This window comes from Capricornis sumatraensis, chromosome 11 (assembly GCF_032405125.1).
Source record: "Capricornis sumatraensis isolate serow.1 chromosome 11, serow.2, whole genome shotgun sequence".
Classification (NCBI taxonomy): Eukaryota; Metazoa; Chordata; class Mammalia; order Artiodactyla; family Bovidae; genus Capricornis; species Capricornis sumatraensis.
This window is the reverse complement of record NC_091079.1, coordinates 80,699,724-80,771,576: the sequence shown is the minus strand read 5'-3', so window position 1 is coordinate 80,771,576 and position 71,853 is coordinate 80,699,724. Positions and strand designations below refer to the sequence as shown.

The 71,853-nt window shown below is 46.0% G+C and overlaps 1 protein-coding gene and 1 non-coding gene across 2 annotated transcripts; one reads left to right on the top strand and one right to left on the bottom strand.

Annotated features, from left to right (window-relative positions):
- The first annotated feature begins 14,559 nt into the window (after window positions 1–14,559).
- Window positions 14,560–23,063, top strand: ODF1 (outer dense fiber of sperm tails 1). Its single transcript, XM_068984032.1, has 2 exons — window positions 14,560–14,879; window positions 22,613–23,063. Exons 1-2 carry the CDS (start codon window positions 14,560–14,562, stop codon window positions 23,061–23,063), a joined length of 771 nt encoding a protein of 256 aa, XP_068840133.1.
- A 12,034-nt stretch (window positions 23,064–35,097) lies between these two features.
- On the bottom strand, window positions 35,098–35,201 carry LOC138088837 (U6 spliceosomal RNA). Its single transcript, XR_011145745.1, has one exon. It is a non-coding gene; the product is annotated as a U6 spliceosomal RNA (small nuclear RNA).
- Window positions 35,202–71,853: the final 36,652 nt, after the last annotated feature.

The window sequence follows — 71,853 nt, the reverse complement described above, 5'->3', positions numbered from 1 at the left end:
CAAATTCAGCAGTATCTGCCACAAATATCACCACGCTGGAATCCCTGTGGGATGGAGACAGGCAGATCAACACTGTGTGGTTGAGGGCGGGCTTCTCCCCACCAGGCATGCGGACATCACCGGGTACTATGCCCGGAGCTGCAAGCAATGCTCTAGCAAGTGCAAGATCCCTTGTCAAGGAGCCAGCAGCCCACCTAAGGCAGAGCCCCGTTCCCTAAGGAAGTGGGGACAGGCAGTGGAAACAGGAACGAAGAACTTCAGGTGGAGGAAGGGGTTCTTTCTCTTCAATTTCTGTTCATAATCACCCACTACAGACAGGGTTCATGAAAAAGGAAATGCAGCTGTAGCTGGGAGCCCGACTGGACAAGCACATTCTGCAATATTAGGGGGAAGAGCTTAGGATGACAGAGCCTGCACAACATGAACTGGAGTGGAAACGATCCAATTAATCATTCAAATTTGTGTCTAAGGAACCATGATACTCAGTTATGCATTTCAAGTACCTCTTAAAACCTGCTCTGGAGAGAGGTGTGAAACCCATGATGGATGTAAAATTAGCACATATTTTCCCAGGTAGGTGCAAATGTGCTAGGTAAATAATAGGAAAGAAAGCAGAGGTTTCTGGGAATTACCTCATTTGCATGCGTGAAGAAAGAATGAGGTGGGGTGGGAGGAGAGAACAAGGCAGATCCCAGATCCGATGGGAAATATCTTTTGTGTTTGTGGTCCTCAGGGAGAGTTGGTTGGTCCTGAAACAAAAGCAGCCAACAGCGCACAGCTCTGCTCTGTTCCCGTGTTCCACCAATGTGTTGGGCAGATCCAGCATGAAAGACAAGGGGTAAAGGACAGCTGAATGCAGTTCAATTCAGTCGCTCTGTCATGTCTGACTCTTTGCGACCCCATGGACTGCAGCACGCCAGGCCTCCCTGTCCATCACCAACTCCCGGAGTCCACCCAAACCCATGTCCACTGAGTCAGTGATGCCATCCAACATCTCATCCTCTGTCGTCCCCTTCTCCTCCTGCCTTCAATCTTTCCCAGCATCAGGGTCTTTTCAAATAAGTCAGCTCTTCACATCAGGTGGCCAAAGTATTGGAGTTTTAGCTTCAGCATCAGTCCTTCCAATGAATATTCAGGACTGATTTCCTTTAGGATGGACTAATTGGATCTCCTTGCAGTCCAAGGGACTCTCAAGAGTCTTCTCCAACACCACAGTTCAAAAACATCAAATCTTCGGCACTCAGCTTTCTTTATAGTCCAACTCTCACATCCATACATGACTGCTGGAAAAACCAAAGCTGACTAGATGGACTTTTGTTGGCTGAATGCAAGGATTGCTTTATTTTCAAGCCACTCCTGTTGTAAGAAGGCAAGCCTGGAGCATGTGGGTGCCCTTGTGTATTATGTTTGGGATGGGAGTAAAGGAAAGCTACTAATATCCTAGTTTACCAAAGGAAAAAAAAAAAAAAAACAAGCAAGATCCTGCCGTACAATGAGCTGCTATAAATATTTGCTGGAGGGATTGGCTGACAAACAGCGATGCGCTGGAGCCAGCCCCAGGGCACTGACAGGCTCGAGCCATGCGTGCACATCTCTTCCCAACTTGACGTCAGTGACGTGACACCGACAGCCTGAAATCGGCAGGGGCAGGATTGGCACTGCAGTAACTGGCAGATTCTACAAATCGGGTCATTTGTTCCTGGAGGGCCAGTTGTTAGGACCTACCGCCATATCACTGCAGGCAAGTTACTCTAACGGAAGGTTGGACCATAACTGTGGCACTGAGTCTGCTCAGGCCACCATCACAAAATACCACAGACTGGGTGGCTGAACCAACAGACATTTTTTTCTTATAGTCCTGGAGACTAGAAGTCCAAAGGCAAGGTGTCAGCAGGGTTGGTTTCTGCTGAGGCTGCTGTCCCTGGCTTGCAGGTGGCTGCCTTATCACTGCATCCCCACATGGCCTTTCCTCTGTGCCTGCCCGTCCCTGGCATCCCTTCCTCTTCTTATAAGGACACCAGTCAGGCTGAATTAGAGCTTACTAGTATGACCTCGGAGAAGGCAATGGCATCCCACTCCAGTACTCTTGCCTGGAAAATCTCATGGGCGGAGGAGCCTGGAAGGCTTCAGTCCATGGGGTCACTGAGGGTAGGACACGACTGAGCAACTTCCCTTTCACTTTTCATTTTCGTGCATTGGAGAAGGAAATGGCAACCCACTCCAGTGTTCTTGCCTGGAGAATCCCAGGGACGGGAGAGCCTGGTGGGCTGCCGTCTATGGGGTCGCACAGAGTCGGACACAACTGAAGTGACTTAGCAGCAGTAGCAGTATGACCTCATTTGACCTTAATTACTTCCTTAAAGGTCCAGTGTCCGAGTACAATCACACTGGGTGCTCTGGCTTGAGGGTGCCTCTGGTCAGCGCTCCTTGAGCCTGAGTCTTCCTTTCTGACACTGACAGACAGCTCATCTCAGCCATCCCACACCACCCTTGGCGTCTGCACCATCAGCTGCCTCCTGCCTGTTCTCCCATCAGCCCGCTCATCCATCAGTGCGACAGGCACTGTGCTAGTGGCATGGGTGGGGCAGTGCACGTGGCAGCCTGGTCCCTGCACACACACGCAAGCCACGACAGCTGTCACGCCTCCTTGAGACAAGGGCCGGCCGTGAGAGGACAGAGTGGGCTGACCCTGGGGAAGAGCTATTTGAGCTGAGATCTGAACCACTGAGTAGGGTTAGCTGAGTGGAGAGGAGTTAAGTGTGGGAGACACAGAACAAGCAGCCGTGCAAAGGCACTGAGGCAGAAAGGGCGAGGTGTGTTCTGCTGTCTTCAGGCAGGGCTCCCTTCTTGGAAACTTCTCCTGCCACCAACCCCCCCCAGCCCCCACTCTGATGAGTCCTGCTTGGTGGAGAGGCGGCAAGAGAAAACTCATAGACTGGGAGAAGGTGGCGTGAGGGCTGGGGAGCTTGTTAAGAGGCTAGAGTCCTCGGTGAGTTTTTTTAAATCTTCAGTGATTATTAAGAGAACGAGAACCTTGCGGGGTGAGAGACCATGACCAGAGAGAGTAGAACTTCCAGCATCAAGAGTCGAGAGTGAAGCACTTCTGGGAGATGATGGAGGCTGAAGGGACCTGTGGCCTACGGGGAGGGTGCTGAGGTGAAGGTCGCTGAAGGCAAGCAATTCAAGAAAGGAAGAGCCTGGAGAGGCCAGCCTGGGAGTCAGTTGGAATACACGAGGAGAGGGCAGAAGAGCTGCAGGAAAAACCCCAACGGAGACAACAGGGCCCCTGCTGGTACCAGCGGAGCATGTAGGAAAGTTCGAGGGGGCTTTGCAGCCTCTGACCCCGCTCCTTCCTGTTTTGCTGCCTCCAGTGGTGAACTGCGCTGCTGTTGGCAGGGGAGCGTAGCGAGGACTGTGGTAAAGGCCAGGGTTTGGAGACTGAACTCTGACAAACATCGGGAAAACAACACTCCAGATTGATTTATGTAAGAGATAAATATTTGTTTGCAAAACTAGGAGTACATGGGATAAAAAAAGAGAAACATAAACTCAGGCATTGCTAGTATTGACTGTACCCCAGTTTCCCGGCCACCCAGAGGCACCCCCAGAGGCAGAACTTAAACAGTAACAAACCACATGTTCTTGGCTGGCGCCCACCGTGGCTGAGCACCCAGCCTTCTGCCTGGTGTTTCTCAACTTTTTTCTGGGAGCTTTGCACAAGTGTCTCTAGAAGCTCACAACAGCCCTCTCTGGCCCCGCTGGGAGTCCCACCACTCTGTCCACATCCCATTCCAGCTCATTCTATGGAGGGCCCTGGTCTTGTGGCCCAGAAGTCACCTTCCCCAGGGCTGTTCTATCTTGAGGACTCTGGCATCATTTCCAAGGGTGCCGTGTCCTGGGGCTTCCTCACTGGTGCCGCCTCTTGCAGTTTCCTGGAAGGACGCTGCTCCTGGGTCCTTCTGCTTAGTCCTGCAGGGACCTCGTCCTGGTTGGCTGTGGGCACCTGTGTTAGTGTACTGAAGCCTGGAAGGGGACAGAGCTTTGCTCTGTGTTCTGGAAACTTTGACACATAGAAGTCATCCCCTGCTTCAGGTCACAGAGGGGAGACTGTGTGATCTTGTCTTCTTCATGATCTGAAAGTCAGCTAGGGTTCCTCTGGCCCTGGCGACTCACAGCCTGGACCGCTCTGTGCAAGCCCAAGGCACTCTCCAAGGTCCCCAGGGGAGGCTGGCACTCTCACCGTCACCTCGGGGCCAAAGCTTCTGGTGTCACAGTCAGCTCAGCGTGTGGGTCCCTCACCATCTCACACATGCCATTTTCTGTTTCACACATTCTTGGCCCTGCCATGAACCTCAGCTCACTATGATTTTTATTAAAAACAAAAAGACCTGCCATTCATATTAGTGATCAGTGAGATGTGCTAGGCATTACTAAACACGTAGGGGGCCGAGAGAGGTTTATATCATGGCCGCATGTGTGTGTGCTAAGTTGCATCAGTCATGTCTGACTCTTTGTGACCCCATGGACTGTAGCCCGCCAGGCTCCTCTGTCCATGGGATTCTCCAGGCAAGAATGCTGGAGTTGGGTGTCACGCCCTCCTCCAGGGGATCTTCCCGACCCAGGGACTGAACTCGCATGCCTCCTGCATTTGCAGGTGGCTTCTTTTCCACTGGCACCACCTGGGAAGCCCTTATCACAGCAGCATAAACTCATAAGGAGACTGGACTTCCCTGCATCTTAAAAATAACCCACTAGCGATTGTACCCGGGTACACAGGGTTTGCAAAACTGTTCAGCAATGTCTAGCCCAGCTTAAACGTGCATACTATACCCTGACCCAGCAATTCCATCCCACAGGCATGCTATGAATATTCACCAAGACGTGTAGGAGAATGACCCTATGGCCATAGTCCCAACAACAGCCTCAAATGAAAAAATGCCCAAATGTCTGTCTACAAATGTCCAAGCTCATAGAAAGCATATGTAGGTTGTGGTGTATTTATACAAGAGAACGCCCTAAAGCAGAAAGGAGTGAAATACAAATAACAGGCAACAATGAAACTCACAGCTCTTATGCTGACTGGGAGAAGTGAGACACCAGAGAGTAGATGGGTTTTTTATATTTCCATTTATACAAAACCAGGCAAAATGAGTTCTGGCTGCTTGAGAGCAGGAGGGGTTGTTAAAGCCAGAAGGAGGCGTGAAGGGGGTACTCAGAAGGTTCTGTTTCTCAATGGAGGTGCTGGTGACACGTAGAGTCACCCGGTGGCAACTCACCAGGCCTGTTTGTAGGTCTCTAAGGCACAGAACACGAGCATCTCGCTGCCCTGGCTCCAGCCCCTGAGGGTTCACTCTTCTGGGTTTCTCCCTCTCCCCTTCACCTACTCTCTTGGCACAAAGAGATATTTGTCTCCAAGACAAGTTCCTGCACCAGCCTTTAAGAATATAATTTCCCCCACCTGGAAAGGTTAGGCGGGCTTGGGGAGGGGCCCACAGCCTGGCAGTGCTGCATGGTGGCTCTACCTGGAGCTCTGGGTCATCACCAGCACACCTTTGGCCTCCGGGGCTTGCCAGCTGGGCAGCCGTAAAAAAGTGACTTGGCTGCTCTTGGCCGTAGTCTCCCCTCCTGTGAAAAAGTGACAACGTTAGCACCGACCTCAAAGGACTTGAGCGACAGGACCAAGTGGACAAACACGTGACCAGCACCTAGACTACCACCTGGATGTGTAGCCATCGCTGCTGCTCTGAACCCCTCGTTTTATAGAGTATCCAAAGAAAAGAGCTCCATTTTGGGTTCTTCTCTTGATGTCATACATCCTGACCAACTTCAGACTCCAGTACAGGTCCATGCAGTGGAAGGGCTGGATGTAATAGAGGCTGAGAATAGAATCAGGCCACAGGCACCAGGCTGCACTTGAAGTCCAGGCCTGCCTCCAATCTGAGCCTTATACCCCCTCCTCCTCTAGTTCTTTCTCCAGAAGCAAATGGAGCCCAGCTGGACTCACCATTCCAGCCCACGAGCTGGTCCAGACCCAGCTAAATTCCTTGAAGGGGTTCCAAATTAGCTGAAGCCAGGACATTGCTGCATAGGTTCTTTAAAAATATCACTTACAACCGATCAATTTCTCTCTTCCTTCTTTATTTTACACACCCACAAGCATGCACATACACTTTATTCACAACTGGATTTTTAACTTTTGGCTGTCCTGGGTCTTTGTTGCTGTTTGCATGGACTTTTCTCCAGTTGCAGCAAGAGGGGACTATACTTCAATTTGGTGCCTGGGCTTCTCATTACCATAACTTCTCTTGCGGAGCGCAGGCTCTAGAGCATGTGGGCTCAGTAGTTGTGGTGGCTGGGCTCAGTTGCCCCAAGGCAGGTGAGATCTTTCTGGACCAGGGGCTGAATCCGTGTCCCCTACATTGACAGGCAGATTTGTAAGCATTGGACCACCAGGGAAGTCCTACTATTGTTATTTTTAAATGCTTACGTATTCTGTAAATGTCTGTTTTAATTTCTAATAAGGCTCAGTCTTCATAGATAAAACCCACATGACCAAAAGCTCTTTGGAATCCCCACTTTCAGAGTGTAAGGTGGTCCTGAGGGCAAGAAGTTTGAGAGCCACTGAACAAAAGCAGAAAGATGGTACTACATTCCCTCTCTCCCTCCCCTCTTCCGTTCCCCTCCTCCTGGGCCTCCTGTCCCACAGCTTGAAGGGACTCTAGGTGTGGCTTGTCTCTAGCTTTTGCTTTGAGAGCCCTGCACTGACCTCTTTGTGCTGGGCTTCTGCAGGGACTTGAGAAAGACTTGGGGAATCTGAATGTATCTCGGTTCCCTGGAAAGCTGAGTCAGACAGAACATGAAGTAAGAGGGCTTCACATTTCACATTCTGGGGTTAAGAGCAACACCTGCTGGAGGCTTCCCTGGTGGCTCAGCAGTAAAGAATCCACCTGCTGTGCAGGAGATACAGGAGATGCCGGTTTGATCCCTGAGTGGGGAAGATCCCCTGGAGGAGGAAGTGGCAACCCACTCCAATATTCTTGCCTGGAGAATCCCATGGACAGAGGGGCGTGGCGGGCTGAAGTCCATAGAGTTGCAAAGAATTGGACACAACTGAAGTGGAGAAGGCAATGGCACCCCACTCCAGTACTCTCGCCCGGAAAATCCATGGACAGAGGAGCCTGGTGGGCTGCAGTCCATGGGGTCGCTAAGAGTCAAACACGACTGAGGGACTTTACTTTCACTTTTTACTTTCAGGCGTTGGAGAAGGAAATGGCAACCCACTGCAGTGTTCTTGCCTGGAGAATCCCAGGGACGGGGAAGCCTGGTGGGCTGCCGTCTGTGGGGTCGCACAGAGTCGGACACGACTGAAGAGACTTGGCAGCAGCAGCAGCAGCAGAAGCGACTTAGCACGCACGCACTGCTGGAGGCAGTCTACCCCCTGGACCATGAACCCAGGCAGAAAGACTTGAGAGTCTTCTGTGGGAGTGTTTTGTTCTGATTACATTTTCTTTGGTAATAATTGAAAACGGAAGTTCTTGCCTCTCCACAAAACAAGCCACCCATGCTATGGGAAGGAAAGAATTCTCGGTAAGAAACATTACTTTAGGAGACAGGAGAACCCCTGTGGTTGAGGGGAGAGTCAGGACGTGATCACTACGGAGGCCGAGGCCAGTGTGAAGCAGCCTGACCTCTGCAGGGGGGACACGGGGTGGGGTGGGGCCAGAGCAGAAAAGCACGTTACTCCGTTTGAACAGCAACATGTGCAGTGAATCAAGCTGTAGGCATGTGGATAATGACAGAAGCAGGCGACCCAGAAGTCCCAGTGTTCAAATCTAATTCCTCCTTCATCTTTCAGGTGAGCATAAAGAGAAATTTTCTTCTCAAGAGTTGTTAGACTTGAAGACAGAGAGAGGAGGCTGGCCACCTGGTTGGAACCCTAGTTCTGTCACTTGCTGTGTGAACTCCCCATTCCTCAGTCTCCCTATCTGTAAAATGGAGATAAATAGCCCCACAACTTGAGCACTCTTTACCTGTGAAATATTATTCAGGTAAGTCTCTATTAAGAGGTAGGCAGCTATGGTGGTGGTAGGGACATGAAAATTCTCACCCCCACCCCCAAAGTCATCAGGCCACCATCTGCAGCAGAAGCAAGTCCTTCTGTTTCCAGGAGGACATAGACATACCCTTTCATGTTTGAATGATTCCAGTGTGGAGTTCAAGGAAGCTTTTTGGTCTCTGTCTTCAAGAACAAGCCAAATTGTAGTTACCAATTTTTGTTTGGTGAATCCCGGAGGCTGGAGGTGAGCAGGGGGAGAAGGAGCAATTGGAGATCTGAGAGGGTGGGAGAAAGGAGTTATAGACTCTAGTTGTCACGGAGAATCCAGACTCATCATATGACTGTACATTCAAAGCTGGGGCTTCTCTGGTGGCTCAGTGGTAAAGAATCTGCCTGCCAATGCAGGAGACCCCTGCATTGACTAGGTTCAATCCCTAGTTCATAAAGATCCCCTAGAGAAGGAAATGGCAACCCACTCCAGTATTTTTGCCTGGAAAATCCCATGGACAGAGGAGCCTGGTGGGCTGCAGTCCATGGAGTGGCAAGAGTCAGACATGACTTAGCTACTAAACAACAATACCACCTTCAAGACCAGGGGTTGACATACAGGTTTGCACCCCACTGAGTCTAGCTGCATCACTTAAACTGGACAAATTGGATGGACTGCCATGGGCACTTGGCATTTCCACCTCGTTTCCAACCTGCATCTCCTGCCCCAGTTTTGGTACCACCAACGTCCCACATCCCAGACAAACCAGGATGATGGTCACAAAGATCCCTATCCCCTCCTTAAATATGAATGAGGAACTTCATTCACGTATGTGCGTGCTAAATCACTTCAGTCGTGTCTGACTATTTGCAACTCCATGGATTGTACCCCGCCAGGCTCCTCTGTCCTTGGGGTTCTTCAGATAAGAATACTGGAGTAGGTTGCCGTGCCCTCCTCCAGGGGATCTTCCCAACCCAGGGATCAAACCCACATCTCTTATGTCTCCTGAAAGGCAGGCAGGTTCTTTACCACTAGCATCACCTAGGAAGCCCCCAAATTCTCATGACTCCTTCTCAGTAATGCCTGAATGGTCATATTTGCTGGGGAAAAAAGGAAAACACCTCATGAGATGCTCTTTCAGATCCTGCTAACCAAGAACATCCTCTGTGCTGCAGCTGCTTGGACCTGAGTTCACCCCTGTTGGGAGCAGTTGTAAGAGTAACTTACCAACATCCTCCTCCTCCGTATCCTTTCCCTGACTTAGCAGGAAGATATTTGTCAAAGCCCCTTGTGGAGGTAGGGAGGAAGAGAGAGATAAATGATGCGGACCAATATGGCTGGCCATAGGACCCCTGATGAGGGAGCACTCACCCAGTGAGGGAGCACTCCATCACTTATACAAGCCCCCCAGCCCTTCCATTCTTATCTGCCTGGGGTGCTCCAGCAGAAATTCCCTGCTGGGTAGGAAGCAGTCTGGATGACTTAGATTTTCCAAAGCTAAAGTTCTGAGGCTCCAAATGCCAGGAAAGTCTCCCTTGCCCCAGGATAGTGTCCACAGATGAGCCTTCCCCTAGTTTGAGTCATCTCCATTGCCTGGTACCTTCAGGGCCTTCAGGACTGGTGGCTGCCCTGATGCAGCTAGCTCTGAATATACAGGGAGGAGCTAGACTAGCACCAGACAACATCCACTGAAGCAAAGGTAGACCCACACTTTTGGCCTGGAGTGGTCCTCTTGGACAAGCCCAGGGAACAGCCTTGTCATGTCAGTTGTGGTCTTTAGTTACAGGTAACTGAATCTGACTGGGTAACTGAAGAGAAGCAGGAATATATTGGAAGGACATGGAAGAGTTCAGAGACTCAAAGCAAAGCCAGAGAACCAACTTGAAAATAATAGAACAAGGCCGTAACAAATGTGCCACGCTGTCCACGTGAATCAGCTCCAAATATCTTCAGTCTGTGAAAGATCAAATCCCCAGAGGAAAGTTGGATAGGCCAGCTTTTGTTACATGTCTGCCCCTTTACTGGGCAACATTATTGATGGTACCTAATGGCATCTATGCAGAGTACATCATGAGAAACGCTGGGCTGGAAGAAACACAAGCCGGAATCAAGATTGCCGGGAGAAATAACAATAACCTCAGATATGCAGGTGACACCACCCTTATGGCAGAAAGTGAAGAACTAAAGAGCCTCTTGATGAAAGTGAAAGAGGAGAGTGAAAAAGTTGGCTTAAAGCTCAACATTCAGAAAACAAAGATCATGGCATCTGGTCCTATTATTTCATGGCAAATAGATGGGGAAACAGTGGAAACAGCATCAGACTTTATTTTGGGGGGCTCCAAAATCACTGCAGATGGTGATTGCAGCCATGAAATTAAATCTCGCTTAGTCCTTGGAAGGAAAGTTATGACCAACCTAGATAGCATATTCAAAAGCAGAGATATTACTTCACAAATAAAGGTCTGTCTAGCCAAGGCTATGGTTTTTCCAGTGGTCATATATGGATGTGAGAGTTGGACTGTGAAGAAAGCTGAGCACTGAAGAACTGATGCTCTTGAACTGTGGTGTTGGAGAAGACTCTTGAGAGTCCTTTGGACTGCAAGGAGATCCAACCAGTCCATCCTAAAGGAGATCAGTCCTGGGTGTTCTTTGGAAGGACTGATGCTGAAGCTGAAAGTCCAATACTTTGGCCACCTCATGTGAAGAGCTGACTCATTGGAAAGGACTCTGATGCTGGGAGGGATTGGGGGCAGTAGGAGAAGGGGACAACAGAGGATGAGATTGCTGGATGGTATCACACCGACTTGATGGACATGAGTTTGGGTGAACTCCGGGCGTTGGTGATGGACAGGGAGGCCTGGCATGCTGCAATTCATAGGGTCGCAAAGAGTCGGACACGACTGAGCGACTGAAGTGAACGGAACTGAACGGCAGAGGGCAGGGGAGGAGAAGAGAGTTATTTTATCAGGAGAGGATGCCATGGATGATGGGTAGGCAAAGTATTAGATGTCCCTTACAGGAAGACCCAGTGGCAAATCTGCTCAGAGAGATGGCCCTGGAGCCCATCTGGATTACAGAAGAAGAGACCGGAGGTGGGCTTAGCAATTCAGGGCAAAACTGATGGTGTGGCAGACAGCATACTATCAGAAATCGTTTCATTAAAAAATTGGTGATATTCTTATGGAAGAAACTACGAAATGACAGAAAAGTCTAGGAAGAGAATTTTTAAAACCATCTTTAATTCCACTACTGAGATATGACCACACTTAATCCTTGAGGGTGACTTTGAACCTGATGTTTAAGCACCAGTAACTGCTTGAAGAATATTTTTGGGCCATTGGCCTAATAAATGACTTAGCTGTCGCACCCAGTGAAAGAGACAGAGGAGACCCCTTTGGGCACATAGTTCTATCAATACTGGGGACCAAGCATCCACTTGCCCTCCATCCCATAGAAGGTTCAATCTGGACACCAGCCAAAGTGGCAGAAGCTTCCCCAGACGTGGTCCTATATAAGGAAAGCTTCTCATCTCCATTGTACAAACGTCCAAGGAATCTTCTTGTGTTTATGGTGCAGGGAACTGTGACTCTAGATTGTTCCTGTGGGTTTCTGCAGGTTCTAATGAATTCTATATTGCCCTCTGACATGAATAGATCACATTTCCCTCTGATCTTTAAAGGGGTCACTACCTTTGTTAAGTCACTTGAAATGATGTCAAGAATATACATCACGATAAAGAGTGCAGTTACTAGGAGGATGGAATCATGGGGCAATCCTAGTTAAAATAAAGCTGTGACTATCTTCATAATGTGTCATGTATAATACAGATGTGTGCGTGCTTAAATTCCTGAACCTATATATTTATGAATTTAAAACTGAGAGCGTGCTTGTTTTGACCTTTGCTGACATTTGCTAAGGGATGGAATTTGTGGTGCTATAAAAGTTCCAAGTCCATCCCTTGGAACTAGAGAAATCTGAACAGTTCCACAATGAACCCTCAGGAAGAGAACAGGCCACATTCCTATTAACAGAGTCTACCTTCAGAATTGGATGGAATCCCTCTTGAAAGACTTTACCATTTGTCCACAGAGGAGTACTACCCCTCTTTGTTTTTATAACTCATCCCATGTGTCTCCGACTCCAGCCTCCCTCATTCTAATATCTTCAGGGAAATTTGCTTTCTTTACTAAAATGCTTCATCTCTACAGAAAGGGAGTTCCTAGGTCAAGACTGGGGACCACTGGACTTGGTGTAGTGATACACAAAGGACTTCGCCAGTGGGAATTCTTTCTTCTCGTATTTCTTCTATGAGACTTTCATGAGCTCCTTTAATTCCCTCATTTCTTATTATTGTTCTTCAGGAGTCTGCTTTAGCCCTCTTCATTTCTTCAATCTATTTCTCCTCTTGAGTGATCTAGCCCACTCAAGATCCTGAATTTTATATCTCTGACCCAGCTTTCTCTCAAGTTCCAGACCCACTTACCCACACGGCACTCCACATTTCTACCTTAAAGTTGTCACCAGCGCCTCAAACTCAGCATGTCCTCCAAGCTCACTCTTCTTCCCGTGTTTCTTATCTCAGTCAATGGCACCACGACTCGGTCAAGCTAGAAACTTACGAGTCATTACATCTCCCTCACTCTCTCCTCATTCTGTTCACTAAATGCTATTTAATTTTACTCATTTGGTGAATCAATTTTAACCTCCCATTCTGTGCCAGACATCGTGTTGAGGATCTAATGGTGAGCAAAAATAATTGGTCCCTGCCCTCATGGAGCTTACAGTCTAGTTGGGGAAACAAACGATGTTATGAAAGACATATGTGGACTGTTCAGCATATACTCTGGGGAACAGGGAAGCCCTTGAAGGAAGGACATTTAAGAGAAGAGCTAGAGAATGCCTTAGGAGTTAACTACATCAAGGGCTGGGGTGGGGCGTTCAACTTCTAAGCAGACAACACTGACCAGGAGGTGGAATGAGAGAGACTTCAAGGAAGCCTTTGCGGCTCATGCAGAAGTTGCAGGGGTAATGATAACAGAAGAGCCTGGAGAGGTAGGCAGAGGCCCTACCGTTCACCACCTTGTGAGGATGCTGGGCCTTCTCCTGAGGACGAGAAGAGTCTGAAGACTTTGAGGGGAGGGTAGAGTCAAAGGGTAATAGATTTATGTATGAACAGCACTCTGGCTACAACGTGGAGAGTGGATTCGGTAGGGCCTGAGCGGACGTGGGAGGGTAGAGGAAGACAGCCCATTGGCTTCCTTCCTGCCGCTCCTGTGGCCACGGTCCCCAGCCCTGAATTTGTCTGTCTCCTGCCTTCCAGCAGAAGACATTGCTACTGTTCCCCACTCATGCTCCACCTTCTTACCTGCCAATTTCTCTCAACAGAAAGGAAACCCAGTGAGTCTACACTGCGCTCAAAATAAAGTTCAAATGCCCTAACTGGCCACAAGTCCCTTTAAACCTGGCCCTTGTCTCCCTCTCCAAAGCCACCTCCAACCACTAGTCCTCAAGTACCCTATGCCTTGGTCCACTAAAAGGGAATTTGAGAGGTGGAGAGCAGTTTGAGGGGAATGGCCCAGAGGAGCAGAAGCAACCAAGCCAAGGCTGAGGGTTGAGCCCCAGGTCCAGCGTGTTGACCCAGCTAAGTACACAGGAAACTGGCCCAAGTCAGGGTCTCAGGCAACTTCAGGCAGTTGGCTCTGAGTATCAAAGACCAACACTTGGGAAGCACTTGGGAACAGGGCATCTGGCAGCTTGGATGTAGGACCAGAGGCATAGTTGCTGTGAAGTGGTGACGAGGGCAAGACTCTGAGCTTTGCGAGATGGGAGCTTAAGAGCAGGACCCTGGTCACAGGAGAACTGAGGTCCTAGGATAGCCAGGATGCCAGCTGATAAAGAATGGGCAGGACCCAGATATGGGAGGCTCAGAAGGTCAAGGGCAAAGGCTGACTCAAGGTTAGCTTGGTAAGGAGAACCCCTGGGGAGCTCTTAATATTCTATGTATGAAGGAATAGAAGCCGGAATGAATCCTAGAGTAAAAGGGGCAAGGCTAGACGTTGAGGCTGGAGTGAGAAGGTCCTGAAGGAAGGAGCCAGGCAGCTCCTTCTACCCTGCACGCTACGGTCTTCATTGCGGTGGCTAATCCACAGGACACACACAAGTCAAGAGCAGCACGCTTTAGCCCAATAAACCCTAAGGAACTGTGATGACTGGGGGGGCCCATCCCATTTCAAGGTGAATGAAATCTTAACATTAGGGTGGTTCTGAGAGTAGCTCTATAACTCTAAGGAGGGCCTCTGGAGACCTTGGCTGGGTATAGTTCTCATGGTAACCGAAAGACTATGACATACTTAAGAGGGTGGTGAGGTCATAGAACCCAACTTTTATAAAGTAAGTGAACCATGTGTGCCTCATTTATTTTTAAAAGAAACCTCTGAGAAGAGCTTAGAACAATTTTTTTCCCCCCGAGTGCCATTTCCCAAAGGTACTCACAGAACAATAAGGTGTGACTGTGATGGCTGCACTGAGTTGTCTTTTGGACAGCGTGAGGAGGGACATCAAGAAGGTGGACAGAGAGCTGAGGCAGCTGCGATGCATCGACGAGCTCAGCGCGCGGTGCCTCTGCGACCTGTACATGCACCCCTACTGCTGCTGCGACCTGCACCCCTACCCCTACTGCCTGTGCTACGCCAAGCGGCCGCGCTCCTGCGGCCTGTGCGACCTCTACCCGTGCTGCCTGTGTGACGTGAAGCTTTACTGTCTTCGCCCGTCTCTCAGGAGTCTGGAGAGGAAAGCCATTAGAGCGATAGAGGATGAGAAGAGAGAGCTTGCCAAGTAAGACAGCATCTTCAGGGCTTTATAGTTGGTGCATTAGCCTCCTAGGGTGGAATCAGGGAGGAGAGGGTGACAATCGATACACGAGCAAAGATGAACCGGGTTCAAGATAATGACTCTGGTGACACAGAAAAGATTTAAGGAAAGAAGAGGAAACGGGTCCATAATGGGGACTGTAAGATTCTCCAAAGACAGTGTAATGATGTCGATTGGCAAGGTTGTTTTCGGCTTATGGCAGGAGCACCAACGTGATAAATAATGTGGCTTCAATGGGGGAAAGAAACAGGGGGTGTCATTAAAAAGCTATTGGGAGCAGCAAACGAAACATTTTTTCTGGTTATGAGTAAAGTGATTTGAGTGTATTTCGGCTTACAGAAATGACTATGGGAGAAGTAACAATAATTGATCAAGTCAAACGTTTGCCAGAGGCTTTAAGAGCAGGGGAGCAAATTGAAAAATAGAGGCATTTATTTGGTTTTGTAGGAAATCCTTTCTCCTATTCTCCAACTCTTGATGACTTCAAATTCATCTGGTATTGGGCTTATTGTCTGCCTTCCCCTTCAACTATAGTAAAGATTGTGTAAAGAGATGACAGAACTGAAGCCACAGTGTTCCGAATACAGTTGAAAAGGTTTTAATTGAACTGGATAATTTTAAATTCACTTTACAAGTTTTTTTGGTTTTCATCACGTTTTACTTTTTGCCTGAGAAAACTTCTTTTTCTGTCTACTTATGCCATTTAGTCTGTAACTATGATAGAAAAAATAGTTGAAAGCATTGTCACCTGGTTAAACAAATTATGGTACATTCATACATTGGGATAATATGTAGCTGTAAAAAGAACTGATGAAGCATTTTAAGTATTGTCATACTAAGTGAAAAAAGGTGCAGAAAAACTACTTAATATGCTACTATTTTTTAAAAGATGTCACAAATAGATGATCTTTTTATTATATTTGACATAATATTGTATGAATTTAAGGTGTACAATGTTGCAAATTTCATACATTTATATATTATGATTGCCATTGTAGCAATAATTAGCTATCTCTATTGTGCTACACAGGGGCTTCCCTAGTGGCTCAGTGGTAAAGAATCCTTCTGCCAATGCAGGAAATGAGGGTTTGATCCCTAGGTTGGGAAGATTCCCTGGAGAAGGAAATAGCAACACATGTCAGTATTCTTGCCTGGGAAATCCCAGGGATAGAGGAGCCTGGTGGGCTACAGTCCATGGGGTCGCAAAGAATTAGACAGGACTTAGTGACTAAACAAGGAGGAGGCAATGGCACCCCACTCCAGTCCTCTTGCCTGGAAAATCCCATGGACGGAGGAGCCTGGAAAGCTGCCGTCCATGGGGTCGCTGAAGGTCAGACACGACTGAGCAACTTCACTTTCACTTTTCACTTTCATGCATTGGAGAAGGAAATGGCAACCTACTCCAGTGTTCTTGCCTGGAGAATCCCAGGGACGGGGGAGCCTGGTGGGCTGCACAGAGTCGGACACGACTGACGTCTAAACAACAACAAACTGTGTTACATATTTCTATTTAGTGATTGGACTGATTGAGCCCTAGCCTCTTATCCAGTTTGATGATTATAGTACAATGTTTCTTTTGTCTACATTTACTTTACTGTGCATTAGATCTCTAGGACTTACTAGTCATTGCCAGTTTGTATCCTTAAACAATGTCCTTCTTATCCCAGTGATAAGATTAATAGATTAGTTGATAGATTAGACAGAGAGACAGATATATTAACAGATGAATAGATAGGAAGAAAGAAAAAGGAGGGAAGGGAACAAGGAAGGAAGGGGAGAGAGGAGGGGGAGAGAGAGGAAGAAAGAAAAAGAAAGATGACGATGGATGGATGGATGAAGACAGAAAGAGAGAGAATGAAGCCCTTGACAACAGGGACAGTGATGATTCCCTGGAAAGGGCAATAGAACAATTATTGTCTAGGTCATCGGTCACCAAAGGTCAGTAATGAACTTCCTTCAATAGTCTGAGATGGGACCATTGCCAAATAAACTCATCTATACTCAATCTGAACCAATTTTAATTTTTACCCCATCAAGTATCAAGTTACATAAATTTCATGCAAGGGCCCTTTTTAAAAAATATTTGGTCTGAATGAAGGGCTACTTGTGAGTAGCCTGTGTCTACCTCCCCGTGCCTCTGACTATTCAAATACTTGCTCCAAGTCTGCTCAGTCTGTCTCCAGGCTGTCTTACTCTCCAGACTCTCCAGGTGAGTTCTTTACCACCTGGGCACCCTCTGCCTACTCTGAGAGTCTCTACTTAATGATCTGCAGTAGACACGACTTCAAGCTTAAATCTCAGCAGTGTGGTTTATACGAGAGGTAACACTTGCTATGGTTTGTGATAACTTTACCTGCTGATGTCTGGATTTTTCATTAACTTTTTTCATACTGTGGCCTGCAGCAGTATATGAAGCTGCTGCTGCTTCTGAGATCTCTGAACTGATAATCCTGAGTTCATTTCACAAATGACCTCAGGTCTGCCCTCTTCCCCGATGCTTTTCTTCCTATTCAGACCACCTTGGGAAACTCCTATGCTCTATTTCTAACAGCTTGACATTTCACTGTCCTGAAAAGCTTAGAGTTACCTGCAAACCTAAATATTCAAATTTCTGAATATGAATGAAAATGTTAAAGCCTGGTCCAGCTCTAGTCCCAGAGGACTCCCACTATCTTTTTTTTTTTTCAGTGAAATGCCTCTTTTCTTATCTCTCAGCTCCCAACCCATGACTGAATGGATTCAGAAATACGTTGATTCGATTTTTAAAAAACAATCTTTGGTGTGAAACCTTCCCAAGGCTTTTAGAATTTAGAAAACATATGCACGTGACCTTTTACTCTTTAAAGCAAAAGCTAGCAGTTTGGTTAGGTATGACATGTGCTCTTAGGTGCCAGGACATGTTATCCAGAAGCTTCTTTGCCCAATGCAGAAGATGCCTTGGTCTATAGTTGCCATGGCCCCACTGGAATTGTTTTTCTGTGTGAGAGTCTGTGTGCTCTGTCTTTGGGTGTTCCGTTAATAATGGGCAAGAAGTTTTGGCAGGCCATATAATTTCCCCCAAAAGTCATTTGAGCCTTCCTGAGTGTGTATTTGATTGGTGTGTATTTGATTGTGTGTATTTTTAGTTTGGGTACAGAAGGTCCAAATTCTTTCCATTGTTTACTGAGCAGCTACTTCTAAAGACACCTTGGCAGTATCTTCAATAGTGGAGACCCAAGTAAGCACTTCCATTTCATTAGCTTCTTTGAAATTCTTTTCCTCTGCCCCAATTACTTTTGTACTCTAAGCACTAGCCTTTTCCCTGACCCTTCCTTCCTTCCTCTTCTGAATTGAGAGACTGAAGTTACTGAGTTTGATTTCTTTTGTAAGAAACCATGCGACCAGCCTGATGTAAGTTTGCACTTGAATCACCCCTGCATTTCGTGGGCTTCCTGTTCTCTGTATGGAAATGGTAGAAACAAAGCCAGCCCCTCCTCAATCCTGCCCTTAGAAGTGAAGTTCCTCAGTCGTGTGCGACTCTTTGCAATCCCATGGACTGCAGTTTACCTGGCTCCTCCTTCCATGGAATTTTCCAGACAAGAGTACTGGAATGGCTTGCCATTTCCTTCTCCAGGGGATCTTCCCGACCTGGGAATTGAACCCGGGTCTCCCACATTGCAGGCAGACGCTTTACCCTCTGGGTAAGAGCCATCCTGCCCTTAGGAGTTCATTATCTAATTATAGCTCATATTGGAGTGGCTCCAACACCTGGCTCTAGCGTTCGTGGGCAAATGAACCTTGATTTGCAGCTTCACTTAGGAATGCCCTAGGCTCAACGCTGGGCCCTTTGCAGGTACCTGGAAATTCATCCTGAGACTGCTTCCGTCCACTCATCCAAGTATCCTTGGCTGACCTGCAGTTCAAGAAGTTCTCTTAAAAACTCCCCCCCACATCAGAGGCATCATCTTCTGAGAACTTTGAAACCAGCCTTCTCATTTCCTTTTACCCCTCACACTCTGAGTATGAAGTTCTCCCTGCATCACCCTCCTTGGGGGAGGCTGATGACTGTCAGCCCCCAGAGTGCATTTTTTGTGGTTTAGCAGTGCCTCCCTGGGTTTTAAGCCCTCAGGCAAATCATTCCACTCCCCCCACCCACCTCATTCTTTGACCCAAAGATCAGGGCATAGTCACACTGTGGGAAGCCAGCAGAGAGGAACCCAGGGGCTCTGCGGCTTTACCTAATGGCTGGCGGCAGGCTGACTCCCACAGAGCAGAGAGCTCGCTCTTTCCCTCTGTGACCTTGCAGAGCTGGAAGCAAGCCGGGCCCCTCATCCCCTCTCACTGCAATCTCTTTGTACCCATAGGTCTCAGGGGCCAGGCACCCAGGGCAGCAGGAGTAGGAGTTGCTGCCCCTGCAGGCCAAGGGCATGTCCATTATTTAGCCTTAGTGCTTAATGACACAGGACTTGGGGCTTCGCCACTTAAAGCCTCATATTTCGGGGAAGTCTGTTTAAGGCGGAGACTGATAAAGAGACTTACCTTTATCGAGTGAAAATCAAGTGCCTAGCACATCATCTTCATTTAATCCTTGCAACATCTTGGCCAACTTAGAGATGATGAAACAGAGTCAGGGCAACGTTCTTGATCCTCAGGATACGGGAGAGCCGGGACTTGAGGCCAGGTTTGCCTGAGTTCTGGAATCAACGTGCTTAAACGGCCTGGTCAGCAATGGTCGGAGTGATCTGCTATCTGAACCCAGCAGGCAGCATCACCTGGAACTTGTTAGAAATGCAAATTCCTGGTTCCCTCCTCGGACCAGCTGAATCAGAAACTCCGGGGTGGGGCCCAGGCACCTGTGTTTGAACAAGCGCCACAGGTGTTCAGATGCACCTGTGGCGCCACCTTGCTCCCGCTGAGAGTCATACTTCTCCAGTATCATCCAAAACCAGGAGAGAGACAAGGCAAGGAGACAGGAAGAGGGAAAAGAAGAGGGAAAGATGTGTTGGAAAGGAACAAGCAAGCTGAACAGGTTACTGGCAGCGGTCTAAGGAGAAAAAGTAACTAGAGGAAGAGCAGTCATCCTCTGGTTCAGTGTAGAGACTGGCCTTCTCGTCATCCTCTTCACACCTTATTTGTCACTCAGCAGAAAACTGATTCATCTCTTTGTGAAGAGTATCACTCCCCTTTGCTCTGGGCAGAATCACATTCAGGAGTGTGGTCATACCTTCAGGTGAAATCCAGTTTCAGTCGGGAGGGGAGCTGACACCCCAGAGTGGCAGGCAAACAGCGCTGCCCACTCGCTCTTCCCCAGTTTTCCTAAGAGGCTTCTGCCAGCCACCAAAGAGGCTGACTTGCCCCTGTTGACCGTGACTAACCTCCGCCCTCATGATCACAGTAAAGCAGGCCGTCTCCCTTTACCCAGAACCTCACAGAGCCAAGGAAAATCTGATGTACGGTGATGGTACACTGCCAGGCAGGAGTCAGGTTGCAAGTCCGGAGCTGAATCTAATGAGTAAAATGAGGCTTCTGCAATTTCTCCTAAACCCACACATCCCTACAGGTCACACCTGACCTAGGAGCAAAAGAAAGAAGAAACCTGATCCAGCCAAGACTTCCGGGGCAATGTCCTGAGGGCCCCGGGCATCTGCTGCAGTGGAGAGGGGGCCAGAGTGACAGGAATAGTAGAAGAGGGGGACATCTAAGCAAAACCCAAAGCAAACAAGAATTTATACCCCAAGACTCAGATTGCTGGAGGAGATGGATCTGGGAGCTGGCTTTGGCTTGTAGATCGGGCTCCCAGATCCATCTCCTGCAGAAGGCAAGAGGGCTTTTGTGGTCTGTTAAAAAAGAAAAAATAGTCCATCTCTTTGTTTATTTGTACTTTGAGTTTTCTGGGCTTACCAGGTGGCGCTAGTGGTAAAAAACCCATCTGCCAATTTAGGAGACGTGAGACTCACGTTTGATCCCTGGGTTAGGAAGATCCCCTGGAGAAGGGAATGGCTACCCACTCCAGTGTTATTGCCTGGAGAATCCCACGGACAGAGGAGCCGGGTGGGCTGCAGTCCATGGGGGTCACAGAGTCGGCCATGACTGAAGCGACCGAGCACAGCACATTTTGAGTTTTCTACAGTGAACTTGTGTAACTTATGTAACAAAAAGCAGTAAGTGTATAAACAAAATTCAGCATAAAAAGTCAGAATAAAAAATATATCTCAGATTAATCACCCAATCAGAGTCCAGACTACTCAAACCAGCAGAGGTTCTAAAAAGCACACATGCCAAGACCTCCCTTTGGAGGACAAAGATGCAAGATTTGCCAGGAGTGGCTCTTAGAATACAGATTTTTTTTTTTTCTTTAACGTTAGGGAGTAAACAGAAGAGCATTTCAGAGCATTAGGGGTCTTTGGAAGGCTCAGGCAATTAGAAAGAAAGTGGTCCCTGAGGAGGCCCAGAGCAGGCAGGGCTGATGCCAGGCCCCCAAGACTGAGTGTCTGGGTCCTCATGCTGAGAGCTCAGTCTAAGTGATGGTTAAAATCATGACCTTGGCATTAAACAGGCCTGGATTTGAATCTAGGCTCTGCACTCACCACCTTCAGCATCTCCCCATCTATAAAACAGTGACAATTCCACCTGCGTGACAGGGTTCTCATGCAGGTTAAACGAAACAATGCCTCCAATGGCTTAGCACTTTCCATGGCACATTGTGGGACACACACACACACACACACAGGCAACAGACAAAAGCCTAACGTGCTAAGCATGCTCAGAGCACTGGTATATAGGTCCTTTTCATTCATTAACTAATTTGTCTCATGAAACCCCTAGAAATGGGTTACTGGTATTGTCCCAGTTTTACAGATGAGGAAACTGAGGCAAAGAGAGGTTAAGAAGCCTGCCCAGGGTTCCATAACTAATAAGACAAGGAGTTGAGATTTAAATGCAAGAGAAAGTGCTGATCATTTTGTAATGGACAGAAGTATCAAATCACTATGTTGTGCCCCAGGAACGTTGTAGGTCAATTATACTTTAGAAAAACCCAACCAACAAACCAACCAGACAAATAGAGAAAGAGATCAGATTTGTGGTTACTAGAGGGGTGAGGAAGGGGAAGGACTGGATAAAGGTGGTCAAAACGTACAAACTTCCAGTTATAAGGTAAATAAGTACTAGGCATGTAATATACAATATGATTAATTAACAGTGCTATAGGTTGTATATGAAAGTTAAGAGACTAAATCCTAGGTGTTCTCATCACAAGGAAAAAGATCTTTCTGTTTAATTCAGTATCTATATGAAGTGATAGATAATCACTTAACTTACTGAGATAATCATTTCACGATGTATGTTAAGTCAAATCATTATGCTATACACCTTAAATTTACAATGCTGTATGTCAATTATCTCTCAATAAAACTGGAAAGAAAAAGAAAATTAAAAATAAACAGTAAAAATAAAAATAAACTTCCAGAGAGATCTGGACGACCAAACACTCACCGATAGCTAACAAGGGTTTACCTGGGGGAGGGTGTGGTTCCCATGGGCCGACTCTCATTTCTCACTTTACACCTTTCTGTAAAGTTTGACTCTTCACAGTGACTAGTGTTTACTTCAGCTGGGTTTTTGTATTTAATAGAGGTTAAAATGCTGCTTGTCAAGTTGTGTCTGAGCCCCCCCGTCTGAGCTTCTCCCTCCCACCCTTTCCTTTTCCTAAACTCCAGACTGAGAAGAACAACAAATAGAATTCTGGCGTCCTCTTGCTGTAGCAGTAACATTTTAGGATCGGTGAACGTGTGCGGCTTTGAACCGGATCAAGTCAAGGTGAGAGTGAAGGACGGAAAGGTGTGCGTGTCGGCCGAGCGTGAGAACAGATACGACTGCCTGGGGTCGAAAAAATACAGCTACATGAACATCTGCAAAGAGTTCAGCTTGCCCCCGTGTGTGGACGAGAAGGACGTGACATACTCCTACGGGCTCGGCAGTTGCGTCAAGATCGAGTCTCCCTGCTACCCTTGCACGTCTCCCTGTAACCCCTGTAGCCCCTGTAGCCCCTGTAACCCCTGTAACCCCTGCAGCCCCTATAGCCCCTGCAGCCCCTGTAACCCCTGTGACCCCTGTAACCCCTGCTATCCTTGTGGGAGCCGGTTTTCCTGTAGGAAGATGATCCTGTAAAGCGTAGGAACCTAGGACTTAGTAGAAGTCATGTACCCAGCCAGGCAGCTCTTCCAGTGTTTCTCTCCCCCTTCGCGTGGCCCGTGTTATTCAAGAACATAGGAAACTGAATACATAACTGCAACCCACTGGCGTGTGCAAGTCTTTTGGTTTAACCCCCACTCCTGAGCCCCACCTGGTTAGTGGGCATTGGAAGGATGAAGGGATGGGCATGGAAGGTGAATGGTGACGTCTGCCCTCCCGTGTGCTACTTTACACCCCACTAATGCCAAAGCCCAGGAAAAGAGATTTTGTGGGTGGGCATCCTCACATGTTGCTTTTCCAAATGAGTCAGTGACATGACCTAGTCCAGAAACTAAACAATCAAAGCAGAAAACGAGACTAGTTAGGATTGAAGACTAACACTTTTTCAAAGCTGCTATGGTAGGGAGCATTGGAGAGAAAGTGACTCCCCAAGGGACACGTGGTTGGGTTTTGACTGGGGGCAATGAACAGAGTACAAATGTATGAGGGGAGCAAGCCCACTGACAGAGGGTAGGGTGGCCATACAGCTGCTGTTTCTCAACATTCCTGTGATTTGGGGGAAGGGCCAGCTGTGGCTTGGGGTGGTTTGCAAACTCCTCAGGATTTATTTCAACTATGATTTCCTCAGTCCCTAAAACTACTTCAAGGCACAGAAGTTCAGTCCAGCGTTCATGAGTGGAAAGTACAGCTTTCACAAAATGATAGCATAGTTCACCTGAACTTGGATCCTCATGGACACGGCCCATGAGTCACTTGACCACCAAGACAGAAATAAGTGTAAAGAAGAGGGAGATGACGAGGCGGGATCAGAATGGGCTGATTTCACGCCTGACTTTTACAAGGAACATAAAGCCTACACGTTTGCAGAGTAAGTCTCTTTACTAGTCTCAGCTGCATGTGGGTTAAAGCCTTGGTTGCACGTGGGAATCACTTGGGAACCTTTACAAACATGGATGCCAAACCATAAAGAGAAAAAAGACAAACCACACACACACAATGCACAAAAGAAAAAAAAAATACATTGAGATTTTTAAAAGTCTTCCCAGGTAAGACTTTGAATCACACAGATAAGGTTGAGAAACCCTGGATGGGATCTTAAAGCTCTCCCATCCCTGTTTCTTTAAAAGTTTCCTTCAAGGTTAAAGAATATTGATGGTGATAGAAAACATAGTTTGCTTTTAGCTGAGGGAAATAATGGCCCACTAATACAGGTGGTAGATATAAAATATTGAACATTTCAAAAATGTATTACCTAGCAACTAGGTATAAATGAATGTTTGTGTGTACCAAATGGTAAGTTACCTTTATAAGTGTTTTGCCACACTTTGATTACATGTTCATAAATATTCTAGTTTCTAAGTAACACATTTTTAAAATGGATTTTGAAAAAATTTCATGCTGTTGGGTCAGGGGAATCTGGCTGGGGTCTTGAATAAGTGGGAATCCCTGTCCTCTGGAGGGTGCCATTCTAGGGAATGCTTGGTGACAGTTCATGCTCTTATTCACCTACCCACCTGCTCACCCTCTTGTTGGTCCAGATTCATTCATTTGCTAACCTGCCAAGCCAGACTTAATCCATTTAAATACCAGATACTGTGTTCTATACACTCTTCACCAATGCCTCAAATTCAAGAAGGTGCTTGGAGAGATTGGGAGAGGAGGGGGCTCTGAAGAAACTGAATTTACAAGCAATAGGAGAGGCTGGAGGGGCATTCTGGATGCACCTTGGGCATTTCTGAAAAATGCATTGATGACATCACCGCCTCGCAGGATCCCTCAGGGAAGCCAGAGGCCACCCCTCAGCTGGAAGCCTGGCCTGTGGTGGTGGGTTAGTTGCCTGAATCTGCTCATCATCCTCACAGGGAAAACTGATATAAAGGCAAGGGTTTGTCTGTTGAGTACCTGCAATGATAGTGCCAGGAGCTGTTGTCAATGAGAAGTACCTTTCTAGGAGCTTTGTTCAGTGAAGGCAAGACTAACACTGTGATATAATTGTCAAGGGCTCTAGGTGTGCTTCAGACAAGTCAGTAACAGCAAGGGTCCTGGAGCCAGGATGCCAGACAGGGCATGTGAAATCCAGCATTCACTGTTCTATAGACAACTGGTCCCACCACTTAGAATTCCTTCCAGCAGGTCATCTTTCTCTCTGCACTATAGAGAGTGCCCCAGGGAAGTGGGCATGACCCTGTGTGTCTGGAATAACTTCTGCTCTTGGTGGAATAGGGACCACCAAGCATCAGAATATCTGAAAGTTCAATCTGGAAGGTTTGGGGTCGGCGGGGGTGGGGGGGGGCGGCAACATTCCTTTTCTTCTTCTAAAACTTCAGTGAAAACTGAGTTTTCATACACTAAGAAAAATGTTAAAAAAAAAAAAAAAGACCAGAGAAGAGTTTTAGTCTACTTTGTGATTTTTTAAAAAATAAAACAATCATTTTTCTAACATTCATGAATTTGTAGGTCAGAAATTTAGGAAGGGTGTGGTGGAATGCCTTGTCTTTGCTCCAGGTGAAACTCAGGTGACTGGAGTCTTCTAGAGGCTTCTTCACCATCTGGCACCAGGCTGGGATGATTCCAGGGCTGGGCTGGGATTTCAGATGAAAAATCTTACAATGGTATACAAAGTGTCACAGTTTATTATACATATAAATAACTGCTTTTATTGAAAACAATACAACAATATGAATGATGATATTTGGCATCAAAAATGTTTCCACTAGCGGAAATGTAAACTGATACAGCCACTATGGAAGATGGTATGGAGATTCCTTAAAAAACTAGGAATAAAACCACCATATGACCCAGCAATCCCACTCCTAGATATACCCTAAGGAAACCAAAATTTAAAAAGACACATGTATCCCATTGTTCACTGTAGCACTATTTACAACAGCTAGAACATGGAAGCAATCTAGATGCCCATCAACAGATGAACAGATTAAGAAGTTGTGGTACATATATACAATGGAATATTACTCAGCCACAAAAAGGAACACCTTTGAGTCAGTTCTAATGAGGTGGATGAACCTAGAACCTATTATACAGAGTGAAATAAGTCAGAAAGAGAAAGTTAAATACCATATTCTAATGCATATATACAGAATCTAGAAAAATGGTACTTAAGAATTTATTTACAGGGCAGCAATGGAAAAACAGATATAGAGAAACAGACTTACGGACATGGGCAGAGGGGAGGAGAGGGTGAAATGCATGGAAAGAGTAACACGGAAACTTACATTACCATATGTAAAGTAGATAGCCAACGGGAATTTGCCGTATGGCTCAGGAAACTCAAACAGGGGCTCTGTGTCAACCTAGAGGGGTGGGATGGGGAGGGAGATGGGAAGGAGGTTCCAAAGGGAGGGGATATATGTATACCTATGGCTGATTCATGCTGAGGTTTGACAGAAAACAACAAAATTCTGTAAAGCAATTATCCTTAAAAATAAACATTAAAAAAAAGAAAACAAGAAGTGGGCAGGATCCAGAAATGGCCAAAACCCAAATCTTTGCCTCTGAGGAGTTCCAGTCCGGTGAGGGAGATAGGCCTATAAAAGGGTAAGTTATAATTTCACTTTATCAAGGTTTCTTGTCTAGATAGAACCAAGCACTGAGGGAACAGAGGATAGAGCCAGTAGCCAGGGGCTGGGGGGAGCTGGGCTGACTCAGGCCAGCCATCGCTTTGCCTCGCACGGTCCTAAATCCTCTCTTCCTGCAGTGGGGTAAGCACAGGGAATGACAAGAACTGCTTCTCCTGGGCCTGTGTAAGTGCTTCTGAGGGAACCTCTTATCCTTCCAGGCTCCTCTTGCTTCTTTCCCTATTTTTCTCCCTGTTTAAGGCCTCATCAGAGTCCAGGCAGCAAAGAGAGCACACTCAGTTGGGGGTTATGAGGATGCTTCTTAGTGAAGTGACTATTTACAGAGGTGTGGGAAGCTTCCTCTAAGTAGTAAGAGATGCTGATGCCCACAGCCACTGCCCACCGAGGGAAGGGGCTCGCCCACCTGAGCGGCAGAAACTGAGGAAGACGCATGGTGTGAGTGCCCAGGTGAAAGCTGGCATTCTGGGAGGAGGGCCGCAGGATGGGAGCTGTGACTACATAAGAACATACTGCTGCCAGGCCTGCCCAGCCTGTGAGGAGTGACAGCGATCAGTACCCATCTCCCCTCCCTCCAAGCCTCCAAACCCCTGACTGGGTATCCACTGGCCACCCCCAGTGGGGGAGCCGGAGGTGAGGGAGCCTGTGAAGTGGTCCAATGAGGTTAGGCACCCCGGGCCCACAGCAGATCTTCATGTCGAACTTCAGAGTTAACGGAAATCACCCACACTCTTTCCTTCCTTCTCACCTTCTCACCCACAGGGCACCATGCCAGGCACTGAGGAATGATCAATAAGCCAGACCTGGCCCTCGACTTTATGGTGCTTACAATCTAGGAAGGAAACAAAATAAGGGGACACAAGGGTGAATGAGCTCAGGAAATGAACTCTGGGGCCTGGTTTTGCTTTGCCAAACTCAGGCCATATGGGTTCTTGCTTCCAGAACTACGTGTGTCTGAAGGGACTCCATGAAAATCTTTTCTTGGGGATCACCCTAGGAAGCCCAGGTAATTGACCACTCGGAATTCAGGGAAGAACGCTTCTCAGCCCCAAGTCACTGTACCCCAGGCCCTCTGTAACTCTTCAGCATTTCTATCTCCTGTTTAAACCTAGGCACTCTTCCTTAATACATAATGGAAGACAGATTCAGAAAACATCTTTCAACCTTGGGATGGAGAAAAACAATCTGGGCAAGTCAGGGTACCCAGAAGCCATAACAAAAATTACAGATATATTCAATGACATTTTTTAATCCTGTGAGGCAAAAATCATGAAGTCGGTGGAGACATAATAGACTAGGGAAAAAAATAGTTGAAACCTGATGAAGTTCAAAGTCCTTAGCAAACAATTTGAAAAGCAAAGGACAACGTAAAAATAGGCAAGAAGAATATTTATAGCAGCTTTATTCATAATCTCTAAAAACTGAAAGTGGCCAAGATGTCCTTCAGTAGAACATAGAATGGATAAACTGTGGTACATCCACACAATGGGATATTATTCTGTGATTTAAAAAAATAATAAGCTATCAAGTCAGGAAAAGACACGTGTGAACCTCAAATACATATTGTTAAATGAAAGACACTAATCTGAAAAAGTTACCTACTGTATAATTCCAACTATATGAGATTCTGGAGAAGGCAAAACTATAGAGACAGTAAAAATGTCAGTGATTGGCAGGAATTTAATAGGAGTGGGGTAGAGGGTTGAACAGAAGAAGCATGCAATTTTTGTTTTCGGATGGTGAAACTATTCTGTATGATACAGTACTTGTAAATATAGGACACTGTGTATTTGTCAAAATCCATAGACCTTCACAGCACACATAGTGAACCAATGCATACACATTAAAGTAAGTCATCTAGGCGATTAAGGGACTCCAGGATTGAATGCACACTGCGATGAAGTAATCTGTACTGGAGATGAAACAAAACACCTCCCTGAAGGAGGTGAGGGGATAGGTGCTGACTGAGGGAACCTTGGAAATGAATGAAGCCATAAGACTAAAGGCAAAAAGAACTGCACATAAAACTGTACTCTGTTTGATGAAGTTTTTCCCATCAGGGTGGGGTTAATGATTCTGATGCTGATATACATGTGTACTGAAAATCAACAATGAAGCAAATATTGTAGGGAGCCAGATTCTCACTGTTGGAGTGGGCATTTACAAACAAGACGGAAAGGAGGCGAGACTATTCCACGTAGTCATAGAGCTGTGGATATAGGAATGAATCATATTCATATAGAAATATTTGTAAATGTGTATAGATACACTGGTTAATAAGTTCTCATACATTCCCTTGCTCTGTGTGCTGAAAGAAACTGGAAGCAATAACACCCCAACAGCAATGAGCAATCTTGTACCCAGACCTTGTTTTCTAATACCATTCTCTCATAAAAGAAACTAGAACTATTTAGAGAAAAGGCTGATTCTAGAGTAGGGCAAGCTGATTCTAGGACACAAGAAGAACCTGGAGCACCTTGAAATGCCAGAAGGCAAGGGTGTGATCAAAAAAACAAAACCCAAACATCCTTGGCGATCCAGTGGTTGAGACGCAGCCTTCCTGTGCAGAGGGTGTGGATTCAGTCCCTGGTCAGGAAACTTAAGATCTCACATGCTACAGGGGATGGCCAACAATTCAATAAACAATAGATAAATTAAACACACACACACACACACACATTGATGGTAGTATGTCAAAGGGTCATGGGCATCATCTGAAATGGTCCAAGCTGGAACAATTTGAGCAAGAAAATAAGTAAGGTAGTATTGGATTATAACCTAAAGTATAAGGTAAATATCCAGGCATCCAAATGGATACGTGTAAATGAACAGTTAAGTAAACAAAGGGAAACAGACAACTCTCTCATATAGAAGGGTTCAAAATCATTCATGTAAATACTTTACCCTAAAAGAGATGAGGCATAACCCCCACTCCATAGGTGTGGGTTATACATAGGACCTGGGCTTCCCTGGTGGCTCAGCTGGTAAAAGAATCCGCCTGCAATGCGGGAGACCTGGGTTCGATCCCTGGGTTGGGAAGATCCCCTGGAGAAGGGAACGGCAACCCACTCCAGTATTCTGGCCTGGTGAATTCCATGAACTGTATAGTCCATGGGGTCGCAAAGAGTCCGACACGACTGAGCGACTTTCACTTTCATACATAGTAACACACAACTTAGCGACTTTCACTTTCATACATAGTAACTGCTTTCCAAAGAGTAGAGTATGGAAAAAGCAGGGAGAGAGTGACTTTGCAGGGGAGAATCTGACAAACACCACCTTGCCAGGTGCGCAAGGCCGATGCCAAGGCGAGGCTGATAATTTGGGCTTTAATACCAGTTTAGTCAGGAGAAAAAGACAAGACCCAGATAGGGACATACTATACACAATGCCTGACCAGCACTATTCAAAACTGTCAAGGTCATGGAAAATAAGCAGTGTCTGACAAGTCATCAAAGCCAGAAGGAGCCCAAGGAGCTGAAATAACTAAGTGTAATGTGGTGAAAAAGAGTATGCCGTTAATGTTTTAGTTCACTTTCTGGCACAGAAAGGAGACACTAGGTGAAAAACTAAGGACATTTGAAGGTCTTTAATTAATAATAATGTATCAGTAATGGTCCGTGGACTATAACAAATGTAGCAAAGTAATGTAAGATGTTACTAACAGGGGAAAGTGGGCGCAGCTCTGTGGGAACCTCTGTACTGTCTTCACAATTCTTCTGTAAATCTAAAACTGTACTCTAAAATAAAGTTCATTTGGGGAATTCCCTGGTGGTCCAGAGGTTAGGACTCCACACTTTCGCTGCCCAGCGCCTGGGTTCAGTCCCTGGTCAGGGAACTAGGATCCCACAGGCCACATAGTGCAGTCAAAGAGAAAGTTTATTTTAAAATAATAAAGAAGGCAATTTGTAGAAGAGGCAATGTAAGTGGTCAGTGGACAAGAAAAAAAACAAAAACACCCTGACCCCTGTGGTCATTGTAGAGAAGCTAACTAAACCATTAACGGCATACTCTTTTTCACACGTCAAATTAGCTTACACCATAAAGAGCTGCACTATTTTACTCTGCCTTGCGGTTAAGAGGGCACATTCATTTCTTGCTGGTAAAAGTGTAAGTTGCTAAAACTTTTGGACAACAATCTGACATTCTCTACTACAAAGGCATGTATTTTTGGAGGCCATGTTCTACTGCAGGTGACCCTTAGAAATGAGAGCACTGGAGCACACAAACCAGTATCATGGTATCATGGTATCATGGGCACAAGCAACACAGTTTGGGGCCTATGGTTTTTCTCGTTAACAGAATTTACACAGTAAGATTTTTTTTCTTTTCCCACCCAACATAAGCTGAAAAGCCATGGGATCTGCCTGAGACCTCACTCAGGGCCTGGAAGGAACTGCCTACAGTGTGGGTGAAAAAGGCAATTGGGAGAAAAAAAAGTAAGTGGCTTCCTGCCTGCACCCAGCAGAGCCCAGCTGGTTCCCAGGCACCAGAGTCTGTCCCCTCTCCTGCTCGCCGGCCCACAACCCCCAGCCTGCCTCGGGCTGGGTCCTCCTTCCTCTCTCGCTATAGCAGTGCACTGACCAGAGGCTCTGATTTAACAGAACCACAACAGCTCTTTCCTCCACCCTTTGCCTCTCAGCAACAGAACATCCACATTTTCTCCACTTCCTTGCCTCTCATTTGCTTTTTAAATTTTTTAAAGTAGCACATTTAAATAAAACATGTGTGTTAAATTAAAATAAAAAAGTTTCCCTACTTCTAGGACAAGCAACCAGCTTTTCTGAGGGTTCCTTTTCTCACTGTAACAAGGATACGACCTTGCTGGGTTTTGAAAGCGCTAAACAAACTAACTCTGCTAAGCACCAAGCTGGTCCTCAGTAAACGCTGGTTCTGGCTGAAGGTGAGAAGGCCCTGTACCTCCGGGTACAGTGGTGCTGGCATCAGCTGGGATATGACCAGGCAAGTCCCTGGACTTCCTCTGCCTTCTTCCCTGCCCACACTGGGGCATCATCTCATATCCTTCATTATCTGAGGACTAAGCTGGAGCTGAGAATTGAAAAGTGAAATCAGCATCGGAAAGGGCCCGCAGACCACAGACCATGCACTCTACCCCACCAGTGCACTCACCAAAGCAGACCGTCCTGCAAGCCCTTAGGGTTCTGGTGATTTCTTTTCTTTTTTTTTTTTTTAATTTTTTAATTTTTACTTTATTTTACTTTACAATACTGTATTGGTTTTGCCATACATTGACATGAATCCACCACAGGTGTATACAAGCTCCCAATCCTGAATCCCCCTCCCACCTCCCACCCCATATCATCTCTCTGGATCATCCCCACGCACCAGCCCCAAGCATCCTGTATCCTGTATTGAACATAGACTGGCACTTCGTTTCTTACATGATAGTATACATGTTTCAATGCCATTCTCCCAAATCATCCCACCCTCTCCCTCTCTCTCAGAGTCCAAAAGTCCATTCTATACATCTGTGTCTCTTTTGCTGTCTCACATACAGGGTCATCATTACCATCTTTCTAAATTCCATATATATGTGTCAGTATACTGTATTGGTGTTTTTCTTTCTGGCTTACTTCACTCTGTATAATCGGCTCCAGTTTCATCCATCTCATTAGAACTGATTTAAATGTATTCTTTTTAATGGCTGAGTAATACTCCATTGTGTATATGTACCACAGCTTTCTTATCCATTCATCTGCTGATGGACATCTAGGTTGTTTCCATGTCCTGGCTATTATAAACAGTGCTGCAATGAACATTGGGGTACATGTGTCTCTTTCAGTCCTGGTTTCCTTGGTGTGTATGCCCCGTAGTGGGATTGCTAGGTCATAAGGCAGCTCTATTTGCAATTTTTAAAGGAATCTCTACACTGTTTTCCATAGTGGCTGTACTAGTTTGCATTCCCACCAACAGTGTAAGAGGGTTCCCTTTTCTCCACACCCTCTCCAGCATTTATTGCTTGTAGACTTTTGGATCGCAGCCATTCTGACTGGTGGTCTTGATTTGCATTTCTCTGATAATGAGTGATGTTGAGCATCTTTTCATGTGTTTGTTAGCCATCTGTATGTCTTCTTTGGAGAAATGCCTATTTAGTTCTTTGGCCCATTTTTTGATTGGGTCGTTTATTTTTCTGGAGTTGAGCTGCATAAGTTGCTTGTATATTTTTGAGATTAGGTGTTTGTCAGTTGCTTCATTTGCTATTGTTTTCTCCCATTCAGAAGGCTGTCTTTTCACCTTACTTATAGTTTCCTTTGTTGTGCAGAAGCTTTTAATTTTAATTAGATCCCATTTGTTTATTTTTGCTTTTATTTCCAGTATTCTCGGAGGTGGATCATACAGGATCCTGCTGTGATGTATGTCGGAGAGTGTTTTGCCTATGTTCTCCTCTAGGGGTTTTATAGTTTCTGGTCTTACATTTAGATCTTTAATCCATTTTGAGTTTATTTTTGTGTGTGGTGTTAGAAAGTGATCTAGTTTCATTCTTTTACAAGTGGTTGACTGGTCTTCCCAGCACCACTTGTTAAAGAGATTGTCTTTAACCCATTTTATATTCTTGCCTCCTTTGTTGAAGATAAGGTGTCCATATGTGTGTGGATTTATCTCTGGGCTTTCTATTTTGTTTCATTGATCTATATTTCTGTCTTTGTGCCAGTACCATACTGTCTTAATCACTGTGGCTTTGTAGTAGAGCCTGAAGTCAGGCAAGTTGATTCCTCCAGTTCCATTCTTCTTTCTCAAGATTGCTTTGGCCATTCAAGGTTTTTTGTATTTCCATACAAATCTTGAAATTATTTGTTCTAGTTCTGTGAAAAATATGGCTGGTAGCTTGATAGGGATTGCATTGAATCTGTAGATTCCTTTGTGTAGTATACTCATTTTCACTATATTGATTCTTCCAATCCATGAACATGGTATATTTCTCCATCTATTAGTGTCCTTTTTGATTTCTTTCATCAGTGTTTTATAGTTTTTGATATATAGGTCTTTAGTTTCTTTAGGTAGGTATATTCCTAGGTATTTTATTCTTTTCATTGCAATGGTGAATGGAATTGTTTCCTTAATTTCTTTTTCTACTTTCTCATTATTAGTGTATAGGAATGCAAGGGATTTCTGAGTGTTGATTTTATATCCTGCAACTTTACTATATTCATTGATTAGCTCTAGTAATTTTCTGGTGGAGTCTTTAGGATTTTCTATGTAGAGGATCATGTCATCTGCAAACAGTGAGAGTTTTACTTCTTCTTTTCCAACCTGGATTCCATTTATTCCTTTTTCTGCTCTGATTGCTGTGGCCAAAACTTCCAGAACTATGTTGAATAGTAGCGGTGAAAGTGGGCACCCTTGTCTTGTTCCTGACTTTAGGGGGAATGCTTTCAATTTTTCACCATTGAGGATAATGTTTGCTGTGGGTTTGTCATATATAGCTTTTATTATGTTGAGGTATGTTCTTTCTATTCCTGCTTTCTGAAGAGTTTTTATCATAAATGGATGTTGAATTTTGTCAAAGGCCTTCTCTGCATCTATTGAGATAATCATATGGCTTTTACTTTTCAATTTGTTAATGTGGTGAATTACATTGATTGATTTGCAGATATTGAAGAATCCTTGCATCCCTGGGATAAAGCCCACTTGGTCATGGTGTATGATCTTTTTAATGTGTTGTTGGATTCTGATTGCTAGAATTTTGTTGAGGATTTTTGCATCTATGTTCATCAGTGATATTGGCCTGTAGTTTTCTTTTTTTGTGGCATCTTTGTCAGGTTTTGGTATTAGGGTGATGGTGGCCTCATAGAATGAGTTTGGAAGTTTACCTTCCTCTGCAATTTTCTGGAAGAGTTTCAGTAGGATAGGTGTTAGTTCTTCTCGAAACTTTTGGTAGAATTCAGCTGTGAAGCCGTCTGGACCTGGGCTTTTGTTTGCTGGAAGATTTCTGATTACAGTTTCAATTTGCATGCTTGTGATGGGTCTGTTAAGATTTTCTATTTCTTCCTGGTTCAGTTTTGGAAAGTTGTACTTTTCTAAGAATTTGTCCACTTCTTCCATGTTGTCCATTTTATTGGCATATAATTGCTGATAGTAGTCTCTCATGATCCTTCGTATTTCTGTGTTGTCTGTTGTGATCTCTCCATTTTCATTTCTAATTTTATTGATTTGATTTTTCCCTTTGTTTCTTGATGAGCCTAGCTAATGGTTTGTCAATTTTATTTATCCTTTCAAAGAACCAGCTTTTTGCTTTGTTGATTTTTGCTATGGTCTCTTTTGTTTCTTTTGGATTCATTTCTGCCCTAATTTTTAAGGTTTCTTTCCTTCTACTAACTCTGGGGTTCTCCATTTCTTCCTTTTCTAGTTGCTTTAGGTGTAGAGTTAGGTTATTTATTTGACTTTTTTCTTGTTTCAAAAATATGGAACGCTTCACGAGTTTGTGTGTCATCCTTGCGCAGAGGCCATGCTAATCTCTGTATCGCTCCAATTTTAGTATATGTGCTGCCGAAGCAAGCATGGTTCTGGTGATTTCTGATCTCTCTCCCTCATTCCATACTGGCCACGCCCTCCTCTTAATCCACATGCTCTGAGGGCTTAGGAGGTACCAGCTGGGCAGCCAGGTGGCATGGGTTTCAGATATTCTGACCCAACACACTCTCTTCCTACGAAGAGTTCATCAGAGTGGAGAGCAAAGCAATCAGGTTTCAAACCTGGATGTCACTGGGGAATAGCTGGGTGGCCTTGGCCAACACGTGTCCAGGGTAGCCATTTCTCCATCTACAAGAGAGGGAGAATAATATGTGCCTTCAGGGCCCTTAGGAAAATTACGCAGTGCAATCTAGCTCTTAGGATTGTTAACAACAATTCAGCTAAGCAAATTCAAAGATCTGACCAGCTTTATCCAGTGATGGTGATAAAGGGCACTCCAAGGGGTAGTACAAAATGGGAGGCTTTAATAGGAAGAAGGAGGGTGCAGCAAGGAAGCACTGGCGAGAGAAAAGAAAGGACTGTTTCAGGTCTGGCACCTTGTTTTGGAAGAAGGACAGGGTCTACTGTGCAGGTTACCTCTTCTTCCCTTGGAGTGGGGCTTGGTGCTGATGGTGGAGAAGTCCTATGGGGCCCTCTGTGGTGTGGGCCAGAAGGTTCCAGACTGCCCAGTTTTAATTGATTCTCTTTGCTGTACACCTGAAACTAATACAACACTGTAAATTAACCATACTCCCCATAAAAATTATAAAAAAAAGACTACATACCTGGGAAAGGTTGAAGCTGCAAACGGGTCTAGGTTTGGTATCACGGGCACAAGCAACACAGTTTGGGGCCTATGGTTTTTCTCTTTAACAGGATTTACACAGTGAGATTTTTTTCTTTTGCTTTGACTGTCAAGAAGACATCGAACCACATCATAAGGGGTAGAATTTACTTCTCTCCCTGGTAGCTCAGTGGTAAAGAATCTGCGTGCAGTTCAGGAGACACCAGTTCAGTCCCTGGGTCAGAAGATCCCCTGGAGGAGGAAATGGCAAAACACTCCAGTATTCTTGCCTGAAGAATCCCATGGACAGAGGCACCTGGCAGGCCACAGTCCATAGGGTGCAAAAGAGTCAGACGTGGCTTATTGGGTAAACAACAACAAAGATCTGCAAACAAACAGGAGATGCTGTTGCTGCTGCTAAGTTGCTTCAGTCGTGTCCGACTCTGTGTGACCCCACAGACAGCAGCCCACCAGGCTCCCCTGCCCCTGGGATTCTCCAGGCAAGAACACTGGAGTGGGTTGCCATTTCCTTCTCCAATGCATGAAAGTGAAAAGTGAAAGTGAAGTCGCTCAGTCCTGTCCGACTCCTAGCGACCCCATGGACTGCAGCCCACCAGGCTCCTCCATCCATGGGATTTTCCAGGCAAGAGTACTGGAGTGGGGTGCCATTGCCCTCTCCGAAATAGGGATACATAGTATAGCCTAAAAGATAGACAGTAAAGTAGTTGGATGAATTTTTCAGTTCTATTGATTAAAAAAAAACAACAACCCAACTTTGCCAGGTGAAAGGTTAAAGGTCATGTCAACATCTGGGCTTTGGTGTTGCCACTAGGAGGCATCAGTTTGCGGAAATAAAACACAGAACTGCAAAGGGATTCTGCTTTCCCTGCAGAAGTTCCAAGCGACGGAACAGAGCTAATTGTCAAGAACTAGGCTGAGGCAGGTGTTGAATTTTCATTTCTAAATTTAGTTTTTAAACCAAGTGACAAATATAATAAAAGAGATTGCGGAATGGCAAAGGAGAGAAAGAAACCTGCATGTTGTTCTTGTGTAAAATACCTTCTAAGAACACACGGCATTATATCGCAATGTTATTAACTTGCCAGGGCTTGCCAGAGAACCCGTTATTAGAGGAATGTATTACTGTAGATCCCACAATAATAACTGGACACGGACTATCTTGCTTTGGGAGATTTCTTATTTGGTTCCTCAGGGATTTCTTTTGATTCATGTCTACCTGGAAATTTCTGTAAAACATGAAAATAGGGTTTGCATTCTTTTTTTTTCTTTCCTTAAATGTTTGCTGTTTTATTTTCACTCCTGCAGGGCTGGGGAGCCATGAACGCCCGGGAGCTGTCCTTCTCAACCACCGAGTTCAGAATTAAAAAGAGGGGTTTTGCTACCCTCTAGTGGCCGGCTCTGGTCCCGGTAGCTGGCAGAAGCCACGGAGTAGAGAGAGAGGAGAGGGAGAAAGAAGATCCTCAGCACTGAAGGAGAGAGAGAAAGGAAGATGCCTCCCACCGGGGTGCCAGCCCCTCTGGTGCCCTCCCCACTCCCAGACAGAAAAACCACGGGGCCCTCAGCCCTGGGGAGGTTGGGAGAGAAGACTGGCACACACCAGGGGAGGCAGTGTGGAAACTCCCTTGCCTCGAGGTTCCGTGCTGCAGGTGGAACGCGAACATGGAGGCCCTGAGACCTCAGGGCAGCCCTCACCCTGCTGCACCCCTCTGGGCATGCCATGAGAATGAAAAGTCCTCTGTGGCCTCATGTCCCGCATGCCCGGGGTCACCCAGCTGGGCTGCTGGCAGGCCCTCCATTCATCTCTGTTTCCCTCCTCCTGGTGAGAGGAGGAAAGATTGGGGCGATCTCAAGCGGAGGCAATGCTTTCCTGTTAGGCGAGCTTCCCCCGGGGACCCCAGAGCCTGCCGCCCTGCCCCCTTCTCTAGGCCGTGGCTACAGCTCTCTGTGATTGTGGGTGTGCTGGAAAACAGACAAGGGCGATGCTGCCGCCCAACTCTTTGACTTCTCCAGCTCTCTGAAGTTGTCATTAAGTTTAAACAGCCCTATGTGGATACTGGCTATGGTATTGGACCATACAGTTCTAGAGAGACAATGTGAACACTTTGCAACCCCAGGGCTGTGCATGAAAAGGGTGGATACAAGATGAATTGAGCAAGTTTTGAAGTGAAAGGAGGGATAAGACAGGACGCATTCAAAAGCACACATCCATTCATCCAACAAACCTCTTCCACCATCTTATTAACAGTAAATGTGATTTACTGGGTCATACATTTGGCTTCCCTCCTAGACAGACGACAGTTGAGACTCTGCTCTGCTCATCATACTCATCTTGGTATTCCCAGCACTCCACACAGTACCTGATACGCAGTAGCGTCTCAAAAATTGTCTGCATGCTGTTGACAAGAGCCAAGACATGGACGCACCCTAAATGTCCATCAACAGAGGAATGGATAAAGAGGATGCGGTACGTCTATGCCATGGAATATCACTCAGCCATTAAAAAGAATATGAAACAATGCCATTTGCAGCAACTTGGATGAACCTAGAGATTGCCATACTGAGTGGAGTAAGTCAGACAGAAGGAGAAATATTGTATGACATCCCTTATATGTGGACTCTAAAAAGAAACGATACAAATGAACTTACAAAACGGAAAGGAACTCTCAGACTTACAGAACAAACTTATGGCTGCTGGAGGGAATGTGAGGAAGCGACAGTTAGGGAGTTTGGTATGGACATGTACACACTGCTGTATTTTAAATGGATAACCCACAGGGACCTACTGTATACCATAGGGAACTCTGCGTATGTTGCGTGGTAGCCTGGATGGGAGAGGAGCCTGGAGGAGAGGGATATTTGCATGTATGGCTGAGTTTCTTTGTTGTGCACCTGAAACTACCACCGTGCTGTTAATCAGCTATACCCCAATATAAAATAAGAAGTTTTACCATCTGAGCCAACAGGGAAGTCCCCAAAGTAAAAAGTTAAAAAAAAAACTGTTTGCATGAGGAATGGAACTGAGCTAGGCCTTCAGTGAGATATCCACGTTCATCAGACATGGCTCCTGCCACCAATAACATATGACCCAAAGATAAACACTTAAATACCAGATGAGAAGACTCATGTGAAAGCAGTGGCATTATGCTTAACACAAAGTAGGCCCATGATTGGGTTCCCAGGTGGTGCTAGCGGTAATTTGGCATCATCCTGCCAACGTAGGAGACACAAGAGACACAGGTTCGATCCGTAGGTTGGGAAGGTCCCCTAGAGAAGGGCACTGCAACCTACTTCAGCATTCATGCCTGGGAAATCGTATGGATAGAGGGGTCTGGTGGGCTACAGTCCAAAGGGCACAGGCCCACGATAAATACTTAAGTTTCTTTCCTCCTTCCCTTCCTTTTATTCTCTCTAGAATCTACCCTCCAAAGATTTCCTTGAAAGAGATGAAGTGCTCAAGCATTTGGAGGAGGCAAGATTAATTTGCCTGGGAGAACAAAGGAAGGCTTCCTGGAGGAGGTAGCATTTGATCTGGCTCAAGCAGCATGAACCAAGATGTAGAGGTCTGGGGAAAAGAGTGTGTGGAGGAATGTGGAAAAATTCAGTTTAGCTTATGGAAAGGTATGTGAAGGGGAGAAGCAGAAAATGGTGTAGGAGAGTTTCTTGTATACTACAACAGGGGAGGCTCTAATGCTTGTGGTTTAAGACCTGGATTTCAGGACTTCCCTGGCAGTTCAGTGCTTAGGATTCTGCGCTTCCACTGCAGAGGGCACAGGTTCCATCTCTGGTTGAGGAACTAAGATCCTGCAAGCCGAGCAGCACAGCCAAAAAAAAAGCAAAACAAAACAAAACCCCAAAGACCTGGATTTTATTGCCAAAGAGACCAGACACTCTTGGCCTGGCCCAGACTCTGACAAGCTACCTAACTCTTCCAAACGTCACTTTCTTCAACTGTAAAATGGGGGTGATACCACTGCTGCTGCTGTTTACTCACTAGTTGTGTCTGACTCTTTGTGACCTCATGAACTGTGGCCCACCAGGCTCCTCTGTCCAGGGGATTTCTCAGGCAGAGTACTGGAGTGGGTTGCCATTTCCTCCTCCCGGGGATCTTTCCAACCCAGGGATGGAACCCGAGTCTCCTGTTTGGCAGGCAGATTCTTTACCACTGAGCTACCTGGAAAGTCCATGGAAATGATACAACTTACTCTTTAAAACACAAAGAGAAGAGCACACTGTAAATGCATGCAGCCCTTTTTTTTTTTTTTTTTTCTACTTTGGAAAATGTTACATATTAGCACATATAGGGTTGACCCTATATTCACTTATATGCCATTATCATAATTTAGCTAACCATCCTTTTATTTGTGCCCCTTAAATTCATAAAGGGGCACTACTATATCAAAGGGTACATGAAATTTAAATTCTGACACAATTACCAGATTACTCTCAATAAAGGGTAACTTGGTTTCACTCCCATCAGCAACATATATATATACAGGTCTGTTTCCCTCTGCCCTCACTAATGCTCCCATCACACTTTCTGGTCTTTGCCAATTTGAAAGCTTTTAAATGGTATCTATAGTTTTAATTTATATTTAACCGAGTTAGGCATCTTTTCAATGTTTAAAGGAAGGGCATTTGTATTTTCTTCTCTGGGAACTATTTGTAGCCTTTGGCCATTTCAGTTTGTTAGGGTTTTTTCTTATTGATTTATACGAGTTCTTTATTTATTAAGGAAATTAGTTCTTTGGGTATGGTTTCAGCTTGTCATTTCTCTTCCACTATGCTTATTTTTTTCCCCATGCGGATGTGTTTTATCTTTATGTCATCAGACTGATTATTCTGGGTTTTGAATCATTTCTAGAAAGGCCCTCCCTACTTCAAGGCAATAAGAAAAATCTTTGACATATCTGAATTTATTTGGAGATGAATAAAGAGGCAGGCTTTCTAGGGGGCTCAGTGGTAAAGATTCCACTTGCCAGTGCAGGAAATGCAGGAGACACAGCAGATTCAGGTTCAATCCCTGGGTTGGGAAGATCTCCTGGAGTAGGAAATGGCAACCCACGTCAGTATTCTTGCCTGGGAAATCCCATGGACAGAGGGGCCTGGTGGGCTACAGTCCATGGGGTCGCAAAGAGTCAGACATGACTAAATGACTGGGCATGAACACACACAGCTTATTTTATACCCAAAGTTTGCACCTCTTAATCCCCTACCCTTGTATTGTCCCTCCCCCCACCTATAACCACTAGTTTGTACTCTATAATCTTTGAGTCTGTTCCCTTTGGGTTATATTCACTAGTTTATTTTTTAGATTCTCTATATAAGTGATAACGTACTGTATATGTCTTTGTTTTTCTGACTTTTTTCACTTAGCATAATATCCTCCAAGCCTATCCATGTTGTTGCAAATGGCAAAACATCATTTTTTATGGCTGAGTAGTATTCCATTTTATACATGCATCACATCTTCTTTATCCACTCATTTGTTGATGGACACTGTGGTGACCTCTATATCTTGGCTATTGTAAATAATGCTGCTATGAGCATTGGGGTGCATGTGTCTTTTCAAATTAGAGCTTTCATTTTTTTCTGAATGTTCTACTCTTGGGATTGCTGGATCATACGGTAATTCTATTCTTACTCTTTTGGGGAGCCTCCATACTGTTTTCCAAAGTGGCTGTACCAATCTACATTCCCACCAACAGTGTATGAGGGTTCCTACTTTTCTACATATCCTCACAACATTTGTTATTTGTGGTCACTGTGGCCTTCTTTTTGGGCAACCACTGGAAAGTCTTTTTGCCTCGAATTCCTTAACATTTTAAACTGATCACTCTCACTCTGTAAGCACTGCCAGTATGCTGTACCTTCCCGGTTCTGGCTACCTCTTTTTCCTTTAGAACTGAACTTGGGTGTCCTCTCTTCCAGGAGAACGTCTCTGATTCCCCTGACTCTCCAAACCCAGGGCTGGTCAAGACTCACATCTCCATGCTCTCAACTCCCTGAGTATTTCTGACAGGTCCTGCCACCTATTCACAGCCAGCCCTCTTGTCAGATGGAAATGTCTTTAAAGCAGGGATATTCCTTCCCAGCTCATCCCAGCAAGTTTGTTCCACTGAATGCCACCCTTTTAGCCAAATGGAAATATTTTCAATAGATGGTGTTATAAAAATAAGTATTAAATTCTATCAAATTGAATCTTAGGACTTTAACACTATATGGACCCTTCAGAAGAGGAAACTGAGGTCTTGAGGATGAAGTGGCTAGGCATGTTTGTACTTGGGCCAAGATGTGAGCAACATTACTGGTGGAATGAAGCTTGTTACCGACAGCAGAAACTATCCCTGGGCTGAGGTTTGTTTGTGTAGTGCAAAACATGTTCATCAACTGGTGTGGCCTGTGGCCCTAATGTCTAAACATTTCTTTGGCTTCTGTATTTTCTTTATCATTTTTATAATACACTTTTTAAAAAGTTTACCTTTTGATTATAAAAGTATACATTGCTTATTATAGAGATTTGGGAATATCAGTTCAGTTCAGTCACTTGGTCATGTCTGACTCTTTGTGACCCCATGGACTGCAGCACGCCAGGCTTCCCTGTTCTTCACCAACTCTCGGAGCTTGCTCAAACTCATGTCCATCGAGTCAGTGATGCCATCCAACCATCTCATCATCTGTCCTCCCCTTCTCCTCCTGCCTTCAATCTTTCCCAGCATCAGGGTCTTTTCCAGTCAGTCAGTTCTTTGCTCAGGTGGCCAAAGTACTGGAGTTTCAGCTTCAGCATCATTCCTTCCAAAGAAATCCCAGGGCTGATCTTCAGAATGGACTGGTTGGATCTCCTTGCAGTCCAAGGGACTCTCAGAGTCTTCTCCAGCACCACAGTTTAAAAGCATCAATTCTTTGGTGTTCAGCTTTCTTTATAGTCCAACTCTCACAACCATACATGACCACTGGAAAAACCATAGCTTTGACTAGACGGACCTTTGTTGGTAATGTCTCTGCTTTTTAATATGCTATCTAGGTTGGTCATAGCTTTTCTTCCAAGGAGCAAACATCTTTTAATTCCATGGCTGCAGTCACCATCTGCAGTGACTTTGGAGCCCCCCAAAATAAAGTCTCTTACTGTTTCCGTTGTTTTCCTATCTATTTGCCATGAAGTGATGGGACCAGATGCCACTATCTTAGCTTTTTGAATGTTGAGCTTTAAGCCAACTTTTTCACTCTCCTCTTTCACTTTCATCATCAGTCTCTTTAATTCTTCTTTGCTTTCTGCCATAAGGGTGGGAATATGTGAAATAGTAAAATAAGGAAAGAAAATGACAAATTATCTGAATTCTGCCAGCCAGAGAAAGCCTGTCTTATTTATGGTATATCACCACTAGGCCTGTAACTAAAATCAAGATGTGTGTTGAATTTTATGTTTTCATTTTTCCATTTGAATTGTGAGCATTTCTCTAAGTCCTTAAAAAATGTGTTTTTCTTTGCAGCCTTGTGTTATGAAGCTTGTTCGTGTACTGTATGGAATTAATTTATAAATAAAAAGAAGCTTTAATGAAAAGGAAAAATGCTACACACTGTATTTTTTATATTGTTATTCATCACTAAGTCATGTCCGACTCTTTGCAACCTCATGGACTACAGCATGCCAGGCTTCCCTGTCCCTCACTATCTCCAAGAGTTTGCTCAAACTCATGTCCATTGAGTTGGTGAGGCCATCCAATCTCATCCTTTGTCACCCCCTCTCCTCCTGTCCTCAATCTTTCCCAGGATGAGAATTCTTTCCAATGAGGTCAGCTCTTCGCATCAAGTGACCAAAGTATTGGAGCTTCAACAATTATTTATAGTAGGTACACTTTACATGGATTGACCATATTTTCCTAACATCTAGGTGGCTTGAAGTTTTTCATCGCAATTAATGAAAAATGTGTTTATTCCATCATCTTGCTGTAATGAAACAATATCTTTGAATTAAATCTCTACCTGTGTTTCAAATCATTGCTTTAGGAGCCACATATTGTTTTTGTCCTCAACTTAGAGGAAAGATTTTTAAAAGACAAATTATTTCAAAATTATCAAGAGATAATGCTGTTTTTCAGACTTACAGATATGGAAAACAAAGTTACAGTTACAAAAGGGGAAACTTCAGTTCAGTTCAGTTCAGTCGCTCAGTCGTGTCCAACTCTTTGTGACCCCATGAATTGCAGCACGCCAGGCCTCCCTGTCCATCACCATCTCCCGGAGTTCACTCAGACTCACGTCCATCGAGTCAGTGATGCCATCTAGCCATCTCATCCTCGGTAGTCCCCTTCTCCTCCTGCCTCCAATCCCTCCCAGCATCAGAGTCTTTTCCAGTGAGTCAACTCTTCGTATGAGGTGGCCAAAGTATTGGAGTTTCAGCTTTAGCATCATTCCTTCCAAAGAAATCCCAGGGCTGATCTCCTTTAGAATGGACTGGTTGGATCTCCTTGCAGTCCAAGGGACTCTCAAGAGTCTTCTCCAACATCACAGTTCAAAAGCATCAATTCTTCAGTGCTCAGCCTTCTTCACAGTCCAACTCTCACATCCATACATGACCACAGGGAAAACCATAGCCTTGACTAGACGGACCTTAGTTGGCAAAGTAATGTCTCTGCTTTTGGTTGGGGGGATAAATCAGGAGCTTGAGATTAACACATTCACACTACTACATAGAAGATAGATAACCAACAAGGGCCTCCTGTAGAGAACAGGGAAATCGACTCAATACTCTGTGATAAGCTATATGAGAGAAGGATCTGGAAAATAATATATACGCATGTAGAACTAAACCACTTTGCTATACACCTGAAACTAATGCAACATTGTAAATCAACTATACTCCAATACAAAATTTTAATGAGAGAGAGAATGCTGTTTTTCAAGTTGCCTTAAAAGCATTGATTACATTTCAGTCAGAAAAAGGAAAGGTTATTTTTTAAATAAACAGCCAAAAAACCAATATAGTGGAATGGCACTGAGTCTAGCTGCAGACTAAGAGAGCATGCGTGCATGCTGTCACTTCACTCATGTCCGACTCTGTTCAGCCCCATGGACTGTAGCCCACCAGGATTCTCCATCCATGGGATTCTCCAGGCAAGAATACTGGAGGGGGTTGCCATGCCCTCCTCCAGGGGATCTTCCTGACCCAGGGATTGAACCTGTGTCTCCAGTGTCTCCTGCTTTGGCAGGTGGGTTCTTTACCACGAGACCACCTGGGAAGCCCCTGCAGCATAAGAGACCTGGCTCTAATATTTGAGGGAGGGATTGATTTTTCTTTCCACTTAGAGCTGTAAATTAGATGTTAATTGCTGTTATATAACACTAAAGAAGGGATGTTGCTTTTGAACTATTTTTTCCATTTGTATAAAAGTTAAATAGTTTGAGTTCAAAAATAAAAGAAAGTAGAAAGAATATTCTGGTTTTTAGAACATGGATGCCAGCTACTAGATTTAAGTTCATAGCCATAGAAAATGCCAAAGTAAAATAAGCTGTTTCCCTAGTAATCTGCGCCCAGGAAAAACTTCCATCTTAAGCCTCAAAATAGGACATTTTAAAATTTATAGCATCATAAAATACATTTTAAACAAGGTAAAATCTAAAATAAATTCAGGTTTGACAGATTAAAAATGAAATCAAGTAATAAAATAGCCCTCTAAATGTTTCTATTTTTAGGTTCTAAGTGTATTTGTCTTATGGACATTATACTGGATTATGGTGACTACACTTTTATTTCACAGACATTTTTATTATTCAATTGTCCCAACTATCAAATCTTTGCTTCTCAGGAAATGTGAAATGAAAAAATAATTTTCAAGAAGAAATAATTTTCAAGAAGAAATACTATACCTCAAAACAGCTTTTGACGTAGCATGTATTTTCCAATTTGCTCTTGGAATATTTTTCTTTTTTAATCACTAGAGGCAACTGCTTAAAAACAGGATGAACGAGGGCAAGCAAGATTGCTATGGAAGTGGTTTGGAGGCTACACAACAATTGTGAGCTCACTTGGGAACTAAACCACTGGGACTCTCTGCAAAACAAAAATTCAAGTTTCAGGAGAGTGCTCCCAGTGAGGCTGGGGCAGGACCAAAACACAGAGGAATCCTCCATGTGAATCTCTTACAGATTTTCCAGGAAATAAAACGATCACTCACATTTATTGACTAATTACTGCATACTGGGGGCCACTGGGGGCACTTTGCAGATATTATTCCATCTAACCATCCCCCAATTCCTCCACCCCTTGCCTAGCCCCATGAAGTAACTGCTGCTGCTGCTGCTGCTGCTAAGTCGCTTCAGTCGTGTCCAACTCTGTGCGACCCCATAGATGGCAGTGCACCAGGCTCCCCCGTCCCTGGGATTCTTCAGGCAAGAACACTGGAGTGGGTTGCCATTTCCTTCTCCAATGTGTGAAAGTGAAGTCACTCAGTCGTGCCCGACTCTTAGCGATCCCATGGACTGCAGCCTACCAGGCTCCTCCATCCATGGGATTTCCCAGGCAAGAGTACTGGAGTGGGGTGCCAGGACCCCCATTTTACACATAGGGAAGTTGATGACCAGAGAATCTCTCCCCAGAAAAGTCTCTCCCGAGTCACAAGGCTCGGGAGCAGCTAGGGTTCAGTCCGGGCGTGCGATGACAAAGCCCCAGCTTCTAATTCCCTGACCCTATCCCTTTAGTCAAGTTTTAACACTGAGAGAAAGCAGAGCAGGAATACAAGTGGGAAGGAGGATGAAATCTCCCAAATCGGATTTCTAAACCAAAATGCAAGAAAGTTGCAATGCTTTAACAAAAGAATAATCTGGGTTTTCCAAGGACTCTCCATAGATACATGGTTTAAGAGGATGAGACCCACAAATACAGCAGTGCTGGGATGCTTGAGTTGGCAAACTCAACCTTCTCTTCCTTCCCTCTGGCTCCCCTTGGAGATGAGTGGCTGTTCTGCCTGCTCCCCAGTCCTCACAGTTGTTGTTCAGTCGCTCAGTCAAGTCCGACTCTTTGTGACCCCATGGACTGCAGCACAACAGGCTTCCCTATCCTTCACCATCTCCCAGAGTGTGCTCAAACTCATGTCCATTGAGTCTGTGATGCCATCCAACCAACTCATCCTCTGTCGCCCCCTTCTCCTGTCCTCAATCTTTCCCAGCATCAGGATCTTTTCCAATGGGTCGGCACTTTGAATCAGGTGGCCAAAGGTCTGTATAGTCAAAGCTATGGTTTTTTCAAGTAGTCATGTACAGATGTGAGAGCTGGAATTTCAGCTTCAGCATCAGTCCTTCCAGTGAATAGTCAAGGTTGATTTCCTTTAGGATGGACTGGTTGGATCTCCTTGCTGTCCAAGGGACTCTGAAGAGTCTTCTCCAATACCACAGTTCAAAAGCATCCATCCTTTGGTGCTCAGCCTTCTTTATGGTCCAACTGTCACATCTGTCCATGACTACAGGAAAAACCATAGCTTTGACTATACAGACCTTTGTCATCAAAGTAATGTCTCTACTTTTTAACACACTGTTTAGGTTTGTCGTTGCTTTTCTTCCAAGAAGGAAGCATCTTTTAACTTCCTGGTTGCAGTCACCATCCACAGGAGTTTAGAACCCAAGAAAATGAAGTCTGTTACTGTTTTCATATTTTCCCCATCTATTTGCCATGAAGTGATAGGACCAGGCACCATGATTTTAGTTTTTTGAATGTTGAGTTTTAAGCCAGTTTTTTCACTCTCCTCTTTCACCTTCATCAAGAGGCCCTTTAGTTCCTCTTTGCTTTCTGCCATAAGGCTGGTATCGTTCGCATATCTGAGGTTATTGATATCTCTCCTGGCAATCCCCAGTCCTGCGATCACGTTATTCCTGGTTCCAGCCTTGCCTCAGAATTCAGATAGGCCTGGGACTTCCCTGGTGGTCCAGGGGCTGAGACTCCACGCTCCCATTGCAGGGGGCCTGGGTTCGATCCCTGGTCAGGGAACTAGATCCTGCAAGCCACAGTGAAAGATCCCACAAGCATCAGTGAACACTGAAGCTCCTGTGTGCCTCAACTAAGACTCAGTGCAGCCAAATGAATACATATTAAAAACAAAAACAAAACAGAATCCAGATAGAACTACCTGCACTGCCCTGGAGCCACGGACCCACCTGCAGCATCCGCTCTGGAGGGAGACGTTCAAAGAAGCCCACTTCCACTCCGAGTATCCTCTGAGTTCTTAGGTTTCATTTCACCTGTAATGAAACTGATGTTTTAATTTGCTGGTTGTGGTTCCTCCTGTCTATCTGCCAAAGCCCAGAAGTGGGAGAGGAAGGGGAGGGAGCAGCCAGGGATTGGGTCCAGCACCCTAGTAAATCCTCCCCACCACCCAAAAACAGAGGAGCCTGGTGGGCTGGAGTCCAGGGCATCGCAAGAGTAAGACCCAACTTAGCGACTAAACCACCACCACCACTATCCTATTAAAACCCTTGACTCTCAAGACCTGAAGGAGCTGGATGTGGGCTCTTAGACATCTTTGGGCTCTAAAGTTCTGTGAAATTGATTAGAGGAAAAAAAGTGTAGAAAGACAGGTCACTTACAAAAGAAAAAACAAAAAAAGAAACTTTGAGCTATTTAAATCCTAACCTCAAATATTTATATTTAGAACCTAGAGTATTTTTTAAAAATCTTTAAAAATATCATTTTTAGAACAAAATTCAGCCTGAGTTGATAAAGTTCCCCAGGGATTATCACAGATTAAATCTTCAATAACCTGGCTTTATGGCTGTCTTTACCTCCCGACTCTGCTTTGTAACCCAAAACATCTCTACTCTTCATCATGGAATTGCAACATCATTAATGTTAAGCAGATAAGTTAGGGGGAAAAGAACCAGAAATGTCTTTCTTGACAAAAGAGAATCCATTCTGGCCTAAGCCATTCTGTGATCTAGGGTTTCCCAGGTGGCGCTACTGGTAAATAAGCCGCCTGCCAATGCAGGAGACATAACAGACACGGGTTCAATTCCTGGGTCAGAAAGATCCCCTGGAGGAGGGCACGACAACCCACTCTAGTACTCTTGCCTGGAAAATCCCAAGGACAGAGGAGCCTGGCGGGCTACAGCCCATAGGGTTGCAGAGTTGGACACAACTGAAGTGACTTAGCACACACACACTCCATTCTGTGATCTAAGCCTTGCCGAAGTACTTGCCTCTGAACAAGTCTCGGAACAAAGGAATAATCTCAAAGGAACAAAGGAATGCAGGAAAAGAAAAAAAAGCAGTCAGACCTTTGTGCAGAGCCCTAGTTCCTCCTCAAGGGATATATTTACACAACAATAAGTCTGTGACTTCAATCCACTAAAGCTTGGACTCTGGACCTTTGCCCCATTTCTATGTTGAACTCTCTTCTGCTCAAGCCCCTTCATGAATGGATACCCTTAGCTTAAAATTTCTGCAAGTTTGCCGTCTGGGGAGATGTTGCTTTGGGCAAGATCCCCAGTGCTCTTCTTACTTGCTGAAAGTAATAATAAATCCTCCCTTCTCCTGAGCTTTGGCTTGGTTGTGCCTACTGGCACGACACCCACTGAGAGGTGAGCCCAGTTTCGGGGAACATTAAGGCCTCCAGCCCCTTTCTGATCACAGTCACCACCCCTCCTCCCTAATCTGTCCTTCCACGATATCCAACCATGAGTCCTTCCATTCCCCTTTCTCCAGCCCTTTGGAGAACACTGTCTCTTGCCTGCCTTGGGTCTGTTTCCCCTTCGTCCCACACCTGCTATTCCTCCCCCACAGTCACCGTGGTCTAAGAGAGGGGCCACAGGAGACTTGCGACTCAGGCCCCGTCAACCTATCTTTTCAATAAATATGTATATGGTGCATATCCTGAGCTCGGCCCTGTTCTAAGTACTTCATAAATGTTGATTTATGTAAGCCTCCTAAGGATTTTTACATAAATTGAGCCTTGGTGGTTCAGACAGTAAAGAATCTGCCTGCAGTGGAGGAGGCCTGGGTCTGATCCCTGGGTTAGAAAGATCCCCTGGAAGAGGAAATGGCAACCCACTCCAGTATTCTTGCCTGGAGAATCCCATGGACAGAGGAGCCCGGTGGGCTACAGTCCATAGGGTCGCAAAGAGTCGGACACACTGAAGCCACTTAACATGCATGCTCGAACAGACAAAATGGGCGCCCCTGATCAAACAGTGCCTGAAGCCAGAACTCCTGGCCTTTACAGTTTGGTGAGCTAGTGAGTTACATTTCTGTTTATAAAAACTTTGGGTTGGGCTGTTCTTCGCTTGCTAGCTTTCTGCTCGGTCTCTCTGCATCCAGCTCTCCCCTTCCAGCCCAGCCTGACCCACAGTCATCCAAGAAACATTTTAAAAGAATAACTCAGAGCACATTACTCCCTGTTCAGAACCCTGTGATTCCATTTGCCTTTGGGTTAAATTCCTTGATAATTTACCCTTGCAGCATTTTCTCCAGGACTACTCCCTTAAACATAATATACGGGAAACTCTGACCGTCCCCCAGGGGTCCTGATCCCTCCTGTTTCTGGTTCGGGCTGTTTCTTCCTTAGTTCTTGCTCACTCCCATCTGCCTGGCAGATTCTACCCACCCTCCAAGGTCCAGCTTTCAAGCCCCCTTCTCGCGTCTCCCAGCCGCAAGTCCCTCCCCCGCCCCCATCCCACACACCACACTTCTGCTTCCGCAGCCCTTTGCTTATTTGCTTATAAACTCTTACGGCCCCTGACCGGGTCTGCTGAGATGTGCCAGAGGCCGCCCCCAGGGAGCACCCGAGATCTGGCCCTAGTGCGCCCCTGTCCCGCACTGCAGGTGTGATGACGCCTGCTCCTTCCCGTTTCAGCAGTCGAACCCTCTGATGCCTTTCTTATTAAAAGTGTGAAATTCCCGAGGGGAAAGGGGACCCCGTGGAGGGCCTGGTCATTTCTGAAGTTCCTGCCGGCGCTAATTGCACTTTAGCTCTCAGAGGCGCTGGCTGCTCCCCGCGAGTCAGCCTGGCCCTGCCGAAGCTGGCCCGCCCTCTCCTGCCAGCTCCACCCGCCAAGTCGTCTGCCCGCCGGGCTTGTTCCGACCGTGGGATAAAGGCCGTCTGAAACCTGAGCCACGGTTAAAAATAACCCACAGCGCTGACCCACTAAGGGCCCGCGGGGGGATCTTCTAAGTGGGGTAAGCCGTCTCTGGGGCTCGCCCCACTTCCACCCGAGCTGGTGGGGGCTTCGGTCTCTCAGGAGAAGCCTCTGCTGACCCAGGCGAGGGGCGGGCAAGTGCACCGGCTCCCACCCGTGCTGGGGGCTTCCAGCCTCGGTGGAGCCGCTGAGGTCACAGCCAGAAGCACTTCTGCTAACAGACGACAGACGCCGGGCGCTCAGCGCTCCCTGCGCACCCTGGGCTCAGAGCCTCCTCCCTCCCGCCCCTGGGCACGCGCCCCGAGCCTGTCATCCAGGAGGGACACGATCAGCTGTAGTCCCCCAGCCTTCTCTCCTGCCCAGGTCAGGGCAAGGTGGCAAGTTTCCGCTGAAGTTTTTCTCTGGGAGGCTGCCTTGGCGTGACAGAGCAGGATAAGAGAGCAATCCTTTAGGACTGTCCTCAGGGTGCTGTCTCATTAAAAGCTAGAGCTATACATCCTAATTTGGAAAGGTCTCCCAAGACATACCCTTATATGAAAAAAAAAAAGTCATAGAATAGCATTATAGTGTGAGTCAACCTATCAATTATACAATGATATGTCTACGTGGATTAGTTTATAAATACACTAAAAGCAATCACAAGCTGTCTGGAAACGCAACTAACTGTGGAGAAGCATTATTTCAGGGGAGACCTGAGAGGCGAAAAGAGTTTTGTGCTTGTTACTTTGTGCTGCTGCTGCTAAGTCGCTTCAGTCGTGTCCGACTCTGTGAGACCCCATAGACGCCACCCCACCAGGCTCCCCTACCAATGCGATTCTCCAGGCAAGAACACTGGAGTGAGTTGCCATTTCCTCCTCCAATGCATGAAAGCGAAAAGTGAAAGTGAAGTCGCTCAGTCATGTCTGACTCTTCGCGACTCCATGGACTGCAGCCTACCAGGCTCCTCCGTCCATGGGATTTTCCAGGCAAGAGTACTGGAGTGGGTTGCCATTGCCTTCTCTTTGTGCACTGAAGTGTTATTTGAACTTTTATAATGAGAATCTACCCAGGAGATACAAATTGAAGTAAACATGAGATATCACTTTATAAATCAAGATCAGTGAAATAGGAAAAATGTGTAAAACATTTTGCTGGTGGCAATAGAGGGGAGGGGGTATCAGGGCTTTCTATGGAGCTCACTTGTTAAAACATCTGCCCGCAATGCGGAAGACCTGGATTCAATTCCTGGGTCAGGAAGTTCCCCTGGAGAAGGAAATGGCTACCCACTCCAGTATGCTTGCCTGGAGAATCCCATGGACAGAGGAGCCTGGCAGGCTACAGTTTACGGAATTGTAAGAGTCACTCAGCACCATCTTTGCTTATTCTCATTCAGTAGAAATGGGTAAAGCTATATAGCCTTTTTGGAAAGTACTCTGGTGGCATCTACTACAATAAAAACACATCATTGAAACTTCCTTGGCAAGCCAGTGATTAAGCCTCCATGCTTCCACTGCAGGGGCATGGGTTTGATCCTTGGTCAGGGAACTAAGATTCTGCATGCTGCACAGTTCAACTAAAAAACCCCAACAAAACAAAACAGAAAAAACACACATATGGTTCACGTGTCCCTTTAAGGTATAGAGTCCAGCGGTTTCAGTATATTCAGTTTGTAACCATCACCACAGCCAATTTCAGAAGTTTCATCACTCCAAAAGAACCCCACCCCGCCCGGAATCCATTAGCAATCAGTCCAGTTCTCTACCACCACTCTCCCCACCCACCCCTAGACAACCACCAACAATCTACTTTCTGTGCCTTTGGATTTGCGTATTTTTGGACATTTCATGTAAATGGAATTGTTCGGTATATGGTCCTTCGTGACTGGCTTCTTTCGCTTAGAATGGTGTTTTTCAAGGTTCATCTATGGTGCAGTGATTTTATTCTTGGGAATCCACTACATGGCAATAAAAGCATTTGTGCCTCAGGACAGATGTACAAGAACGTTTATTGTAGAAATTTTCATAACCGTTAAAAAAGACAAATTGGAAATGCTGCAGACACTCATGAGCAGGAATAGAATACACACACCGTGGAATATTATGCGACAGCTACAGAAGGATGCATGGGCGCTAGGCCAGTTGCATCGGAGGGAATTGCTTAAGTGAGAAAAAGGAAGATACAAAAGAATACATATTATATTCTAACCCACTTTTTGATATGCAAATTAATTCTAAAAATACTCTCAATTTATGCTTTATGACTGAATCTGAGAAGACCTAAACTGAATTCAAAGATGGCAGAAGAATTCATGTTGATGTGTGGCAGAAACCAACACATCATAAAGCAATTAACCCCCAATTGGGGCTTCCCTAGTGGCTCAGACAGGAAAAGAAGTGAAGTGAGAGTCGCTCAGCTGTGTCTGATTCTGTGATCCTGTGGACTATACAGTCCATGGAATTCTCCAGGCCAGAATACTGGAGTGGGTAGCCTTTCTCTTTTCCAGGGGATTTTCTCAACCCAGGGACCGAACACAGGTCTCCCACATTGCAGGTGGATTCTTTACCAGTTGAACCACAAGGGAAGTCCAGACAGAAAAGAATCTGCCCGCAGTACCAGAGCCTGGGGCTTGTTCCCTGGGTTGGGAAGATTCCCTGGAGAAGGGCATGGCAACCCACTCCAGCATTTTTGCCTGGAGAATCCCATGGACAGAGGAGCCTGGCGGGCTACAGTCCATGGGGTTGCAAAGAGTTGGAAATGATTGAGTGACTAAGACTTTCACTTTTGAAAATAAATAAATTAATAATAATAAAGATGGCACAATGAAACCCTTGAGCACTCTTAGACCTACTCACAAGCTCCACTGAGCCTACAAAGTATATGAGAACAGCCCAGACAGAGGGGACATCTGAAACAGGGCTGTTTCTGGAGTCACTTTCTTTTCTTCCTGCAGAGGGCTCCATCCAGGCGAAGAGGTTGCTCTCCTGGGCTTTTGCTTTCTACCCCCATGAAAGCCCTCCAGCATCTGCTTATGTCATATACACATCAGTCAGCAACTCTGCTCCTCCGCAAGCCCTGTCTGCCCGGCCCACCGCCCAGGGCCTGGGAGCTGACCCTAGCTGGTCCGCCCTGAGGCGGCTCCCCTTCCTGGTGCCTGCGTCTCAGGTTGTGTGATGTCTTGCATTTGCAGAATCCAGGCCTTTACTTTTTAGATCCCCTTAGGAGCTTTCCATGGGCAGGCCTGGCTCTGGCTTCACCCAGTACACGTGTGGACAGAGAAAGATATGGACACACCTGGCTGTAATCATAGGTTCTGGGGGAGAGTAAGTCAAGGGTGGAAACTGGGTGGTAAAGGGAAGACAAGAGAGGGAAAGGGGAGCCAATAATAAAAGGAAAAGAAAAAGAGGAGCCATGCACAATCACATTTATGCATCTGGAAAAAATTCTATATATGTTAAGACATATATAAAGACATTAAAAATTAAGAAGGCGAAGAGAATATACTCCTTGGCTAATTTTAAAAGGATTAACAGAAAAGATGCCAACTACCTGACTGCACGAAGGACTCCATCCTTCCCTCCCATTTTCCATATCACACCCCGGGGAAGGGTTTTGTGTGCAGAACTGTGAGCTCACAGGCTGCCATTTGGCTCCTTGTGTCCCCTTAATGCAGCTTCCTAGAGCATATTAGCTGCTTTCCTACAAAATTCTACCATGAATAATTGAAATGAAGCATTACCAGCCAAGGCAAGAGACACAGGCTTGCTGATCCCGGAAGACCTCACATGCCGAAGAGCATCTAGGCTTGTGCGCACAACTCTTGAGCCCAGATGTTACGACTACTGAAGCCTGTGCACCCTAGAGCCTGTGCTTCCCAACAGAAGCCACTGCAATGTGAAGCCCACATTCTGCAGCTAGAGATTAGCCCCGGCCCTCCACAAGTAGAGAAGAGCTGGTGCAGTGACCGAGACCCAGCACAGTCACAAATAAATAAATAAAAATTTAAAAATAGCTTAGCCAAAAAAACAGAAATAGACTCACAGGCAAAAAAAAGAAACAGTTACCAAGGAGGGGAAGGGGATGGGGGGAGGATAAATTAGGAGTTTGGGATTAACAGACACTATTGTTTATAAAACAGATACACAACAAGGATCTATTCTATAGCGTATATCTTGTAATAAACTATCATGGAAAAGAATCTGAAAAAGTATATGTTTATATATACGTATATATATAACTGGTATCTCAGATGGTAAAGAATCTGCCTGCCATGTGAGAGACCTGGGTTCAATCCCTGGGTTGGGAAGATTTCCTGGAGGAGGGCATGGCAACTCACTCCGGTACTCATGTCTGGAGAATTCCATGGGCAGAGGCGCCTGCAGGCTACAGTCCGTGGGGTCATAAAGAGTCAGACGCGACTGAAAGGTTAAGCACAGCACGTAGCATGTATAACTTAATCACTTTGGTGTGCATCTAATACACTGTAAATCAACTATACTTCAATTAAAAAAATAAAGACCTTTCTACAAAAGATTGATGCGTATCGAGAACCCCAACCTCCAGAAATGGCGTGATGGCGGGAGCCGAGAATTAGGTCTACATTCTTTGGAGGGCAAGGTTCATAGCTTCACATTCTCTGTCTCTGGCTGCCTCCCCAGACACATAACTCAGCGCCCAGCATGCACTTTTAGTTACTGCTTCTTCAGAGAGTGAAATGCAAAGTGCATCTCACACATATCTTCTTCCTTTGGAGAAATTTAGGGACATGTTTTCTGCCTGGGATGCCTAAAGGCTTCCTGGGCTAGACACCCAGGGGTATGGAGAGCTGTGACACCCAGGTGTGTGGAGAGCTGTGACACTATGTCTCAGTGTTGTGCGTTCTGACACTGTCATATTCTCTGCTTTTTACCACATAGTAATTATTGAAAACATATATAGATCTGTAATGAAAAGATCTTGAAAATACCAAGAATCAAAGCTAGATAAAAAAAATATTCTGCTTGAAAGTCAGTAATAACAATTGTGGTAACTAACGGGCTTCCCAGGTGGCACTGATGGTAAAGAACCTGCAGGAGACATAAGTGGGCTCGCTCCCTGGGTCGGGAAGGTCCCCTGGAGGAGGGCATGGCCACCCACTGCAGTGTTCTTGCCTGGAGAATCCCACGGACAGAGGAGCCTGGCGGGTCACAGTCCATGGGGTCACAAAGTGTCGGACACGACTGAAGTGACTTAGCTTATAGTAACTAATATATTCCGTTTCAAGCACTCTGCTGAGTACTATGCATGTAATATTTTATTTCATCCTCACAATATCTCAGTGAGGTACTTACCTATTATTCCTGTCCTACAGATATAGGAATTAGGTTAAGGAGACCAAATACCTTGCCCAAAATGACTCAATAAGTGACAGCATGCTAAGCCGCTTCAGTTGTGTCTGACTCTTTGCGGCCCTATGGACTATAGCCTGCCAGGCTCCCCTGTTCATGGAATTCTCTAGGCAAGAATACTGGAGTGGGTATTCCCTTCTCCGGGGGATCTTCCTGACCCAGGGATCGAACCCAAGTTCCTTGTGTCTCTGCATTGGCAGGTGGGTTGTTTACTACTAATGCCATTTGGGAAGCCCATAAATGATAACACTGGGGTTTGAATTCAGTAAGTTTGACTTTTCACTATTATCCAATTCTAACCCTCACCATATATGGGGCCGTACATGGCATCTTAGCTTTGATTAATGATCCATTCTGTTAAAATAAGGATGAGATGCCTTCCAGGATGGTTATTCCCCATAATTATAGGAAATTTCTAATTTTCACATACTTCAGGTTCCAGGGACTAGGCAAATTGGAAAGAGGGAGAAACCAAGCCTAACAGAACTCGTCACCCCAGCCCAGGCCTCAGACACCCAGGAGAAGCTCTGAAAGTGCGAGCTGGGACCTGGGTTTCAGGCCCTAAGGAGGATCCCTGGTGGAACGACAGGGGGTGGGAATGTGACAGGACCGTCATTACCTCCGGACCCTGCCAGCCACAGGCTCTCAGACACCCTTGCCTATCTAGACCAGGGTTCAGTCAGTTCAGTTCAGTTCATTTCAGTTGCTCAGTCATGTCTGACTCTTTGCGACCCCATGAATCGCAGCACGCCAGGCCTCCCTGTCCATCACCAACTCCCGGAGTTCACTCAGACTCACATCCATTGAGTCAGTGTTGCCATCCAGCCATCTCATCCTCTGTCGTCCCCTTCTCCTCCTGCCCCCAATCCCTCCCAGCATCAGAGTCTTTTCCAATGTGTCAACTCTTCGCATGAGGTGGCCAAAGTACTGGAGTTTCAGCTTTAGCATCATTCCCTCCAAAGAAATCTCAGGGCTGATCTCCTTCAGAATGGACTGGTTGGATCTCCTTGCAGTCCAAGGGACCCTCAAGAGTCTTCTCCAACACCACAGTTCAAAAGCATCAATTCTGCGGCACTCAGCCTTCTTCACAGTCCAACTCTCACATTCATACATGACCACAGGAAAAACCATAGCCTTGACTAGATGGACCTTAGTTGGCAAAGTAATGTCTCTGCTTTTGAATATGCTATCTAGGTTGGTCATAACTTTTCTTCCAAGGAGTAAGCATCTTTTAATTTCATGGCTGCAGTCACCATCTGCAGTGATTTTGGAGCCCCTCAAAATAAAGTCAGCCACTGTTTCCACCGTTTCCCCATCTATTTCCCGTGAAGTGATGGGACCAGATGCCATGATCTTTGTTTTCTGAATGTTGAGCTTTAGGCCAAATTTTTCGCTCTCCTCTTTCACTTTCATCAAGAGGCTTTTTAGCTCCTCTTCACTTTCTGCCATAAGGGTGGTGTCATCTGCATATCTGAGGTTACTGATATTTCTCCCGGCAATCTTGATTCCAGCTTGTGTTTCTTCCAGTCCAGCGTTTCTCATGATGTACTCTGCATATAGGTTAAATAAGCAGGGTGACAATATACAGCCTTGACGTACTCCTTTTCCTAGTTGGAACCAGTCTGTTGTTCCATGTCCAGTTCTAACTGTTGCTTCTTGACCTACATACAGATTTCTCAAGAGGCAGGTTAGGTGGTCTGGTATTCTCATCTCTTTCAGAATTTTCCACAGTTTATTGTGATCCACATAGTCAAAGGCTTTGGCATAGTCAATAAAGCAGAAATAGATGTTTTTCTGGAACTCTCTTGCTTTTTCCATGATCCAGCGAATGTTGGCAATTTGATCTCTGGTTCCTCTGCCTTTTCTAAAACCAGCTTGAACATCAGGGAGTTCATGGTTCACGTATTGCTGAAGCCTGGCTTGGAGAATTTTGAGCATTACTTTACTAGCATGTGAGACGAGTGCAATTGTGCCGTAGTTTGAGCATTCTTTGGCATTGCCTTTCTTTGGGATTGGAATGAAAACTGACCTTTTCCAGTCCTGTGGCCACTGCTGAGTTTTCCAGATTTGCTGGCATATTGAGTGCAGCACTTTCACAGCATCATCTTTCAGGATTTGAAACAGCTCAACTGGAATTCCATCACCTCCACTAGCTTTGCTCATAGTGATGCTTTCTAAGGCCCACTTGACTTCACATTCCAAGATGTCTGGCTCTAGATTAGTGATCACATCATCATGATTATCTGGGTGGTGAAGATCTTTTTTGTACAGTTTTTCCATGCATTCTTGCCACCTCTTCTTAATATCTTCTGCTTCTGTTAGGTCCATACTATTTCTGTCCTTTATCGAGCCCATCTTTGCATGAAATGTTCCCTTGGTATCTCTAATTTTCTTAAAGAGATCTCTAGTCTTTCCCATGCTGTTGTTTTCCTCTATTTCTTTGCATTGATCGCTGAAGAAGGCTTTCTTATCTCTTCTTGCTATTCTTTGGAACTCTGCATTCAGATGCTTATATCTTTCCTTTTCTCCTTTGCTTTTTGCTTCTCTTCTTTTCACAGCTATTTGAAAGGCCTCCCCAGACAGCCATTTTGCTTTTTTGCATTTCTTTTCCATGGGGATGGTCTTGGGTTGGAAGTTCTCAAACTAGCCGGGTTGGACCAGCTCTGGAAGTGCACATGGCGTCAAAGGTTAATTAAAGTACACAGAACTCTGGGGCAGCCACATCCCTCCCTGAGGGGTCAGCAAGGAGCACAGAAATGGTACCTGTGTTTCTGTTCAAATAAACGCCCTCCTTGCACTGTTGGGTTCACAGTTTGGCCCTTCCTGTGACACAGCGGGGGGTAGAAGAGGAGGGGAGGAGGTTTCAGCTCATCACGTGTCTGGAGGGAGCGGGCAGCCTGAGCCACACTCGCAGGTGATGGGAATGGCCCCTGGACTCCGGGACCCTGCTCCCACACACCTCTCCCACTCTCACCCTCCCACCCCACCCACGCTGCCCCCACCCCCCTCAGAGGGCTGGGACTGAACACCCCCACCTCTCCACCTCTGATCTCCAGGGAGGAGACTGGCACTGGCTTTAATCAATCATACCTATATAATGAAGCCTCCAGAAAACCCCCCAAAAGGATGAGGTTCAGAAGAGCTTCCAAGCTGGGAAACTTGTGGAGGTGTGGGAGAGGTGCCACTACGAGAGCATGGAAGGTCCGATCTCCTTCCCACGTCCCTTGCCCTATGCACCGCTTCTGTTTGGCTGTTCCTGGGTTATATCCTCTTGTAACCAGTGATCTAGTGAGTAAACTTTCTCTAAGCTCTGTGAGCTGCTCTAGCAGATTAATCAAGCCTAAGGAGGGGATTGTAGGAACCCTGGACTTAATAGCTGGTGGGTCAGAAGCACAGGCGACAGTCTAGACTTTAGATTGCCGAGCGTCACTGAAATGAGGGGTGGGCTGTCTCGTGGCGTGAGCCCTTAACCTGCAGGCTCTGATGCTGCCTCCAGGTCACGTGACAGAACTGAGTTAGATGCAGGACACCCAGCTGGTGTCACAGAATTGCTTGAAGTGTGGAAAGCCCACACCGCTTGTGTCTGAAGTGAAGCAGAGCTGTCTTGGAGTATCAGGAATACAGGAGACACACAGGCATGGGTTTCCTTTAGGATCTGAGTGGAATTGAAAAAGAATGGTGGGGGGCTTCTCCGGTGGTCCAGTGGCTGAGACGCTGTGCTCCCCATGCGAGAGGCCCAGGTTCAATCCCTGGTCTGGGCAGGGAACTAGATCCCACATGCCACAACCCAGACCCAGCAGAGCCAAATAAATAAGCATTTAAAAATATTTTAAAAGACAGAGACAGGAAAAGAATGGTGAGGAAAGCAGAGGCATGAGATCCCACGTGGCTAGAAGGCAAGGAGGCTCATTGCTCCTGGGCGCCCAGCATCTCAGCCTCGTGCACAGCGGATGATCAGCAGGCGCTTGTGGGCTGAGTGCATGACAGAGTGAATGAATTGACATTTCGTTGGGGGGCATTTAAAATGACTTTATCAAGGACAGGGCACTCAGAACCCTGAGAACCTGTGAGAGGAGGTCGGGGGCGGGGGAGCTGGGGAGCTGGGGAGGTTTGAAATGCTTACTAGTGGGAGGAAGACACCCTAGAGGGAGATATGGCCTGAGCAAAGGTATGGAGTCGGGAAAGCCCAGGGCTGATCAGCGAAGGAAGGGCCAGCGAGTTAGAGCTGTGATTTAGATGATTCTCCTGAGCAGTGCTTTGGAAGAGAGAGGCTGGAGGCCAGAAAAGCTAGGGACGGGGTAGAGAACAAGAGCTGTTTCTCGGTGTATGTGTTCCTCTGCAGGTTAGAGGGGCATATGGGCTGCTATGGGCTCAATTACATCCTCCCCAGACTCCTCTGTTGAGTCTTAACTCCCAGCACCTCAGGATGTGACTGCATTTGGAGACAGAACCTGTATAGGGATGATTTAGTTCAAACGAGGCCCTCAGGGTGGGCCCTAGTCCCACCTGACTGCTGTTCTTATAAGAAGGGGAAATTTGGAGAGGGAAAAGTTCTAGGCAGGCACATGAGGAAGGACCGTGAGAGGTCACAGCAAGAGGTGGTGATCCACAAGCCAAGGACAGAGACCTCAGTAGAAGCCAAACCTCCGACACCTTGACTGTCAAGCCTCCAGAAGTGGAGGAGAACAAATTTCCCTTGCTTGAGCCACCCAACTTGTGGTACTTGGCTACAATAGTCTTAGCAAAGTAATATAACCCCCAGTTAATTTTCAAAAACCCTTTGGTCAACAGACTGTGCAGGGAATAATGTGTGCAACTTTCAGATCATGTCCTTTTTTTTTTTTTTGATAGTTAAGAAGGTTTATTTACAGAGAAACACACTCCACAGACTCCACACTCCACTCCTAGACAGCATATTAAAAAGCAGAGACATCACTTTGCCAACAAAGGTCCGTATAGTCAAAGCTCTTGTTCTAGCCGTCATGTGCAGATGTGAGAGTTGGCCCATAAAGAAGGTTGAGCGCTGAAGAACTGATGCTTTTGAATTGTGGTGCTGGAGAAGACTCTTGAGAAGAGTCTTGTAGTCCAAGAAAACTCCTTGGACTGCAAAGAGATCCAACTAGTCAAGCCTTAAGGAAATTAACCCTGAATATTCACTGGAAGGACTGATGCTGAAGCTGAAGCTCTAATACTTTGGCCACCTGATACAAAGAACCAACTTATTAGAAAAGACCTTGATACTTGGGAAAATAGAGAGCAAGAGGAAAAGGGGGCAACAGAGGATGAGATGGTCGGATAGCATCCCTGACTCAATGGACATGAGTCTGAACAGACTCTGGGAGATAGTGAGGAACAGGGATGCATGGTATTGTTGCAGTCTATGAAGTGGCAAAGAGCTGGACATGACTTAGGGACTGAACAACACCCTGCAGACAGGGTGCAGGCCGTTTCAGAAGGCAGGAGCAGCCAGAGCACATCTGTGTGAAACAGGGCGGAAGGGGCAGGAGGGGACCTCTGTGAAGGAGTGGCCTAGCCCAAGGACACAACACACGCTGATTAGAACCAAATGAGTCCAAGATGGCTGACGCATTGACCTCCTGAACCTCAGTTTACACCCACTGGAACACATCAGCAAGCCAAATGATACCCCCACAGACACCATGACAGTCCCAAGGCTGACACCAAAGACCAAAAGATGGGCAGCGGCCCAATTCCTGGGGATCTCTACCCCCTCCCCCCAAAGAGCGGGAATAGTCCTCCCACTCACTAGCCCGTGAAATTACTCAGCCCATAAAACCTAATCACATCACCTTTTGAGGCCACTCTCACCTTCTGAGATGGCCCACCCTGTCTGCAGAGTATTTCTCTCTAAATAAATCCACTTCTTACCTATCACTTTGTCTCTCACTGAATTTTTTCTGTGATGAGACATTTAAAACCTGAGCTTCATCGAGTCCAGAAACCAGGCGTGCCATCTCAAGGCCATGGGTTTTGACCAAGTTCGAGTCCTGGCTGAGTGGGTTCGAGTTCTGGCATGTGGGTTCAAGTCCGGGCCTGAGGTGAATGGGGCACTGACAAGGCAGGGGGCTTGGGCTGCCCTTCCCGCTCGCCTTCCCCTGGGCTGTGGGTTAGTGCTGGGCCATCGCTGTGCACAGCAGGCACCCCTGGGGGAGGCTGAACAGCAAAATGGAGCCAGCCGGGGCCCCTGCCACAGTCCAGCTGATGTTAGGAGTGTCGGTATGAACCATGCTGTGAGAAAAAGTAACTTCATCTCTCATTGCATCAGCCTGGCTTGTGTCCTAATTCACGGCTGCAAGCAGGCTGCTCTCAGTTCTAGCTGGTAACTAGGACCTATATGGTGAGGCCATGGGGTGTGGACAGGAAGGCAGAGCCTGAGGAGAGACTGTGATGGGTGGGGTCCATCAGTGCTTAACAGAAAGAGGGGTGGGTGCCCTGTCACCTTCTATTCCTCCTTGGTTTTCTCCCTGGGCTCCCATTAACCTTCCACCTCCTCCAACTTCTGCTCAACCCTTCAAGGATTCTTTAGTGGCCCCTCCTTTTCTCCTACAGTCTTCTGACAAGAGGCCCCATAGACTAGAGAGAGCACGCTGATGCCTGCTGGCGAGAGTCGTCTTGCAGCGAAAGGTCCTGGTAAGGAACAGGGTGCCGACGGGGAGAGTTCAGGAGGGGCCGAGAGGAGAGAGGAGACGCCACGCCACGTGTCATACCAATCTCCCAAGACCTTTCCTGTTGGAATTCATCTTGGCTGAGAGATGCACACGCCACTAGGAAGGACCCTGAGTCTGATTAGCCAGACACAACGAGGAAACCAACCCCACCACCATAAACCCAAGACCGCAAGCCAGAGCAGTTCTCCTGGGTTCCCTGAGCCTGCTGCTTTCTGCCCGGGCAACCCTTCCCAGTGAAGTCTTTTGCTTTGTCAATACGTGCGTATGTCTCCTAAGACAATTCATGTCCGAGTGTTAGACAGAGCCACTCTTGGGCCTTGGAAGGGGTTCCCCTTTCTGTAACACCAAGGCTCTGCTGTTCCAAGTGTGGGGCAGCCCAGGAAACCCAGAATTAAGAACACTTTTTCAGTTACAAGGCCCATGAAGAAGCTCAAATTCATTCCAATAAGAAATAAGTAGTGAGCACTTACTCTGCTTGCCTCATGCTAGGCCTCTGAGGGGTTGTGGGCTGATTGATAATGGGGTCGGTGTTACTAGGATATAAATAAGAGGACTTTAGATATTTCTTAAATGACTGTAATATGCTAGGTGCTTTATAAAAATGTGCTTTCTCATTGAAATCTCATAATAATTCTGCATTTTCAAGATAGAATGAATAATTTCACTTTTGAATAATTCATTGGTCATTCATTACTTGCTTTCAACAATTAGCCTATATTTTTCTACATAGATAAAGAGACCAGAGTTCAGAGTGAAGTATTTACTTAAGCTAAATGATAAGAAGAGGCCTGAACTGAAGAACTAGCCTTGCCACTCAGTAGCTGTGTAACCTTGACAAGTTACTTACTCCCTGACTCCATTTCTTCATCCACATTAAATGTTAACAGTAAGAAAACTTAACTGTGTAGGAGAGCTGAGAGAATTAAAAGGGAAATGGCATGTAAACCATTTAGTTTAGAGCCTGGAATTATACCATTCATTTAACAAGTGTTTTTTGGGAAAAAAAAATCCCCCAAAGCTTGGCTCAGACACAGAACAAAAGGGATCACTATGCTTTTAAGGATAAGAAGAAGCTATCTTGATTAAAGAGGCTTTAATCATTTTGCTAAGAAAACAAACTGATGACCCTGGCATTGAAAGATGATGGTGACGGTGATGATATGATGTCATAGGCATGTATTGGTCTCTGTGTCAGGCACTTCCTTTAAGCTCTTCATGCAAATTATCTCATTTACACTCATTAATGAACCTACAAGGTGGTCCTCTTGTCTCCATTTTACCAGTCAGGAAACTTAATGTTTTCAGGAAGCTTCCCAGAGGCTCCCTAGGAACTGGTAGTCTGCGTGGAGCCCAGGCACAGGACATCTGGTCTATTTTCCATCTTTTCCAAACTATTCCAATTCATGCTGGTGCTGTTTTTCCAAGGACGCAACAAACCATCTGAATCTTTCTGGAATGTGAACACTTCAGGTTTTGTCTTGTCATTCTTTTTCTTTCCTATAACTTTTCCAGAGACTATTTTAAAATAGGTACATACTAGAAAAACTTAAAAATGATCAGAATTGAGATCCTTAGAGACTCTTGCCCCAGACATGGCAAAAGTCTTACCCAAATGTTTTCTGGACACAAGACTCAAGACCATAATCTGTTTTCCTCCAGACTAAATTTTTGTTTTTCTTAAATCTGGTTATTTTCCTTTAAAAACTTGTTCTAATAGTTTTGACATCAAATTTTAAAACTTCTGTGTGGGCAAGGGGTGGTAGCGGGCAGAGAATAGAGTTCTGATCTCATTGTGTGCATTTAACAGGCTTCTAATTCAGAGATTCTGCATTTTTGGGGGTTTTTTTAAATGGGTTTGAGGTTGAGTAGGGCCAATAGCTTTTTGAGTCTGAAAAGAGATACTGCTTAAGATTCTAGAATGAGTGAGAACTGGGCACTGGTTTTGAGACTCATCGGGTTTTTTTTGTTAGAAAACTAGGATTAAAAATACGGGGTCCAGAAAATAATCCAAAAGTCAACAGCCAGGCCAACTGCAGACAATCACAAACCATGGGGAATCCAGCCCCAGTGAGCTCTCCTACCAGGCAAAACATCTTCACTTGATGCTGAAGAGCTGCAAATTCAAGGAGGCTGGACTGACCGAGGAGCACCCCCTGGTGGGAAACAGGGGACCCAGCCCAAAGAAAATGCATCTCCATCTCCCCACAATTTGCTTTGTTCACCAAGGGCACCCTCTCCTTCCTCCAGAGCTAACTCTCCGGGGGGCTACCCTGAAGCAGGCGACATTCTCAAGGGCTCTGTCTCACTTGGCTCTTCCCCAAAGGGTTCAGGCTAGAGCAGAGTTTCTCCAAGCCTGGAGGGAAGACGGCTTCCGCGCATAACCACCAGAGATGCACTGGGTCTCTCCCAGTCCTGTGGAATCAGAATCTTGAGGTTGAGTCTCACAAATTGGCCTTTTCAACAAGCTCTCCACTAGACTGCAAACAATTGGAAAAGAGGAATGATGTGCTGTCCAGGGCGGTCTTCCTGGAGCCTTGGACAGAATCTGTGACTGACAAGTACTCAGCAGTTATTAAGTTATTTAGTTAGTGTCAGCATCCAGAGAAAGGGTCTCCTGGAGGAGCTCAGGCCTGGGGAGGCTGGGCAAGACCTCCTGGACTCTGGCTTGGGGAGTGGCCTCTCTCGTTTGCCCCCTTTGCCTCGCCCTGTGGCTCAGCCACATCTGAGCACCCCCAGCCCTGGCCCAGAGCCCAGGAATGCCACCGTGCAATCAAACGCTTCTCTCTCCAGCAAACTGCCAGATCAACCAAGCTGGCTTCTCAGGACTAGAATTTGACACAAAAGGAGCCAGCCTCAAATTTGCAGACAGCCACACTGCCCCGAGCCAGGAGGGTAGTGCTAGATCAGTCCTAGGGAGGAGACTGGAACTCTTGGTGGTTTAACCCCAATTAAAATTTGAAGGGCCACCAGCCCCCTTCAAATCACATGACCTGGCTCTTGGTAATAGGGGTGCTGTGAGCATTTTACAGTGTGCCTACTACAGTCCATGGGGTCACAAAGAGTAGGATATGACTGAGCAACTAAAACTTAAAGCTTTCTTACCCAGACATTTGCTTCCAGGCAGCAAGGTGCCTAGGGCTCATCTACCCTGGGCTGGACTGACTTACCTTTTTATGGGGGTCTCCCAGTGGCCAGCACTCTAGTGGCCTGTAAGTGCTCAGCCCAAGCTTACATTTGCAGCAAAGATTTCCAAGAGTGTTAGGACAGATAGTGAAAGTGAAGTCACTCAGTCGTGTCCGACTCTTTGTGACCCCATGGACTGTAGCCTACCAGGTTCCTCCCTCCATGGGATTCTCCAAGCAAGAGTACTGGAGTGGGTTGCCATTTCCTTCTCCAAGACCACATAAAACAGAGATAAGAACAGAGACTAGGTCTTAAGACACCCAGAAAAAAAAGAGATGTTCTTACCAGGCAGGGGCCTCCGGAGGACTTCTCGTCCGGTCCAGTTCCCTTGCCGGGAACTTGTCCATCTCACCCATTAGTAGAGGATTCACTACTTTTAAACAACCAGTTGCCCAGTCCAGTCCTCTAGATAGAAGCCTGGCTCCAGTCAGGCCAGGATCTTTTCCCTTAACCACCTAGCCCCTACAACTAACCTCGGCCTTATTAACTGAAGTGCCTCCTATGTCAGTCTTCCCCGGACCACTACCTCAGTCTGTAGCAAGCGTCCTTGCTGTAGGTACTTAGCTTGCCTCTGCTAATCCCAAACTCTCGTTCCTACCCTCCCATCCCCCCAACCTTGGCAACCACAAGCCTGTTCTCTATGTCGGTAGAACATAGAGATGCTTTGTAGATGCATGGATTTGCACTGTATTTTTTTTGGTGGGGGGGGGGTGCTGTGCTGAGTTGCTTGCACTTGGCTGAACCTCGTTGCTGCACATGGGCTCTCTCTAGTTGGGGTAAGCTGGGGCTTCTCCCTGTGGTGGTTCCTCTTGTTGGGGAGCACAGGCTCTAGGCACGTGGGCTTCAGTAACTGCTGCATTTGGGCTCAGTACTTGCGGCTCTCAGGCTGTAGAGTGCAGGCTCGGTCATTGTTGTACACAGGCTTGGTTGCTCCATGACACGTGGGATCTTCCCTGACCAGGATCAAACTCATGTACCCTGCAGTGGCAGGCAGCTTTTTAACAACCGGACCACCAGGGAAGTCCCCATAGTAGGGTTTTAACAGAGGTAACTCTTCCTTCTTTCCGTTGTTATCCAAAGCAAGGACATTTAAGGGTTGGGGAAATATTGTGCAATTTTTCTTCACATGAACTTTCCTTTTGAAACACTTAGTACTAGCATTTTATCAGTTTGTACGATCTTGTTGAAAACATCTGGGTATTCTAAAACTAGAACTGGAATCCTGCTTATTATTATGTGGGCTTTGCTGGTAGCTCAGTTGGTAAACAATCCGCCAGCAATGCAGGAGACCCCGATTCGATTCCTGGGTTGGGAAGATTTACTGGAGAAGGGATAGGCTACCCACTCCAGTATTCTTGGGCTTCCCTTGTGGCTCAGCTGGCAAAGAATCCACCTGCAATGCAGGAGATCTGGGTTCGATCCCTGGGTTGGGAAGATCCCCTGGAGAAGGGAACGGCTACCCACTCCAGTATTCTGGCCTGGAGAATTCCATGGACTGTATAGCCCATGGGGTTGCAAAGAGTTGGACATGACTTTCACTTATTATTATTTATTTTCAGCCTAGTCCTGTGGAGGGGTGAGGATAAAAGAGGGAAAATTCAGTGATTGAAAAAAAACTTCATGAAAGAAAAAGAGAGACTGATTGTCAGTGAATTGCTGTTAGTCTATTGCTTTTCTTCTTCTGGTTATTTTGATTTGATTGCAGTCTTACAACATAAGACACGGTGGCACTTTTCTCCCATCAACTTTGCTCTTACAATCGGGTCCTTCAGAAGCAGATACAGAGCATATAGTCCCTTTCCTCCGTCCTTCCAGAATTAACATCCCACCTCAAGTCCAATGGGATATTCATTCTGGTTATTTGTTATGATATAATTTTGCCAAAGATATAAATAATGCTTCGCATTCAAACTTAAGAGAGAATAGAGCCCTCCTATCATCAGTCAGCCGGTGAATGGATGCTGGTGGGCTGGATGCACCGGGAGCATCCCTTTCCTTCCCTACCATTCCTTTCATCTCAGCCCCTTTCTCACCACTCTCCACTCCCAAGCTTAAGCATTTCTTTGGGAGGTTAACTTTGTTTGCCAGGTTAACTTTCATTGAAATGACGGTGATATTAGAAATCAGAAGAACTATGCCTTCTCATTTTAGCATTCCCCAGGCCTAAGCAACTACTGAGTCTGCGTGCCACAACTAGAGAGTCCGTGTACCTTAATGAAAGATCCCGCATGCCACAACTAAGACCCAATGCAGTCAAACAAATAAATAGAGAACACATTAAAAAAAACCTACTATGTGTCAGACACCTGTACTGACTGCTTTACAGGCATTGTGCTATTTCATTTTCATAAAAACGCTAGGAGGTAGAGATTGTTATTATTTTTTATTGATGAAGAGCCTGATGCCCAAAGGTGATGAAAATCACAAGGTCTTAGGGGATGCACCTGGGTTTAAATCCAAGTCTGTGTGGTTTCGAAGACTCCCTCTCCATCAAATCATTATACACAAAAGAGAACGGGTAAGTCTGTGATCAATGTATCCAGATGTCTCCTGGGTATGTTGTATTCCTGTATATTTTATTTCTATAAAGAATTTTATTTCTATAAAGAATGAGGGGATTTGGCCTGGCGGCAGGGAAACTACAGTAATTTAGGAGAGAAGAAATGTCTTGAATAAACAGCTCTTTATGACTACATCAGCTGTAAAAGTAGGAAAGGGCAATGGAAACATGTGCATATGAGTGTGTATAAAACCTTGGGAGAAAGTGTGACTGCCGATGACCTGATTGACCTAAAAGGGCCAGTGAACTACAATGTCTTCTGAGAATGAGTTCATCCTGAAGGTGAACGTCAATCCACTGGCAAAAGAGGGAGATAACAGGAAAAGAGCCTTTTAGTCAAGTACTGTATGGAAAGCTAGTGAAAATGGGCGCCAACATGCATTTTGTGAACAAGAAGGAGGGGTTAACACTCCAGGACCACCCCCACCCACCTCCTGCTTCATGGGGCCCAATCAGAGAGAGGTCTGGGCACATGCAGACACTTCCTGGAAAATCTCTCCCAGTAAAACACTTAAGAGGGACCTGAGAGACAGTGTTTGGAGAAGTCAAACATCTCAGGGCTCCTGGATTTACTAAGCTCCAACACACACCCACTGTTCTCTTTTATTTTTGTCCTGAGGAGACACACTTAAGAGATCGTAGCACCTCACACGTGTGTACATAGTGTTTAAAAGGTAAGAACAGTGCTGGGAAGGCTAAAGGTAAAGCCACCTCTTTCTCTCCTGTGGAGGAAAGCAGTCTAGAACTCTAGAGAATTCTAGAGAATGCAAGGAAGTTATTGAAGAGAAAACCTTGGTTCTGCTCTGATTTATTGCCCTCACTGCAAGTATGGCAAATCAACACTAGCAGGTGTTGGTAATTTATTATTATTATTTTTATATGGCTGTACCAGATCTAAGTGTTGGCACAGGGGATCTTTGTTACAAGTGGGATCTTAGTTCCCTGACCAGGGATTGAACCCGAGCCCCCTGCATTGGGAGCATGGAGTCTAAACCACTGGGCCACCAGGGAAGTCCCAAAACGTTATTAGTAATGATGAGTACCTGTGGCTCCCGTCACTTCTGTTCACGATACCCCTCAGTGTGCAGCATCTACGTGTGTGTTCCTTAATACTGCAACTGACAACCTGTCCCATGTGCTGATTACCTAATTGCCAAGGGTAGCCTGTGAGGACAAAAATATGTTGGTGTCTTGACGTAAAACCAGAGAATGAAAATCAGATAATATAAAGAGAAGAGGGAAAAGCCACCATGAAGAAAAACGCCAACCCAAGAAACATAACTGAACATTTTGCATGGGCAAGATCTTCCAAGCATGCCACCAAGTGGCAGCATCTGAGCCCAGGTGTCTCACCTGGATGAGTACCTGTGGTGAGGGGAGAAGTGTCCGTAACATCGGGTGAGTGCTAATAGATTTTGGCAACAACTTAATTTGGCAACAACTAAAATTAAAACAAAAAAAATCATGTGACTGGATTTAGGGTAAGTCAAGGAGATGACTAGGGCATGAACTCGGGAAGGCACTCCTCTGAGCTGACCCCGCGCCTGCCTGACCCTGAGAGCGAGGCCTCCTGACCTTTGCGTCCTGGGTGCCTCTCTTCCTGCTGCAGCATTTCATTTCTATCAACCTTCATCCTCAGGCTTGAAATAATCCCCTGAGGAAATGAGGGTGGGGCAGAGGTGATGGTGAAAGAGGCTTGTGATTGAAAATACTAAGGGCAGGAAACAAAGGGGACTTGGTGACTGGTGGGCTATGAAGCTTGATGCCAGCTTGGGAAAGGAAGCAGGGTGGATGAGACTGCAGAGCCTGAAGACCAGTGGCAGCGGGCAGCACCAAGCAGCCTGCTCCTGGTGGTGCTATGCTGTGCTTTACTGTGCTTAGTCGCTCGTCGGGTCTGACTCTTTGCGACCCCATGGACTGTAGCCTACCAGGCTCCTCTGTCCATGGGGATTCTCCAGGCGAGAATACTGGAGGGGATTGCCATGCCTGCCTCTAGGGGGATCTTCCCAACCCAGGGATTGAACCCAGGTCCCCTGCATTGCAGGCAAATTCTTTACCGTCTGAGCCACCAGGGAAGCCCTTAGAAATATACAGACACGCCTGATGGAAACTCTTTTTTCTAGGCATATAGGCCCCTGGGGTTTCCACTCTTCCCATTGGGATGGTCCCCGTGTTTGTGACAACCACAGAGGGTATTCCAGCTCAGGAGATCCTGATATAACTGTGGTGAAGTGTATGAAGTTAATGAATTTAACGATTACCTAATGAAAAAGGAAATAAACCAAGGATAAAAAACCAAGGATCCTTATCACTGACTGCTTTCTGTAGTTCCCATTGCTCATAAAAATATTTTATCATTTGACTAGACAGCAAGTGGACAGGTACAAGGTACCTGGAAGCTAAATTTTTTTTTTTTTTCTGGCAAATGATGGTTTCTGAAGTCTCCGTGAATAGGCTGGTCCAAGATAAAAATCTCTGTCTTTGGGAGGTGGCTGTCTACATCGTGTCTGGCTTTACATCAGGTGCCAGACTTTACTTCGGGTCCCTCAGCTTTATGTCAGGTGACGGCTTTCCATCGCATGACGTGCTTTTCCATCGCATGACGTGCCTTTCCATCACATGATGTGACTTTGTATCACATGACCCTGACTTACATCACCGTCTGCCTCTCAAGCCTGCAACTTCAAAAGCTGGAAACTTCACATTGATCCCAGCACCTAATGGAGCTTTCGGCATAGAGCGTGAACAGTGACACCCTTCTGCTGAGGGCAGGGGTGTGGGGACAGGACAAGAGACTCCGGCGGAAAGGAAGAAGGAAGAATGGGGAGGAAGGTCACCAGAATGAGCACAGCCCACCCACCACTTTTACACGCTCCACACTCACTCCCACCAGCCCCATTATCCAGATGCCAACCCTTGTGTAGGTCCGCAGCTTGGAAACTGTTAAGGCAGGTGTTTCTGGGTCCAGAGGCCTTCCTCTGGGA

What these genes read in the sequence shown, in the direction of transcription:
- ODF1 (XM_068984032.1), top strand. Translation starts at nt 14,560, where the DNA reads ATGGCTGCACTGAGTTGTCTTTTGGACAGCGTGAGGAGGGACATCAAG. An exon ending in GAGAAGAGAGAGCTTGCCAA is followed by an intron (nt 14,880 to 22,612) that starts GTAAGACAGCAT and finishes CCTAAACTCCAG; the next exon opens with ACTGAGAAGAACAACAAATA.